We start from the raw sequence: 62,997 nt of genomic DNA, 5'->3' as shown, positions 1-62,997 counted from the left end.
TAACGAAGGTAATAAATCATATACTGTGTATATTACACGTGTACGGAGAACAAAAGCTATTTTTCATATTCGTGTAGCTTAAATCATGTAGATACTTCATCTAACCCAACTTATCATTAATCAACAACAGTAGCAATCAACGTCGGAGATATTTTGAAAAAATAAAAAATGAATAAGTAACATTTTTAATGTGAACATAAAAATGAATTTAAATTATAATTGTTTTATGTTTGCACGATGTCTGCATGATGTGCGATGTTTGCAAGATGTCTGCTAAGATCTGCGATAGGAAAACTGGACGAAATAAGCCATCTCACATCTATTGCACAAATGTGGTTCGTTTACTGACAAACATTATATTACATTATGCATGTAAACATTACATGGACGTCTCTTTATGTCACAGTAATAAATCATCTGAAATCTTTTACCGTCAGCAAGGAAACTTTATTTTCATTTCTTCTATATAACTCTCATTATTCAATCATATTGTAAACAAAAAATATCTGCTCAAGGAAATGTTAAGTGTTTTGTCTGTAAGCCAGGCGACCCAGTTTGTAAAGATCCAGACCTTTCACGTATGTACCCGTATACAGGTAAACGTTTGCTACCCGAGGCAACACTACTCACCACAGTCTGAGGTGTGAAACTATATACGATCAGACTAATAAATGCAGGTCAAGCGTTATTTAAAAAAAATGTCGAATTAAAAAACCTGATTGATTGTATTGTGTGCGTGTGCGCGCATGATCTCCGGACTATGTGCGTAGGAAGTTTTGATACTATATGTATATTCATTTCTAAGTACATTTTAATTAAAAAAAAAACAAACAAAATGGCCACCATGAAGTCATATCCGTTTTTATCTAAATTGCTATAAACTTCATAACGACACGTCATGTTGAATTCAGCTGTAAAAATGTTTTGTAAAATAATAAAGAACAGAAAAACATATTTATTATTCAACTAGAACTTCCGATACATGGCATAGCCATTGTTGAAAATGCTAGATTGGATAATAATCTACAGAGTCTAGAGTCTTCATATTTGATATATAAGAAGATCAGTTATAGGCTATCAAGTTTATCAAAATAAATGTGATATTTGGTCAGATGCATATTGAGACCAATGGTCATCGATAGTAATAAGGAAACGAATAGTACAATATCAACTTTGGTTAACATTCAGAAATGCAATTTTGAATAACAAAAACTTCTCACGAACTACAGGATATGGTATTTGATAAGTAAAACGTCCATGTATTTGTGTATGAAACTTGATAACATGAATAATTTTCCTCCCCCCTGCCAAGTCACAAATCATGAAATGGATTCTTATCAATAACAAAGAGAAACAATGTGGCGTTATTTGTTCAGTTGCATACTGCGACCAATTGCTATCAACAATAGTACGAAAAACATTGTGCTTGGTCAACTTCAATTCTTCTATTTAGGTCAATATTCAAAAGAGTTTTTTATGTTATCAAATCTTGAAGAACTTCTCAAGATACTCATTGTCTAAAATGTTGATATTTCACATGTTAGATGTCCAGGTCATTAGATATCAGGTTGACTAATATGAATGACTTTAATTTCAAGGTCACATGGATCAAGTTTGTAAAATCTCAATGGTTTATTTTCAATAACCAAAAGGTACAAGATGATGGTATTTGGTCAGTTGTATATTGCAATCAAATAATAATGATGGTTGTGAACAAATAAAATGTCAAAGGTCAACTTCTGGTTTTCAGAAAGGGTCACATTAAGAATCGTTTAGCGCAAATCCATCATCTGAAATTGCACAGTCTAGAGTCTGGGTGTTATATAAATCACTTGAGTGGTTGGTCATCACGTTTGTGGAAATAATTCAACTTAGGGTAAGAGGTCGAATATAGGTGAAAACTGCGTCAAATTGTTGGCTCATCATTTCTAGTTGACTTTGAATTATGATGATGGCATGTTGGCATTTTCTTTTTATTTAGAATACATCAAGTGTTTATTCTCTGTTTTGTTTTTTAATCCGCTTTCTTACTTTTATAGGAAACTGTTGAATACTTGAATACATCATTCATTCATTTGATGTTCTAATTAATACCCCCAATTATTGTATCGTGCGTCACCGTGCCCTAATATACTGTTATTTATAAATACTTATTACAGCTTAACTCGGAATGATAATGCCATTGATAACTACCCTGATGACAATTGTTAAAAAAGGAAGTTTTGTAGAAAGTATTTAGCATAGAATGAGGGAATGATTCTTGCAGACATGTTGATCAAAGACACTCTAATTCAATGTTGATTTGTGTCACGGTTTTGTGTTTAGACTGTTGATCATTGAAACTAGTGGAATCGACATAAGGAAGAAATTCATCTTATGAATTGAAATAACATCTGTGTGTTGTCGAATATATTATTACACAACAACACAGGAAGGATTTTAAACAGCGTGTTACGTTGTATTTTTGTAAGAATCAGTACAACATTTTTGGATGAAGGTTTGACTTGTTTTGCATTTACGTCTAAACGATAGACAATCTTGACGTCATAAAAACGTGTGCATTAATGTTTAGCTTCTGGAACTACTCCCAAAAGTGATGAAAACATTTTTTTTCCAAATATTTTAAGAAAAACATGACAACAATTTGGTCCTTTAGATAGGTTTTAATGGTATAAAATTCTTGTCTAGGAAAGCGAATCATTATCTGGTTGAAACAGATAAAAGCAAGTGTAAAAATCTTGTTTGGCAAACACAAATATCCTTTTGATCCCGTTATATCAATTTGAAAACTGACAGCTCAGGCGAGATACCCAATAATTAACAAATTTGGAATAAACGATGACGAAAATTGATGATACTGATAATATCTAACATTATGAAATCATCAAATATTCTTTTTAATTAACATAGTTCGTTTATCAGTTGTCAAGACCTATCTTATTATCAATAATCTTTTGTACGGACAAAAGTCTTCACGGCTATCACACATGCACACGTGGTAATCAACGTACTCTATGACGCTTCCTCCAAATTGCTGATGCCGTGTATAAGAAAGGGTTGATGGCGGCATTGACTGGCAGCACAAATACCATTACCCAGGCATAGGCATCATTCGGAATCTCGTATCCACTTTTTGACATCACACCTGAAAAAAAGGATTGTTTGACACTTATCTTGAGTATTCATCCTACATTAGGACAACTGATGGTATACATGGAATAGAAGTTTTATTATCAATTAATGATATTAATTATAGGTGGTAATTCCTTATCTAAGCATGAGATACTTTGTTTTCGTACTTGCGGAACCATCGTCTTCCACGACTTCCGCGAGTCACTCAAACACTTATATGACCATTTGTTTACGTGTGTTATTTCTGGTTACTTTATACAGATGCACTTTTGTCGGAATGTGTGTATATAACAATATATCTAAATTCTTTTAAAAGTGACCTGATGGTCGTCGTCAATGACGTTTGGTTTATTGCTGGAAAGAAACTCAATTGAGAACGTTATAATTCAAAGCTTTGTTCTACATTTCGTAATGCGATAAGATAAGTTATTTACCCATGACTCCAATAGGAAACCAGCAGCAAAAGTCTGTCGCCACCACCAAGAAGAGGGTTTTAGCTACCGTCAGGTCTCGTTGTCGAGTCTGTGATGAAGCTACCCGACCCCCACCACTTGTTACAAGGCTTTTAAACATGCAGAGTTGGCCTATGGCGATGATAACGAAAATGAAACTGTTCAGGCAAACAAACACTGCAAAAGAATAACCCGAACCAGGTTGTTCGTCACGTGTCAGTGGTAAGGCAAGACACACTCCTGACTGAGAATAATATTCTCCCTTGAAGTAGAATTGCATAGAAACAACAGGGATGACAGCGATTGTGATAGCAACCAACCACAGGAAAAATGAGATGATGCATGCTTGCTTCCCGGATATATTTCGCCGAGAAAGACGAGACATGGGAAATACTATGACAATTACTCTGTCTATTGTCACCATAAGAATCAGAAACGTCGACATTTCACTAGATATATTCGACAGGATTCCAGCTATGGTACATACAATATTGTTTCTCCAATCCTGATCATTCCACGCATATACATCTCGATAATGTATATCAAATGATCCTATAATCATGAGATAGATACTCATGAGAAAATCAGACATACTTAAATTCAATACAAAAATCGAATAACTTGTTGTAATATTATCTCTATCGATAAGAAGTCGGTAAAACATGACAGTAAAATTCCCAATTAAAGAGCAAAAGCCAATAATCCAGAGAAAAACTCTAAGTAAATCTGAACCTATCAAATTTTTACACGAGGATATCACATCTCCTTCTGATTTGCAGGCTGCTTCTTCAAACCAGCAATGCATTAATTTAGATGGATCCTTTAGACACTTATCGTCAGGAACCGACTTAGGTTTAACACAACACATAAAAGGAGTGTCTGTCAGCAAAACAGTCAGATTGTCTAAACCTTCAAACATGTGTTGCTTAACTTCCAGTTTGTTACCAATGATATTCAAAGTAGACAAATAACTAGAATTAGTGAATGTACCCGCAGGCAAAGTTGCAAAATTATTGTATGATATATCGAGCAATTCAATAGAAGCAGGTAGGATAGGTAGAACAGATAAGTCATTTTCGTTAAGAAAGATATCTATTAAATTAAAAACACCACTTAATGAATAGTGAGAAAGGGACAGTATTTGATTGTTTGCTAGGGACAGGTATATAAGGTGATGAAGCTCATTAAACATGTTATCAGGTAGAACTGTTATCTGATTGCTAGATAAGTCCAAATAACTAAGAACAGTGAGACTGCTAAACACAGAGTCTGGTAGAACTGATATCTGATTTCTAGATAAGTTCAAATACGCAAGATAAGTGAGACCGCTAAACACAGCGTCTGGTAGAACTGATATTTGATTGTTAGATAAGTCCAAATACCTAAGAAAAGGAAGACCGTAAAATGTATTTATCGATAACTGATTTATCTTATTATTACATAACTCTAGATGTTCAATACCTGACATGTCGCTGAACATGCCTTCAGGAAGTAACATAATGCCGTTATTAGATAGATCTAATGACCTGAGGTTCTGTAAACCTTTGCTGAATGTTTTGTACACATTGTATTTATCTTTAATGACTAAATAACTGATCTTCGATAGTTGTTGTAATCCCAGAGATAGTAAATGATTCCACATGGTATTGGAAGGGAAGTGTATAGTCGCCAAGAAAGGGTCGCTTAAGTTGACTGTGAGACCAATACACATACAAATTGGTTGGCACGGATGGACACATGCAGACTCGTCATCGGAATCTGGACATTGGATTTTATTGTCACATACTTGTTGTAGAGGAATGGTGTGTCCGTTAGGGCAGTGATGTATTCCTGCACAATTGAATAGTCCTGAAACAAGGACGATTTAATGTACTTGCATACAAAATCAATAATCGACGACGATACCGATGATCTGTTGGAAATATACAACAAAGTATAAACCCTTTACACTACAGACATATACTTAATATCAAGAAAGTTTGATATTCAACCTAGTAAGCAGTACGTCTTCATTAGCAATAGTATGCGTCAATTACTGTATTTAGTGAGAAGGCAACTGATAATGTACACATGACGTCATGTTTGTCTATTTTTAGACGTCTGATTATTTTCATGTTAATGAAATTGAAAGAAATCGAAATATTTTAGAGTATGATTTATGTTTTCACAGTGAAATAATCATCTCTCACACCTACCACAGTTGCTGTTTTCTGTTTCCTGTTTCTGGCATCGAATGTCACATTTGTAGCTGACGTGCTGACAGAACGTATAATGACACTTGACCTTCTCAGTAAAGCTATGTCCTTCTCTTCCTAATGTAAAGATGTGAAATGAAGTTATTGTACTCGATGATTTAACAGGAATAAAACTCTGATTTCACGTAAATTAATGTCGAATGAAAGAATTAAAACGAAGAATCATCAATCTAATAAGAATCGATAATCGATCAAAAATCTGCGATGATCGATGCCTTTCACAAATAGTACGTTTATATAGAGACATGTTTGTTTATAACTTCTGAGATATATTCCCACGCTCAGGATTTTTGGTGCGAGTAGCATTGAAACGCCGAATAAATATCGTGATTCATCTTCCTCTACTCGAAGTAAATTTTAGGACGTGTCTACTTGAGGTTTTGACATAATCTAAAATGTTGGCAACGTATAAGCACGATCATTTTGTGGACGGAGTGATATAGTTTTACTATCGCATTCAATTGATCAATCAAGCGTTTTATTCCATATCGAATTATTAGGAAGTAAATATTGCTAATGTTTTTCTTCATATTCAATAATAACAATGTCGTTTTGTAATGTTCTTGTTTTAAAAGGAGAAAACGAGTTTCTTTTTCTTTTTGATATACTTTTTTATTTTCATCTTTACAAACATTCGTGATACTAATTGAAAAAAAAATATATATATGAAAGCGTACAATTTTTTTAGAGTGAAGTCACTTATTGCTCTTATATAAACACAATTAAAGGACAAAGAACATGATTTCCCAACTAATATGACGTAATGATAGTTGTAAATCACGAGACTCCACCCCTCACTACACCTACGTGACTGACCAACGAGATACGCCAACCAATAACTGATTCTTCTTAATATGCATTTTGAGTGGACGATAACGAGGCTGATTGACTTGCTACCTTACTGGTGCTCTCCTGTCGATATTCGGCCACTATAATGCTAGTACATAAAGTCATGGATCTGAAAAAAAAATCTTGTTCTATTCAAATTTCTTCAAATATTCAATAGATTTTTCATTCATTACTAAATCATTAAGATTGATTTTTTGATATTTGTAAATAAAAATATTAAAAAGCTTAAGGATAAAACTACAGGTGTAAAATAGCGGTTTACACAGACCATGTTAACGAAAGAATTTTTTTTAATCATCTTATCCCAGCAAACAATAATGCACAGAATAGTTTATAGTAAATGTTGTCAACAGTTCAGAGTGTATTGATCGGTTGGTGTATTTGACTTAGCAGATGTGCCGTAAATGCGGAACGTGCAGATAAAGAGTTTTCTACTGCAAAAAGTCAACACCAATGGTCATATATAATATTTACCGTATTATTATTATAAGAAAAGGAAAGCTATTTTCAGTTCCCCCATTTCTGTGAATGTTTTAAAATTTCAGGTAACTAACATAGAATGTGAACAAATTACAAAGAGACTTATGAAAAAGTGAAAGGAGATTAAGACCAAGTGTTACGGAAGAGTAAATGTCTTCTGCTTAATCGACGTCTTCCGTCATGTAAACCTATGTCAATCCAAGTAAGTAATGTCACATTCTCAAATGATAGCGATTTATACAACCACGGAACCAACAGGAAAAATTAAAAGCTCCACAACAACAAAAGAGATCGTAGTTTTTTCGATTGGGTCACAATGTGGATCATAAACCTTCTCCGTAGTTTTCATCAATCTGCATCTTTTAAAAACCCTGTGTTACGAGATTGTCCGTCCGTTGAAGACGTCTTGATCAAAGCAAAAAGCAAAAACGTGATAATTGGATCATGCCTTTGAATATTGAATTAACTGTGACATGTAAATACCATGGGTTGGGGATGCAGGTACAGTGCTATCCAGAAATAGAAAGTTCACAATAGTGAAATTCAAATCATTAAGCATACAGCTTGGTGAAGTCTTCAAATGTATGAACATATCAAAGATACATAAATACCTATCTCCACTTGAAAGATTCGTATTGACAACTTCTGTGGAAGCTATTGTCACATGCCAATGCCTCTCCACGATGTCCGTCGTTTTATCGATCTACTTTTGTAAACAACTACCTTTACCATTCAGAGAAAGACGTTAAGAATTTCAGGTATTGCACGAATAATCAATATACTCTAATATTTAGACAGATTATCCATGCAGTGTAGCCTACATCCTGACCCGCATCTATTAAACACTAGAATGGAAAGTAGGCGGAGCCTCTACGTCATCAATGGTTGAAGGGAGCGATTTGATTGACTAAACACGTGTGAGGGACCGTTTCGAACAGAAATACAAAGATAATTAAAACAAGAATTCGCATGACATTGCATAATCAACAGCCCGGTGACAAAATCAGGGTATTAGCTATATTCACCCGATAACATTCTGTTAGAACAAAAAAGACGATAAGTTAATAAAAATGTCAACGCTCAACAATATTCATTATGACACTTTCCTGTGTATATGGAGTGTGTTTAATATGTCAATTTTGACAATACAGTTGACGTCATCAATCCATGAATAAAGTCAACATTTTTTCTGTTCCTTATGTTCTTGTCACGAGTATAATTTATTATGAAAAACACAAATTATAAAAAGTCAGGCGGCTCTCTTTTTTTTATCATTCCAAGTATCGAATCATATGTTGCCAAGCAGAGACAGTTGAAATCATGTCATGGTTTAGTTTTATACTGAAGCATCTTTCTCACCTTTTGAAAACAACCTTTTTGGTGACTATGCGGTTTTGAGATCCTAATATCAAAGTGAAAATCTGGGCAATTCTCTGTTATTCCAACATAATTTTATTTAAAAAAGGATTTGTTGTAAAAATTATAGGCACGGCAATTACGTAAATGTGATTTTATGCAGAAGCATTATTCGTTAAAGTATGTTTTCTTTTGAACATATTCGGACACCTGTATCTAAAAACAATCAAAGCTTAAATAAATGAAAAAGTGGAATAGTTCTCCTCAATTTTAAAGTTACATTTTAAAACTTTTTTTTTTCAAAATGCTACCAAGAACAAAATGCGAAAATTTACTTAGAAGTTTCAACCCCCAGGGACCGTATTCTTGAAGGATTTGAAGAAATTTCAGTAAGATATTGCGTTATTTAATATTTCAAATTTATTCTTTTCTCCTTAAAGTGGTATTTATAGCAATTGAAAGAAAGTGTAGTTGAATCTAGATTTCACGCGTGAGCATGAGAATATTTTCATCTATCCTGGCCCTAACTTTGATGTAATTTGAAATTTATGATACAATAGAATTTAATCCTTTCTCGTGTTGGCTAATTAAACCGTACAAAATATATATTGTGTTTCTTCTTTTCCGCTGATCTCATCAACATCTGTATCCATTGTTCAACACTAAACAATCCAGCAAAATAACGAATAGAAAAACATATTATTTTTCATACATTTAAAGCAGGTATCAAATTAACGACATAAAAATGCATATACTACAATACTGTTCAATATGATTCTAGAATGTAATGCACGAGTATATATGTGTTAAAGTATCGTGAGCACGACTGCTAGATAAAATTGCACATTTTGTGCAGTTTAGTAAATATAGTTGACTAGTATAACGGAATAAACATTTAACGGAAGACATGTGTAGTTATAACAAAATAATCACACGAATATTACAACTAATTGGTTATAAACACAACACATAAGATTTACCTAGTATTTAGTATATTATTTTGTTTACAATAATATAGAAGTAATGAAAATAAAATGACCTTTGTAGCGGTAAGAGATTCATTGCCGAGACAAAAGGAGATGTCCATTTAATGTTTACATATAGCATGTATATATAATGAGTGTCCTTACACTAAAGCTGGTCCAGTTTTTCTGCATCGTGCGCAAATCGCACATCTTGTTACGTTGTGTGATACCACAACTGTATAAGTGCACTTTAGAAATAATACTTTTATAATACCAACATATAGAAATGTCACTTTACATTAGTCTGTGTGATAAGTGAACTGATTGGCTGAACCAGCAGTTCTAAAGCCATATATAGCTCATACAATTACCTGGTTCTTTGTAATACTAGTTTCACTTATAAATTGATGCCGTATATACTTAAATAGCCATGAGATAATTGTTCACCTTTCTTTAGGATACCATCGCTTAACCTTTGATAATATTACCTTTTGGACATTCCTGTGCTGGCAGTGGCTCCGTCTGGTCTACAGAACGTTTTCTTCTGATGTTTTCGATGGCGTCAGCATGTGTCGAAAGTCTTTCATCAAACATTTTATTCTTTCCATGGCTGAGGTCCCGAACAAAATTCTGCCTCTCGCCTAAGTGTTTCATTGAGTATGCGCCATGGTTTAATGCACAAATGATTGCAATAAAATATGGCACCAAAAGCTTGAAAACGTTCATAGTGAAGTACTCTTAATCATAAATGTAGCCTTGATGGAGTTAAATGAGTTAAAACAGTTTATGCTAAAACGCATGTAAACATGTAACAGACGAAGATATCAGCGTCCTGTATAGGGTACCATTGCAATGGTCACGTACTGTTAGCAACGTCCCGGGCGTTTGCTTTTAAACATATCAATGATTAATATCTAAGCATATTCGCCAGAAATGATGAATATTAATTTGGTTCATTTGACATATTAAAGCCATTAGCTTATTTTGATAAAAATATATAATCTGTCTACAAAGCAATTGGATGGTTTGAAGCGCGCAGATTGTCCTATTGTTGGTGGAAACCGGAGTACCTGCGGAAGACCCACGTGGACGAGCAGGTCATCATATACAATTTTCACGTCCGCTCTGTGACAATCGAATATGTTAATAAGGACACATATATATAGGTGATCTAAGCTTATTTCGTAAGGAATATAAAAAGATTAATTGAAAAAAAAGAAACAAAAAACAAAACAAAGATAATAATAATGATGTGCCGCTATTTACCTTAACAAAGTAAAAAGTACTTGATAAAAATGTCTATTAAGAATGATAAGTAAGAAAAGTGATAGGACAGATGTATATTCTAAAATCATACGTCAGTCATTATGTGAATGGGAAAAAAAACAGGTGTAAGTGCTCTTTTCATTATATTCCAGTTCAGTTGTTGTCAGGACTTATATTTCAATCATACACTTGTAATGACGATACTTTCACAATGAGTGCACAATGGAATAATTGGACGAAATTTGTTATAACATAGAGTACATGTTTGTCCGCACGGTGTGGCGACATATCATATATCTTATTAAAATAGATTAAGAAATGACATGTGAACACATGTTGTGTAGGGTTTATCTATTTTCGTGGTATATAAGAGTACAACTATATATATTTCCTAAGCCATATATCTATAGGTTAGGCACATGTAGATCTATCACGTACATACCAGTTATATACACTCGTATTTAAGATTAGTTTGTTTACACGTGACCAGACTTAGTATACTCTCATGCATATCATATAAACATTATCTATGTTAGCACTACATGAACGTCTCGTTTTGTCTCGAAAATTAATTATTTAAAATCCCATACGTCAGATAGAAAATTTCATATTCATTACTCTCATTTTTCTTTTATTCATAAACATTGTTTCACTGGCGACCAATACGGACTTGTCACGTCATAACTGGTATATTAGTTGTTGTTGATGGAGTCAAATACTCGCCACTCTCCGAGGTGTTAAACTACACAAAGTCTAATTAACACAGGTTCCAATTTTTATCTCGAAGATGTTGAAATCACTGATTGATATCTATTATGTCTATGTTCGCTATATTAAGTCACATTTTCACGAGATTTTCGTCTGATTTTCAATTCGAAATACTAGTCAAACATTTTAACGAACCGTACAAATTGTACGATCCTGTCATATGCACAACATTATGTTCTAAAAGTATTATTGTCTCCCGTTCACTCTGACAAGTACATCTGACATATTATGTTACTTTTGTTGGAAATGTAGATGGATTCAACAAATTCTTTCACTGAAATGTTCACTTTGTTCAAAGTATATTTGATCCGGTATCTTTTTTGAAATCATTCATATTACAGAGATTCGTTAAATTTACTCAATTTTTATCCCACTCGGACAATTATGTCTGTCATACCGTCCGTACTGCTGTACATCTTCTTCTGCCTGAAACATTGCTTATCATCTTTGTTCACAAGATATGGTTTCCTTGTCCCTGTGTTCAATGTCGTACTAATAACAAATGTATTCATTAAAGGTCTTTTAAATACACATTACAGCTTGATGGCGTTTCAGGTTAAAACAATCAGCTCTTCGATAGATGAGGATGTTGCCGGCCACAACTGTTGATAATGTAGATAAACGTGCTGTTAAGGGTTTCCATAAGACGTTGTATAATGATATTCCATGTGTAATACAATGACTAAACACGGTGGTTACTTGGGTTGACCGAAACGTTTATTTCATCGTATAGTGGTTTTCCATAGTTAGTACTTCGCGTTAATATCCATTACTAAAGATAGTTCCTAATCAACACACAGCAGCATGCCGTGGTACCAAACATAAGCACCTGTGTAAGGCAGACAAAAACTAAACACCTGCCCATCCATATCAAAGAGTTTCATACAAATGTCCATGGGCCAACTTGGCCAGGGTCCGCTCCATCGCGGAGCAGGTCCCATACGTCTCCACGTTCGACTCCCAACTCTCTCTAGCCACTCGAACCCAGACTCGACTAGACATCTGCTGGCTATTGTCTTTGTATTAATAATACCCAAATACTTTATTTCAGCCTAGTCCGAACTGGACAACAATAACCCAGCCCCCGGAGCATCTAATTATGAAGGCACGTGCGACTAGGAGTACGCGTTATCAACTTCCCATCTTTGATCTACCTTATACATTGTTTCTTATCTTGTTTACTTACAAATATGTTCGCCAGTGCGAGGCATACAAAAGAGAGCATCTATCTGTCCTGATCAATCATACTGGCGATATTCTGCCACGGTGCTTCACCACTTGGGTACACACCCCGCCCGTTATCAGGCGTTCATCACTACCTATCACTCACGGGTTTTTTTTACCTCGGTCCAGCATTGACTGACTTTTGACCTGATGTACTTAAAACTAAGATGCTGCTCTCTACGACACACACCATTCTAAAGTTATCATTAAACCCATTTTTACTCATTTTGTTACACATGTTATTTTATTAACTTGTATAAGTGAATCACTCAGTAAATGTCAAACAGTTCTGGAAACAAATTTGTTAAAATATATTTTTAATAAAAAATCGATTTCATGGATCAGTTAATGTGCTTATTTGTCCGATATCTTCTTATCCATTGTACATTGTAAATAAAATGACACCAATGAAATAACACGAGAGATACAAAAAAGTCTATCATTAACTAATGGCTGCATTTTTCATCTCAAACAAATAATATATTGTTGTACCACATCATACACACTAAACATTGCAGAATTAAAAAAATATGTTTTTATCTTTGTTTTGAACTGTATCATGTTATGTGTAAGTCCCCTACCAAGAATTAAATCAATGCTACAGTATAGACATATAGTCCTTCATTTTTTTAATGTAAGAAATCAGGTTCCTTAATGAGAAATAAAACTTATGATATTGCCGATGTCAATTGTTCCTATTTAAGACATTCACAGCATACACATTTGTAGATATAAGTTAAGTAGATTCGAGCCAAACTTGCGCTGTTTCCTAATATCCATATTCGATATTTTTGCTCATGACAAGCTCCCAATCAGATAAAAAAAAAAAAGAAAAATAAAACAGATTAATTTTCGATTCGTTAGCGTTTCTGGCCTTTCTGGTTGTGGATTTAATAACTTAATGTTACGATGTATATTTTATGAACTTATGGGGACATATGAACGAGGATAATGTCAAATAGTATAATATACCACGTTGTTCGACAAAATTGTGTTACGTATAGTAAATGTCTAAATATCTGGTTTGTTAAAATGGATAGAAAGGGGATTCCCCAATGACTGATCATATCCAGGAGTCATGTTGTCTGAAACCTTTTATGTGTTGTGATTCGATATCAAACGATAGATGAGAGTTTGTAAAATGCTGTTTGAAATCTAAGGTAAATGACATATTAACACAGACGTATTTCATATTTGAGTCGATTGCTGGCGGTGATGATAGTTAACTGCCGTCAAGGTTTTACTGTGTTGTCAGACTGTTTTCCTCTCCATACTAATTTGTTCGAAGTGTGTGGTATCGTTTTCACACACTTTACAATAAAAGGTCATTCCGATCTGTACAGTTGATGTAAACCTCCGTTCGCATCTATAGTTATTCTGTCACCCATGCAGATATTTTTGATCAACGGCATAATATTGCATCAATAATCAAGCAGTAATTGATGATCATTTTGTCCTATCCATAAACGAAGTGATACTTTTGAATTGCGAACACAGTGTACACAAAGGATCCTTGCACATGCAAACTAATGAACATCAAACACGTCTAGCTGGATATTTTACGAAGAAAAAAAATAACGATTTTTCAAAGCGATCACTATGAAGATCTTAACACTTCCCCGTAACTGGCACCAACCTGCATCTATTGAATTCCTGTGTTACGAGTTTGTCCGTCAGTTGACGATTTCTTGATCGCAAATTGTGATGATGGGTATAAGCATTTAAATCTCAAATAAACGTCAACCTGTAAACACAATAGGTTTGGAGTTTGGGAATGTTGCTATTCTAGAAATTGAACATCAACAGTATGGAATCACTTCGTTCACATAGGCTCAGGTATTCAATTAGTCTGCCCTCAGCATCTTTCTCAGCACAAAGTGTTTATTCCATACTCGAGGACTGTTGTGCAAAAAGGCGATAAAAACACGGCACCGTTGCTGTATAAATTTAAACACGAAACGATGCTGCAGCTTTAGATCTTTTTCAATAATTTAAAATGTTGTTGGTCGTTCCATATACTGACACCCCTATAATGCCATACTTTGACACTGGTATAACGCCTTATTGATGTAACAACACGTGGCACAGTTATGTTTAGTAAAGAAATGTCACACCTCACTAAACCCATACGTTCATAAGAAAGGACATTAGAAAAAAAGAGGGAAAACGATGTTCAGTTTGAGAAGCAAGTAAAATAAAAGTAAATGTCAAACAGTTCTGGAAACAAAGTTGTTAAAATATATTTTTAATAAAAAATCAGTTAATGTGCTTATTTGTCCGATATCTTCTTATACATTGTACATTGTAAATCAAAATTATACCAATGAAATAACACGAGAGATACAAACAAGTCTATCATTAACTATTGGCTGCATTTTCCATCTCTAACAAATAATATATTGAAGTTCCACATCAGGAATACTAAACATTGCGCAATTATAAAAAAACATTTTTTTTAATCTTTGTTTTGAACTGTATCATGTTATATGTAAATTCCCTACAACGAACTAAATCTCCCAAATCAGTGCTACAGAATAAAGATATAGTCCTTCATTTTGTCATTTAAGAAATCAGGTTCCTTAATGAGAAATAAAACTTATGATATTGCCGATGTCAATTGTTCCTATTTAAGACATTCACAGCATACACATTTGTAGATGTAAGTTAAGTAGATTCGAGCCAAACTTGCACTGTTTCCTAAACTCTATTCATATTCAATATCTTTGTCCATGGCAAGGTGCCAATCAGATAAAAAAAATCGAACAGATTAATTTTCGAATCGTTAACGTTTCTGGTCATAACCATCTGGTTGTGGATTTAATAACTTAATGTTACGATGTATATTTTATGATATTATAGGAGACATAGGAATCAGGATACTGTCAAATAGACACTTTTTTTGTAATAAACCACGTTTGTGTTACGTTAGTAAATGTCAAAATATCTGGTTTGTTAAAATGAATAGAAAGAAATTACCTAATGATTAATCATATCCAGTAGTCCAGTTGTCCAAATGTGATACGATTCGATATCAAACGATAGATGAGAGCTTGTAAAATGCTGTTTGAAATATAAGTTAAATGATATAATAACACAGGCGTATTTCATATTGGAGTCGATAATTTCTGGTGCTGACGGTGATGACAGATAACTGCTGTCAAGGTTTTACTCTGCTGTCAGAAAGTTTTTCTCTTCATGCTAATTTGTTTGAAGTGTGTGGTATCGTTTTCACACACTTTAAAATAAAAGGTCATTCCGATCTGTACAATTGATGTAAACCTCCGTTTGCATCTTTAGTTAGTCTGTCACCCATGCAGATATTTTTGCTCAACGCCATAAAACAATACTGTATCAATAATTGATGATCATTTTGTCCTACCCATAAACGAAGCGATCATTTTTAATTGCGAACACAGTGTACACAAAGGAACCAACAGGCAAACTAATGAGCAACAAACACGTCTAGCTGGATATGATTACTATGAAGATCTTAATACTTCACCGTAATTGTCATCAACCAGCATCTATTGAATTCCTGTGTCACGAGTTTTTCCGTCAGTTGACGATTTCCTGATCGGAAATTGTGATGATGGGTATAAGCATTTAAATCTCAAATGAACTTCAACCTGTAAACACAATAAGGTTGGAGTTTAGGAATGTTGCTCTTCTAGAAATTGAGCATCAACGGTATGGAATCACTTAGTTCCCATAGGCTCATGTATTCAAATAGTCTGCCCTCAGTATCTTTCTCAGCACAGTGTTTATTCGATGCTCGAGGACTGTGGTGCTATAACAAAACATCGTTTCTTCTTGCTTTTTAAAAGTTGTTGTTAAAGTTGTAGTGATGAACCAGGCCATTGTAGTACTAATGAAGTCCACGCTTGTGTAAAGTTTTGGTGTATTTTGTTGTGATGTAGTTCTAAGGACTGAACCTCAGGGTCCAGCCCCTCCTGGGTGACCGTTGAGTAGACAACCCCAAGTATCTACTGCCCAAGTATCGACTGAGAGTGACCAAGCTCTCTGCTGTATTTATACCACGGTCCTATATTATTCAACATCTTGACTGATAAAGACAAGTGACCAGAAGAATTACTTAATGGTCTTAAACTCTACATAACCGGTATTAAACTCTACATGACCAACACGCATATCTATCATGTCTGAATATATAAACACAGGTGTTGACGTTTGAGATATAAGGGTATTTTGACCACAGGGTATATGTAACAATATGATGTAATATTTAAAGGTCCATGCAATACTCAAAGGTCAGCTGAACTCTATAATAATTTAAAGGTCAGTTCAAGATTAATTCTTAAAATGGTTCATTGCAAACAGGCGATAAAAGTACGGTACCGTGGCTGTATAATTGTAAACAAGAAACGGTGCTACAACTTTAGATCTTTTTCAATAATGTAAACTGTTGTTGGTAGAATGAAAGATGTAAAAGATGTTGCAATTACCTTACAATGTATTTGTTTCAGAATGATAGAAATTTGCGAATAATACGGACGTAATATGAATATAATTTGTTTTCTGATGGTATAAGATTTTAGTGGATTCATTGCCGAAAAGAAAACCACGTCCATTTATTGTTCACATATCATATATATAATGATTATCTATACACTATGACTGGTCACACTTGACACTGTATACAAACTACAGTTAATGTCGAGAGTATATAGATATTCAGTACCTATTACATATATATGTTTCTGAACTTTGAAAGATGAGAAAGGTGAGAATCTTTAAAACTCAATATATCTCAATGTGAAGATCTCCCAACGAAAAGATTTCTCCATGTGAAAATCTCTCAAAGTAAAGACATATCCGAGTGGAAATCTTTAAGTAAAGGCCTTTTTCTGAGTGAGAATCTCTCATAGAAAATACCTATCCGATTGAAGATCTCTCAAAGTAAACATCTCTCTATGTGAAGATCTGTCAAATTTCAGACATTTCCAACTGCGAATCTCTCAGAGAAAAGATCTCTCCGAGCGAAGATCTCTCAAATGACAATCTCTCAAAAAAGAGATCTCTCAGAGTGAAGATCTTTAAACGTTAAGATCTCTCAAAGTAAAGATTTCTGAGAGTGAAGATCTCTCAAAGAAAAGAACTATCTGAGGGAAGATTTCTCAAAGTAAAGATATCTCGCGGGGTCGCGACTTGGTAAAAGTGTTTGTGAGAACGGAACATAGATTCTAACTTTGTAAGGTGATTTTTTTCAGTCTGTTTGTGTAAAGTTGCGTTTCTCTGGGTTACTAAAGTATTGAGGTCAAGAGTCAAATGGCTCACGGACTATTTACCCACAAATAATTAGTATTCAGAGATAATATCAGTTTGTTAAATTTTTGGACGTGATATATATATTTTTTACAGAAACGATTCAGGAGACGTACATCGACGACCATTTTAATACATACGTATACTTTAGTTAGGGGTAGTACATTGTCAATATTCAATTAAAATGTTGTTATTATACCCGGCAGCGTGAGGAACATGACATTAGACGATTACGTGGTCACGGGTTAATATAAATATAATAAGATAAAAAATATTATCCTACCAATAACCATACATTAAGTACACTGTACCATCGATAGCATTGGGAACACTCTGTCATGTTCTTGGGCACGCACAGCTGCACTCTATATGACAGAGTGAATATGCTAGCAATTAATTTTCTCCTGGGTGCAATAGCACTGACGTTATGGCTCTGTTTATAAAAAAAGGAAATATCACGTGATATTACTAACTTTGAATAACCACGAAATAAACGGCGCTGGTCGTCGATGAAGCCGATGGCGCGTACTAATCTGGAACAGCGCCTCACCACGAATGTATATGATCTTCCTTGTTTGGTCCACATATATTTTAGGTTTTATCAAAATCTAGTTTGAATTAATATGTCAACATGTCGGCATATTCGTTATTGTTTTGTTTCACGAGGCAAATGATTTGCGGGTGGACCGTTTTGTCCCCGAAAACAGTCACTACTGAGTAACATTTTTAAGTAGCTGAAGATAATTAATGTGGACATAATAAATCGGCGGCCAGTATGGAATTACTACTTAGTGAATTGCATCACTACAGGATTAATATTGTGCTCATTGATCATTCAAATAATATCATATTTTCCTTATTTTTTTGGAAAATTTAATGCAAGGATTGGACTCCTCGGCACCACTATAACTATGTGAAATCGATTTTACTGATTGCATTTATTCAACCTCTTCTACTACCTTGAAATCCTTAGCTTTGATCCCTTGAAATGTAAAAAGCTAAAGGTTGTGTATAATATTGGATTAGTGCTATGTGGTTATATACGTGACGGTGTAGAAAATCAATAGGGGTACCAACGTTTTAGAATCTCTGATCATTCTAAACTGTTGAGGAGTGTTCGCGTCCTGGAAATGAAAAGTCAACATACAAACAAGATATCAATATTGGTAGTTGTGAATAGAAAACCAATGCATTCATATAAATGAAATGTTGTTAGAATTAATGTTGTATTAAATGTTAAAATGTTATCATTACCAATTATGCCCTGATAACAAATATAGCGATGGATATGATAACAAACAAGATGTTGACATAATACCAAATATTTTAACATAATAACCAAAAATTTTGATATTATAACGCAGATTTAGACATGATAACGGATATGTTGACATGATATCAGAGCTGTCGACGTGATATCACTGATTTGATATGAAATAAGAAATTCTGACATGATATCGGAGATGTTGAGATGACATCAGATATTTTGATATGGTAACGGCGATGTTGAGATGATATAAGATATTTTGACATGAAATCAGTGATGTTGACATGATGTCAGTGATTTTGACATGAAATCTGTGATGTTGACATGATATAAGAGATGTTGATATGATATCAGAGATGTTGATATGATATCAGAGATGTTGACATGATAACGGAGATTTTGATGTTGACATGATATCAGAGATGTTGGCATGATATCAGATATGTTGACATGATATCAGAGATTTTGACATGATATTTGAGGTTTCGACATGATACCGGGGATTTTTAAATGATAGCGGAGATTTTGACAAAGCCACAAATGTTTAAATAAAAATAGAAAATTTGATATGATCACAAAAAGTTGACATGATAAAACTTCAGAGATTTCGACATTATAAGAAAGATATTTACATAATAAACAAAATGATGACATTACAAAAACACGTTTATGATAACAGAAAGGTAAATATAATAACAGAGATGTCTACATAATAACAGAGAGGTTTACACAATAACAGAGAGGTTTACATAATAACAAATGTTGATATCATAATCAATATGTTAACATCATAACAAAGAATATGACAAGCTAATAAATGCAATGAAAAGTCCCAGGGTCTCTATTTGTTGTTATTGTTAGAAATAAGTTCTTCATTCTTTCAGAATATCTATTGAAAATGGCGACAGACTATGTAACGATCGTATTTGATACTTAGTACCGGACGAGAAAGGCAATGGAACCAAGCGATGATATCGATATATTGTTACACCTGTTTTTTTCTATACAGAAGTGATACTAGTTCGATTGTTCATGAAAGACTCAGATTATAGGGGCATGCGAGTTGTTTCCCTTGTAACGATGAAATTTGTAACAATGTCCTTAGCATTAACAGTTTGTTTTCAAACAAATAAAACTCTTATATCACCCAGACAATTTGTGGCAACAAAATTACACTCATGTTTCGAAATGTATAATGTTGTTTGAAAGAATCCCAACTCTCGTCTTTTTCTATTACTTTTATGCCGATGAAAATTTGAGATTCACTCTTACTTTACACAATATTTTCCAAACATACGGCAAGAAACAATGATTGGGTTTGTAAATTTACTTTCAGAGATACAGTGAAACCTGTCTAATCCGACACCATGGGGGAGTGACTTTTTGGTCGGATTAGGCAGGGTGTCGGAAAAATCAGGTATTGTTGTCGACTTCACTTTGTACACAAAAATATATGCTACCGCCGGTAGATACGTTAAGCATACTACTAATGTGCATACAAATACACGCTGGTGTTAAAAATAAAACAAAACAATTAAGTATTAATTTACTGACGTTTACACATCTGTGGTGCGATGATGACTTACGTGTCGGATTTACCAGGTATAATTAACTAACAAAGATAGCCTGACGTCATAGAAATATGTGTCGGAATTAGGAACTGACAGTGACCGGAAATATCAGTGTTTTAATACATTGACAAATAACGCAATTTTACGGGAATACGGTACAGTGTCAGATTTGACAGGATGTCGGAAAAGTCAGGTGTCGGATTAGACAGGTTTCACTGTACTTGTGATATAGATTCCGGATTTCGGTTGTAAAATGCCAAGTTGTGATTTGACGCATTCCATTTAAAATGTGAATGATGTTTCTATACCAACGACATTCTCAACAACATGATAATGTCCATTTATAACATTTACCGAGTATATAATTATAACGGGGCTGCGATAACTCATTCGCTTAGGAGGTTGACCTATGCAACCTATTCGCGTGTTTCGACACTCCCTACCCATGGTTGTTTGTTTCTGGGAAGATGAGAAATTATTTGGTCAGTGACTATGTACGTATTTTTGCTGCACTTTGCTATGAAAACTATCAGCCTTCAAATGGTTGGAATCTAGAGGATGACCGGATCTCTGCTGCCAAAATAAAAGCTCCAACATCGCGATAACAGTGGTAATCGGGAGTTTTTCATGGAGTAAAATAAATGCAGATAGATGAAGTTGAAACCAGCTTTCAATCATTTTCAGGGAGATTTGCACAGAATCTCACTAGGTTTTTGCCAGTTAAAATTAGTACGAAGCTTTATTATGGAGCATTTGAACGATGAAGTTGACTATAAGATCATGATTGATGGTTTTGTGTCAAACATTGCCAGAGTTCAAATTCAGTGTCCAAATACTTCTGTCAAATTTGTGTTTGATTAGGTATGATTAAGAAGTAGTCAAATCTTAGTTCTGTCAGTGCCGCACTTTGTCCACAGTAATAAGTGCATATTTCCATTTGTCTTCTATATAGGGGCACCTAGCTTTTGGAGGACATACAGAAAAGGTATAAGGAGTAAGGAATTTCGGTACTTTATTCGGAAGATTGAAGATTCTTCTCGCACACTGGTCCTTTTAGATATTTCAGACACGGACAGTGATCCAGACCAATAAACCTGTGTAGATAATAATCACACGATAATTGGAAATATAATCTTCCAGACAAGTAAATATGCTTAATAGCTTAATAGATACCTTTTATTTAACTCGATAGTTTACAGAAAATACTTGTTGACAGACCAACATGTATTCCATTCGATTTTTATAACTTAAAGAGCATCATCATGGTCAATCAAAGTTCTATCAAATTGTAGACATTTTTATAGTAAATGCAAACAGTGATAATCAATACTGATGTACCTGATAACGAATACTTGTCTAATCTGAGTGTTTATTAACATCACAGTTTTAATTGAAATAATTGTAAATTCCATTTACATCTAGTATGGTTACAAAACTGACCATCACAAAAAACCCGTTATGTTTAATAAGATTATAGAATGCGTGATCATTTGCATGTTATAAGTTTTGTAACTAAATGTCTTACAGAAGACAAACAAAGAGTTAGTTTTCACTCAATTGTTTTGTCTAAGGAGTAGGATTTGTCTTGGCAGTACAACACAAACAACCGTTGTTATGGAAAATAAGATGTTTCTATAAAGTTAAAAGAAAAAGCTGTTGATTAAAGATATATTATTGTTACACATTGTAGTGCGTTCTATTTCTATTTGATATCGATTACATTCTGATGAACAATTTTACAACTGCTTCACCCTTAAACATGGCTTACCATACAGATTTGGAAAATCCAAAGTTGAGCCAAATTTGACCCTTCTTTTTCTGTATATTGTGACCTCATGATTTGACTGATTGAGAAAGGGCATGAATGAAAATATTTTTGAAGTAGGTCAAAAATCCAATACGGCCGCAATGACGCCAAATGTCGAAAACGTAAAACCGGCATAACTCAAAAACCATTGAATGTATCTTATTTGATTTTTTTTTATTTTACAAATGCTCAGAAAAAAAATATTGATCGATTTGGGATGTCAATCCTATCCAATGGATGTGAATTCTTTATAACTTAAAGTGCACATTTTGCTATATCTCAGAATTAACTCCGGTCCCCAAACTTTATCATTTATCTGAAATGTACACCTTTAGCTCAGCGGCGATCCCACATCTGTGAAGGCAGATGTTTAACCTGTATGGAGGTATCCAAACACGCATCCGGATGTTACATGTATCTCAATAAAGCCGTTAATCTAGTGACTATAAATAGTATATTTTTTCTTCTCATCACTTTCGTTACAGTATTGAATATACGATTGAAATCGACTTGTACCGAGAAACGACATAAGTGTATTTAAAAAATAACATGAAAATTAAGTACATTGTATGTAGTATTTGTCACATCAGCTGTCTCGTATAGTAGCATTAATTAACGGTATGAGGAAGAGGTAATTTTGTTATGTTCATGCTTTATGCAATCTAAAGATATTACGTTATGCATATAACTTCAGCATATTACGGAAGGAGTATAGTCTGTTCAATTCCCGCATAAGTAAGGCAATTAATTCGGTGATATTTTTTCTTAAATTTGGTCCATATACATTTCCTTATCATACTTCCTGATGACATTCTTGTAACGTGGAAAATCTAAAGGAACATAACATACACCAATCTGCAAGTTCTTGTTACCCCTTACTGACCTACTGACACCCTTTTAATGCCATACGTTGACACTGGTATAAAGCCTTATTGTTGTGACAGCACGTGGCACAGTTATGTTTAGTGTTTGTACAGGTACACAATTTAACATCTATGTAGACTAAGATAGTAGATTGAGATTATTTGATTACTTAACGAAGGTAATAAATCAAATGCGTATATTACATGTGTACGGAGAAAAAAGGCTATTTTTCATATTCGTGTAGCTTAAATTATGTAGATACTTCATCTAACCCAACTTATCATTAATCAACAACAGTAACAATCAACGTCGGATATATTTTGAAAAAATGAAAAATGAAAATGACAAATCATGAAGCCAGTTCATCAATAAACACAAATTCAGAAGCCTGAAAGGGTTGTTTGTAACACGACCTTCAAATCATTGTTAATTCTGAAAATCAACAAACAATGCAACACAAATGACCTTATCAGAGATTGAACCAAATTTCCAACCCGAATGTCTTGAGTGTGGAGCTGATAGGTTAGTCATTTCAAGAAGAATCTTGTCATCAACAGCTGTAGATGGTGGCCATATTTGATATGAATAAGTGTCATTTTCAATGTGAACATAAAAATGAATTTAAATTATAATTGTTTTGTGTTTGCACGATGTCTGCACGATGTGCGATGTTCGTAAGATGTCTGCCAAGATCTACGATAGGAAAATTGGACGAAATAAGCCATCACACATCTATTGCACAAATGTGTTTCGTTTAAGGACACACATTATATATACATTATACATGTAAACATTACATGGACGTCTCTTTATGTCATAGCAATAAATCATCTGAAATCTTTTACCGTCAGCAAGGAAACTTTATTTTCATTTCTTCTATATAACTCACATTATTCATTCATATTGTAAACAAAAAATATCTGGTCAAGGAAATGTTAAGTGTTGTGTCTGTTAGCCAGGCGACCCAGCTTGTAAAGATCCGGACCTGTCACGTATGTACCCGTATACAGGTAAACGTTTGTTAACCGAGGCAACACTACTCACCACAGTCTGAGGTGTGAAACTATATACGATCAAACTAATAAATGCAGGTCAAGTGTTATTTAGAAAAATGTCGAATTAAAAAACCTGATTGATTGTATAGTGTGCGTGTGCGCGGATGATCTCCGGACTATGTGCGTAGGATGTTTTGATGCGTTGTGCGTTACCACAACTGTATGTATATTCATTTCTAAGTACATTTTAATTTAAAAAAAAAACAAACAAACAAAATGGCCACCATGAAGTCATATCCGTTTTTTGTCTAAATTGCTATAAACTTCATAACGACACGTCATATTGAATTCAGCTGTAAAAATGTTCTGTCTAAGGGGTTAAATTTGATATATTTCGTTACAGTATGGAATATATAATTGAAATCGAGAGAAAATGTAATAAATGCAATATCTTATTGTAAGTCTAATGTTTCCTGTATCTTTCACTGGTGCTGCGCACTCGGAAAAGAAATATTAGATATATTTGTGAAAACTATTTGTTATTACTGAAGACCCTTTGAAATATCGTCCATGTCGTAGGAATATAAAAATAGTGGTCCGAAGTAACTCTGCAATGACGGCTCGAATAGTGTAGTAAATAAAATGATTACAAACTGACTTTTCACATAAAGAAATAAATCATCACCATTAAGGCGTATTCTGTTTATTTTCCCTCGACATTGATTCGAAGCATTTCTGATTCCTCAAAACTGAAAATAATCACTTGCAAACTGACGTTGCAGACCATGACTGTTCTTGATCTCTCTTATTCCTTCTTTGATGACTGCTACAGTTGTAAATCTTGTGACGTAAAAGTCGAAAACGTCACATGGAGCGGGAGTCACGATTATACTTATTAATATCAAATTCAATATATTAGTATTGTGCTGGTCGATTTTTATGCAGTTATATATCCTTATGACTTCGCATCATATCATATTACAGTTGTTGGATCGCACATCGAAGTGTTTCGTTTACGGACACACATTAATATTTACATTATACATATACAAATTAAATGGACGTCCCTTTACGTCACAGCAATAAATCATCTGAAATCTTTTACCGTCAGTAAGGAAACTTTATTTTCATTTCTTCTATATAATTTTTTTTTTCGTTCATATTGTAAACAAAAACTATCTGCTCAAGGAAATGTTCAGTGTTGTATCTTGCTAGCCATGCGACCAAGTTAGTACAGATCAGGACCTGTCACGTACGTACCCGTATACAGGTAAACGTTTGCTACCCGAGGCACCACTACTCACCACAGTCTGAGGTGTGAAACTATATACGATCAGACTAATTAATGCAGGTCAAGTGTTATTTTTAAAGAACGTCGAATTAAAAACCTGATTGATTGTATCGTGTGTGTGCGCCCATGATCTGCGGACTATGTGCGTAGGACGTTTTTGGTGCGTTGTGCGTCACCACAACTGTATGTATATTCATTTCTAAGTACATTTTCATTAAAAAATCAAACAAAATGGCCACCATGAAATCATATCCGTTTTTTTTTTTTTTTGAATTGCTTTAAACTTCATATCGACACGTCATGTTGAATTCAGCTGTAAAAATGTTTTGTTAAATAATTAAGAACAGAAAAACATATTTATTATTCAACTAGAACTTCCGATACATGGCATAGCCGTAGTTGAAAAATGCTTGATTGGATAATAATCTACATGGTCTAGAGTCTTCATATTTGATATAGAAGAAGCTCAGTTATTGGCTATCAAGTTTATCAAAATAAATGTGATATTTAATCCGATGCATATTGAGATCAATGGACATCGATAATAATAAGGAAAATAATAGTACTATATCAACTTTGGTTAACATTCAGAAATGCAATTTTGGATAAAACAAAACTTCTAACGACCTACAGGTAAAACGCCCATGTATTTGTGTATGAAATTTGATAACATGAATGTCAAAATTATGAAATGGATTCTCATCTATAACAAAGAGACACAATGTGACGGTATTTGTTCAGTTGCATACTGCGACCAATTGTTATCAACAATAGTAAGAAAAACCTTGTGCTTGGTCAACTTCCAGTCTTCTATTTGGGTCAATATTCAAAGGTGTTTGTTTAGGATGTAAATTCTTGAAGAACTTCTCAAGATCCACATTGTTTAAAATGTTGATATTTTACATGTAAGATTTCCAGGTCATTAGCTATCAGGTTGGCTAATATGAATGACTTTGCTCTACTTTCAAGGTCACGCGGATCAATTTTGTGAAATTTCAATCATTTATTTTCAATAAGAAAAGAGATACAAGATAATGGTATTTTGTCAGTTGTAAATTGCAATCAAACACTAATGAAGGTTAGGAAGAAATGTCAAAAGTCAACTTCTGCTTTTCGGAAAGGGTCACGTTAAGAATAGTTCAAATTGTTGGCTGATGATTTCTAGTTGACATTGAATTATGATGATGTTGGCACTTTCTTTTTGTTAAGAATATATCAAGTGCATTTGTTTTGTTTTTTAATCCGCTTTCTTACTTTTATAGGAAACTGTTGAATACATCATTCATTCATTTGCTGTTCTAATTAATACCCCCAATTACTGTATCGTGCATCACCGTGTCCCAATATACTGTTATTTATAAATACGTGGTTCGGCTTAACTTGGAATGATAATGCCATTGATAACTACACTAGTGACAACGGTGGGAAAATTGAAGTTTTGTAGAAAGTATTTAGCATAGAACGAGGGAATGATTCTTGCAGAAATGTTGATCAAAGACACTCTAATTCAATGTTGATTTGTGTCACGGTTTTACGTTTAGACTTTAAAACTAGTGGAATTGCCATAATGAAGGAAATTCATCTTGACAATTAAAATAGCATATGTATGCTGTTGAATGTATTATTACACAACAACACAGTTTTTCTAAGAATCAGTAGAACATCATTGAATGAAAGTTTGACTTGTTTTGCATTAACGTCTAAACTATAGACAATTTTGACGTCATAAAAACGTGTTCATTAATGTTTAGCCTCTTGAACTACTTCCAAAAGTGAAGAAAATAAAGTTTTTCCCCCCAAATGTTTTAAGGAAAACATGACAACAATTCGGTCCTTTAGATAGGTTTTAATTGTATAAAATTCCTGTCTAGGAAAGCGAATCATTATCTGGTTAAAACAGATGAACGCAACTGCGAAAATCTTGTTTGGCAAACAAAAATAACCCTTTGATCTTGTTTTATAAATTTGAAAACTAACAAATCAGGCGAGACAACAATTCAGAATAAACGATCACGAAAATTAACAATACTGATAATATATAACATTATGAAATCATCACATCGTATTATCGAATATTATAGTTCGTTTATCAGTTGTCTGGACCTATTTTGTTATCAATAGTCTGTTTTGCAGACTTGGGTACAAACACAAGTCTTCACGGCTACCACACACTCGCGTAGTAATCAACGTACACTTTGACGCTTCCTCCAAATTGCTGATACCGTGTACAAGAACGGGTTGATGGCGGCATTGACTGGCAGCACAAATACCATTACCCAGGCATAGACATCATTCGGAATCTCGTATCCACTCTTCGACATCACACCTGAAAAAATAGTATTGTTTGACACTTGTTCTGAGTAGAGATAAGAAATTCATCATCCATTAGGACAACCGATAGTATACATCGAATAAAAGTTTATTATCATTTATGATACTAATTATATGTGGTAATTCCTTATCTAAGCATTAAATCTTTTGTTTTCGTACTTGCGGAACCATCGTCTTTCACAACTTTCGCGAGGTCACTCAAACTCTTGTATGATCATATGTTTATGTGTGGTTACTTATACAGATGAATTTTTGTGGGAATGTGTGTATTTATTAATATATCTAAATTGTTTTGAAAGTGACCTTATGGTCGTCGTCAAGGATACTTCGTTTATTGCTGGAAAGGCACTCATTTGAGAACGTTATAATTCAAAGCTTTGTTCTACATTTCGTAATGCGATAGGATAAGTTATTTACCCATGACACCAATAGGAAACCAGCAACAAAAGTCTGTCGCCACCACCAGGAAGAGGGTTCTAGCTACCGTCAGGTCTCGTTGTCGAGTCTGTGATGAAGCTACCCGACCCCCACCACTTGTTACAAGGCTTTTAAACATGCGGAGTTGGCCTATGGCGATGATAACGAAAATGAAACTGTTCAGGCAAACAAACACTGCAAAAGAATAACCCGAACCAGGTTGTTCGTCATGTGTCAGTGGTAAGGCAAGACACACTCCTGATTGAGAATAATATTTCCCCTTGAAGTAGAATTGCATAGTAACGACAGGGATGACAGCAACTGTGATAGCAACCAACCACAGGAACAATGAGATGAGGCATGCTTGATTTCCGGATATATTTCGCCGAGAAAGACGAGACATGGGAAATACTATGACAATTACTCTGTCTATTGTCACCATAAGAATCAGAAACGTAGACATTTCACTAGATATATTCGACAGAATTCCAGCTATTGTACATACAATACTGCTTCTCCAATCCTGATCATTCCACGCATATACATCTCGATAATGTATATCAAATGAGCCTATAATCATGAGATAGATACTCATGAGTAAATCAGACATACTCAAATTCAAAACAAAAATCGAATAACTTGTTGTAATATTATCTCTATCGATAAGAAGTCGGTAAAACATGACAGTAAAATTCCCAATTAAAGAGCAAAAGCCAATAATCCAGAGAAAAAATCTAAGTAAATCTGAACCTATCAAATTTTTACACGAGGATATCACATCTCCTGATTTGCAGGCTGATTTTTCCAACATGCAATTTTCAAATCTAATCCAATTGTTTACACATTTATCATCTGTAACCGACTTAGGTTTAACACAACACATAAAAGGAGTGTCTGTCAGCAAAAAAGTCAGATTTTCTAAACCTTCAAACATGTGTTGCTTAACTTCGAGTTTGTTACCAATGATATTCAAAGCAGATAAATTACTAGAATTAGTGAATGTACCCGCAGGCAAAGATGCGAAATTATTGTATGATATATCAAGCCATTTAAAAGAAGCAGGTAACATAGGTAGAACAGATATTTGATTGTTAGATAAGTCCAAATGTATAAGAATAGGGGGACCGCTAAACACAGAGTCTGGTAGAGCTGATATCTGATTGTTAGATAAGTCCAAACGTATAAGATTAGCGAGCCCGCTAAACACAGAGTCTGGTAGAACTGATATTTGATTGTTAGGTAAGTTCAAACTTATAAGATTAGGGAGACCGCTAAAGACAGAGTCCGGTAGAACTGATATATGGTTGCTAGATAAGTCCAAAAGTATAAGATTAGGGAGACCGCTAAACACAGAGACCGGTAGAACTGATATTTGATTGTTAGATAAGTCCAAATACACAAGATCAGTGAGACCATGAAATGTATCTATTGACAACTGATTTATCTTATTATATGATAAATCTAGATGTACAATACTTGACATTTCGCCGAAAACGCCTTTAGGAAGTAACACAATGCTGTTATTAGATAGATCTAATGACCTGAGGCTCTGTAAACCTTTGCTGAATGTTTTGTACACATTGTATTTATCTTCAATGACTAAATAACTAATCTTCGATAGTTGTTGTAATCCCGGAGACAGTAAATTGTTCCACGTGGTATTGGAAGGGAAGCGTGCAGTCGCCAAGAAAGGGTCGCTGAATTTGACTGTGAGACCGATACACATACAAATTGGTTGGCACGGATGGACACATGCAGACTCGTCATCGGAATCTAGACACTGGCTTTTATTGTCACATACTTCTTGTAGAGGAATGGTGTGTCCGTTAGGGCAGTGATATGTTCCTGCACAATTGTATAGTCCTGAAACCAGGACGATTTAATGTACTTGCATACAAAATCAATAATCGACGACGATACCGATGATCTGTTTGAAATATACAACAAAGTATCAACCCTTTACACTACAGACATATACTTAATATCAAAAGTTTGATATTGAACATAGTAAGCAGTACGTCTTCATCAGCAATACTATGCGTCAATTACCGTATTTAGTGAAAAGGCAACTGATAATGTACACATGACGTCATGTTTGTCTATTTTTGGATGTCTGATTATTTTCATGTTAATGAAATTGAAATAAATCGAAATATTTTAAAGTATGATTTATGTTTTCATCACAGTGAAATAATCATCTCTCACACCTACCACAGTTGTTGTTTTCTGTTTCCTGTCTCTGGCATCGAATGTCACATCTGTAGCTGACGTGCTGACAGAACGTACCAGGACACTTGACCTTCTCAGTAACGCAATGTCCTTTTCTTCCTAATGTAAAGATGTGAAATGAAGTTATTGTACTCGATGATTTAACAGGAATAAAACTGATTTCACGTAAATTAACGTGTCGAATGAAAGAATTAAAACGAAGAATCATCAATCTAATAAGAATCGATAATCGACCAAAAATCTGCGATGATCAATTCCTTTCACAAATAGTACGTTCATATATAGACATGTTTGTTGATAACTTCTGAGATCTATTCCCATGCTCAGGATTCTTGGTGCGAGTAGCATTCAAACGCCGAATAAATAACGTGATTCATCTTCCTCTTCTCGAAGTAAATTTTAGGACGTGTCTTCTTGGGGTTCAGACGTAATTTACAATTTTCATTTTGGCGAGGTACACGCACGATCAATTCGTGGACGGAGGGATATAGTTTTACTATCGCATTCAATTGACCAATCAAGCGTTTTATTCCATATCGAATCAATAGGTAGTAAAGCTTGCTAATGTTTTCTTTTTTTCATATTCAATAATAACAATGTCGTTTTGTAATGTTCTTGTTTTAAAAGGAGAAAACAAGTTTCTTTTTCTTTTTTATATACATTTTTTTATTTATGTTTACAAACGTTTCTGATGCTAATTTAACAAAATATATGAACGCTAACAATGTTTAAAGTAAAGTCACTTATTGCTCTTATATAAACACGATTAAAGGACAAAGAACATGATTTCCCAACCAATATGACGTAATGATAATTGTAAATCACGAGACTCCACTCCTCCCCCACACATACGTGACTGAACTATTAGATACGCCAACCAATAACTGATTCTTCTTAATATACATTTTGAGTGGACGATAACGAGGCTGCTTGACTTGCTACGTTACTTGGGCTCTCCTGTCGATATTCGGCCACTAACATGCTAGTACATAAAGTCATGGATCAGAAACAAATACCAGTTCTATTAAAATTTCTTCAAATATTCAATAGATTTTTCATTCATTACTAAATCATTAAGATTGATTTTTTGATATTTGTAAATAAAATTTTTAAAAAGCTTAAGGATAAAACTACAGGTGTAAAATATCGGTTTACACAGATCATGTTAACGAAAGAATTTTTTTTCAAATCATCTTATCCCAGCAAACAATAATGCACAGAATAGTTTATAGTAAATGTTGTCAACAGTTCAGAGTGTATTGATCGGTTGGTGTATTTGACTTAGCAGATGTGCCGTAAATGCGATGACATCAAATTGCGGAACGTGCAGATAAAGAGTTTTCTACTGCAAAAAGTCAACACCAATGGTCATATATAATATTTTACCGTATTATTATGAGAAAAGGAAAACTATTTTCAGTTCTCCCATTTCTGTGAATGTTTTAAAATTCCAGGAAACTTAGACAGAATATGAAAACAAATTACAACGAGACTGATGGAAAAGTAAAAGAAGATTGAGACCAAGTGTTACGGAAGAGTAAATGTCTTGTGCTTCATCGACGACTCCCGTCATGTAAACCTATGTCAATTCAAGTAAGTAATGTCACCTTCTCAAACGAGAGGGATGTATGCAACCACGAAACCAACAAGAAAACTTATCAGCTCCACAACAACAAAAGAGATAAAATATTTCTCGATTGGATCACTATGTTGACCATAAACCTTCCCCATAAATTTCATCAATCTGCATCTTTTGGAACCCTGTGTTACGAGTTTTTCCGTCCGTTGAAGAGGTTTGAACAAAACGAAAAATATTGTGATAATTGGAACATGCCTTTGAATATTGAATCAACTGTGACATGTAAATATCATAGGTTAGGGATGTAGGAATATTGTTATACAGAAATAGAAAGTTCACAATAGGGAAATTGAAATCATCATATTAAGCATACAGCTAGGTGAAGTCTTACATTGATTGAGCATACCAATGATACATAAATACCTATCTCCACTTGAAAGATTCGTATTGACAACTTCTGAGGAATCTATTGTCACATGTCAATGCCTCTCCACGATGTCCGTCGTTTTATCGGTCTACTTTTGTAAACAACTACCTTTACCATTCAGAGAAAGACGTTAAGAATTTCAGGTATTACACTAATAATCAATATACAATTTAGACAGATTACCCATGCAGTGTAGCCTACATCCTGACCCACATCTATTAAACACTAGAATGGAAAGTAGGCGGAGCCTCTATGTCATCAGTGGTTGAAGGGAGCGATTTGATTGACTAAACACGTGTGAGGGACCGTTTCGAACAGAAATATAAAGATAAATAAAGCAAGAATACGCATGACATTGCATAATTAACAGCCCGGTGACAAAATCAAGACATTAGCTATATTCACCCGATAACATTCTGTTAGAACGAAAAAGACGATAAGTTGATAAAAATATCAACGCTCAACAATTATCTTTATGCCACTTTCCTGTGTACATGTAGTATGTTTAATACGTCACATGTGACAATACAGTTGACGTCATCAATCCATGGATAAAGTTAACGTTTCTCTGTTCCTTATATTCCTGTCACGAGTATAACTGTGCGAGTCTTTAATTTTAAAAAAGTCAGGCGGCTCCCCTTGTTTATCATTCCAAGTACCTACTCATATATTGCCAAGAAATAGTTGAAACCTTGTTATTGTTAAGTATTAGACTGAAGCATCTTTATCCCTTTTTAAAAAAAAACATTTGGTGACTTTGCGGTTTTAAGATCCTAATATCAAAGTAAATGTCTGGGCTATGCTCTGTTATTCCAACATATTCATATTTAAAAAAGGATTTTGTTGTAAAAAATATAGGCATGACAATTACATGAAAAGAGTTTTTATACAGAAGCTTGATTCGTTAAAGTATGTTCACTATTTAACATATTCGGACACCTGTATCTAAAAAAACAAAATATAAATAAATGTAAAAGTGGAATATTTTTCATTCTTTTAAAGTTACATTTAATTTTTCTTCATAAAGCTATCAACAACATGCGAAAATTCACTCAAAAATTTCGATCCCCTGGGCACGTATTAATGTATTCATGCAACATTTTATGATCAGCATCAAAAAATTATGTGATATTTTGATTAAAATATTGTTGAAGAATTTGAAGAAACTTTAGAAAGACATTGCGTTATTTAATTTTTTATATTTATTCTTTTCTTCTTATAGTGGTATTTTACGATTTATATCAATTGATAGAAAGTGTAGTTGAGCCTAGGTTTCATGAGTGATCATTAGAATATTTTCATGTATCCTGGCCCTAACTTTGATATAATTTGCAGTTGATGCAACCATAGATTTTTTTTCATCTCGCATTGGCTTATTAAACCGTACAAAATATATATTATATTTCTTCTTTTCTGCTGATCTCTTCAACATCTGTATCCATTGTTCAATACTAAGCAATCCAGCAAGAACACGAGTAGACAAACATATTAGTTTTCATACATCTAAAGCAAGTATCAAATCAACGACATAAACATGAATATACTACAATACTGCACAATATGATGGAGTTATCATGCTGTTTTTGTCAATATCTTCTGCATCTTAAATGATTGATACACATGTCCACCGATTCTAGAATGTAAAGCACGTGGCACAACTGCCAGATAAGATCGCACATTTTGTGCAGTTAAGTAAATATAGTTGGCTAATATAACGGTATCAACATTAAACGGAAAACAGGTGTATTTATTACAAATAACGATCACACAGATATTACAACTGACTGGTTATCAAAACAACACTTAAGGTTTGCCTAGTATTTAGTATATACTTTTGTTTAAAATAATATAGAAGTAATGAAAAGAAAATTTCCTGTGAAGAGGTATGAGATTTATTTAAAGACTTAAAGACATGTCCATTTAATGTTTACATATATAATGTATATATAATGGGTGTCCTTACACTAAGGCTGGTGATATGTGCTAGATCTACAAATGTTCATTTTATTGGTGGCTTAACTAGGAAATATACTAAGTTGTATTCGTATGTATTTAGATAAAAGTTAAACCCTATCCTACACTTATCTACAGGTCATTTCTAAACTTATATCAACCACGATATAATCACACATTTGTGCGATAGAACCTCACAACATGCTCATAAATTTGCGAAAGATTATTTCGTCCAGTTTCCCTGCATCGTGCGCAAATCGCACATCTTGTTACGTTGTGCGATACCACAACTGTATAAGTGCACTTTAGAAATAATACCTTTATAACACCAACATAAAGAAATGTCACTTTAGATTATTTTCTATGATAAATGAACTGATTGTCTAAATCAGCAATTCTAAAGCCATATACAGCTCACTTATAAATTGATGCCGTATATACTTAAATAGTATATATGTAATAGTAAATATGAGATAATAAATCACCTTTCTTTAGGATATCTTTGCTGAACCTATGATAATATTACCTTTTGTACATTCCTGTGCTGGCAGTGGCTCCGTCTGGTCGACAGAACGTTTTCTTCTGATGTTTTCGGTGGCGTCAGTATGTGCCGAAAGTCTTTCATCTAACATTTGATTCTTTCCATGTCTGACATCACGAACAAAATTCTGCCACTCACCTAAGTGTTTCATTGAGTATGCGCCATGGTTTAATTCACAAATGATTGCAATAAAATATGGCACCAAAAGCTTGAAAACGTTCATAGTGAAGTACTCTTAATCATAAATGCAGCCCTGATGGAGATAAATGAGTTAAAACAGTTTATGCTAAAACGCATATGAACATGTAACAAATGAATATATCAGCGCGGTGTACAGGGTACCATTGCAATGGCCACGTACTGTTAGCAACGTCCGGGCGTTTGCTTTTAAACATATCAATGATTAATATCTAAGCATATTCGCCAGAAAGGATGAATATTAATTTTGTTCAGTTGGCATATTAAAGCCATTGGCTTATTTTGATAAAAAATATATAATCTGCCTGCAAAGCTATGAGATGGTTTGAAGCGCGCGGAGTGTCCTATTGTTGGTGGAAACCGGAGTACCCGCGGAAAACCCACGTGGACAAGCAGGTCATCCTATACTTTTTTCATGTCAGCTCTGGGAGAATCGAACATGTTAATAAGGACACATATCAATAGGTGATCTAAGCTTATTTCATAAGGAATGTAAAAAGATTAGTTGAAATAAAAACAAAAACAAAAATAAACAAATAAAGATAATAATAATGATGTGCTGTTATTTACCTTAACAAAGTAACAAAGTACTTGATAAAAAAAACGTCTATTAAGAATGATAAGTAAGAAAAGTGATAGGACAGATGTAAATTCTAAAACCATACGTCAGTCATTATGTAAATGGGTAAACAGGTGTAAGTGCTCTTTTCATTACATTCCAGTTCAGTTGTTGTCAGGACTTATATTTCCATCATACACTTGTAATGACGATACTTGCACAATGCGTGCACAATTGAATAATTGGACGAAATTTGTTATAAAATAGAGTACATGTTTTTCCGCACGGTGTGGCGACCTATCAAACATCTTGTTGAAATAGATTAAGAAATGACCTGCGAACACATGTGGTGTAGGGGTTATCTATTTTCGTGGTATATAAGAGTACAACTATGTATATTTCCTAAGCCATATATCTATAGGTTAGGCACATGTAGATCTATCACGTAAATACTAGTTATATATACTCGTATTTAAGAATAGTTAGTTTACATGTGACCAGTCTTAGTATACTGTCATGCATATCGTATAAGTATTATCTATGTTAGCACAATACGAACGTCTCTTTTTGTTTCGGAAATTAATTATCCAAAATCCCATACGTCAGATAGGAAATTTCATTTTCATTACTCTCATTTTTATACGCCTGTCGAAAGACGGACGTATTATGGTATGGCGCTGTCCGTCCGTCCGTCTTGCGTCCGTCGTAAACTTTTGTTTGTCCGGAGATCTCCTCCAACATTTTTCAGCAGATCTTTATGAAACTTTGTATGCTTAATCACCATGATATGAAATGGTGTTTTCCTGAATGGGGTTTTAATTAGACGATTTGAATAAGAGTTATTCCCCTTTGTTTATTTCACTATAGAAATCTTGTCCGGAGATCTCCAACATTTTCCAGCCGAGCTTTATGAAACTTGCTAGGCTTAATCACCATGATATGAAGTATAAAAATCTTGTCTGAATATTTCCTCTAACCGATGTTTATTTCATTCTGGAACTTAACTTGGTATGTGAATGCACCATGGTGAGACAGCGTACCCCATGCAAAACGTAGGTCTCTGTGACCTTGACTTTGACCTCTGTCAAAGAAAAGCCTTGTCCTACACCATTGAAACTGAAACATGGGTGCACCATGGTGAGATGGTGTGTTGTGTACCAAAAGTAGGTCACTGTGACCTTGCCTTCGACCTTTGACTTCCATCAAAGTACACCAGTTGGAGGACTGTAATTCTTAAATTATCTTCTTTGTTTTGGATACTCACGGGCGTATTTTGTTCCGCTTTGCAGTACTCTTGTTCTTTTATTCATAAACACTGGCGACCTTGACAATACGGACTTGTCACGTAAATACCCGTATACAGTCAAATACTCGCCACTCTCCGAAGTGTAAAACTACCCAAAGTCTAATTAACACAGGGTCCAATGGTATCTCGCAAAAATGTTGAAATCACTGATTGATATCTATTATGTCTATGCTCGCTATATCAAGTCACATTTTCACGAGTTTTTGATTTTTCAATTCGAAATACTAGTCAACCGTTTTAACGAACCGTACAAAATGTACGATCCTGTCATATGCACAACATTATGATGTCCAAGTATTATTGTCTCTCGTTCACTCTGTCAGTACATCTGATATATCATGTTACTTTTGTTGGAAATGTAGATGGATTCAACAATATATATCAAAGTTGTCAAAATGTGTTTTTGTGATAAAATCCATTTCATGAATCAGTTAGTGTGCTTACTTGTCCGATATCTTCTTATACATTGTACATTGTAAATCAAAATTATACCAATGAAATAACACGAGAGATACAAACAAGTCTATCATAAACTATTGGCTGCATTTTACATCTCAAACAAATGATATATTGTTGTACCACATCAGACACACTAAACATTGCGCAATTAAAAAAAAACATTTTTTTTATCTTTGTTTTGAACTGTATCATGTTATGTGAAAGTCCCATACCAAGAATTAAATCAATGCTACAGTATAGACATATAGTCCTTCATTTTGTCATTTAAGAAATCAGGTTCGTTAATGAGAAATAAAATTTATGATATTGCCGAGGTCAATTGTTCCTATTTAAGACATTCACTGCATACAAATTTGTAGATGCAAGTTAAGTAGATTCGAGCCAAACTTGCGCTGTTTTCTAATATCCATATTCGATATTTTTGCTCATGACAAGCTCCCAATCAGATAAAAAAAAAGAAAAATCGAACAGATTAATTTTCGATTCGTTAGCGTTTCTGGCCATTCTGGTTGTGGATTTAATAACTTAATGTTACGATGTATATTTTATGAACTTATAAGAGACATAGGAATCAGGATACTGTCAAATAGATATTTTGTTATAATATACCACGTTGTTAGACAAGTTTGTGTTACGTTTAGTAAATGTCAAAATATCTGGTTTGTTAAAATGTTAAAATAGAAAGGGGATTCCCCAGTGATTAATCATATCCAGGAGTCCGAAACCTTTTATGTGATGTGATTCTATATTAAACGATAGATGAGATCTTGTAAAATGCTGTTTGAAATCCAAGTTAAATGATATATTAACACACGTATTTCATATTGGAGTCGATAATTTCTGGTGCTGACGGTGATGACAGCTAACTGCTGTCAAGGTTTTACTCTGCTGTCAGAAAGTTTTTCTCTTCATGCTAATTTGTTTGAAGTGTGTGGTATCGTTTTCACACACTTTACAATAAAAGGTCATTCCGATCTCTACAGATGATGTAAACCTCCGTTTGAATCTTTAGTTAGTCTGTCACCCAAACAGATATTTCTGCTCAACGCTATATAACAATATTGTATCAATAATCAAATTCTAATTGATGATCATTTTGTCTTACATTAAACGAAGTGATAATTGTGAATTGCGAATACAGTGTACACAAAGGAACCAACATGCAAACTAATGAACATCAAACACGTCTAGCTGGATATTTTATTAAGAAAAAAAACAATTTTTCAATGCTATCACTATGATGATCTTATTACTTCACCGTAATTGTCATCAACCTGCATCTATTGAATTCCTGTGTTACGAGTTTGTCCGTCAGTTGACGATTTCTTGCTCGCAAAGTATGATGATGAGTATAATTGAACACCAACAGTAGGGAATCACTTAGTTCCCATAGGCTCATGTATTCAAATTGTCTGCCCTCAGTATCTTTCTCAGCACAAAGTGTTTATTCGATGCTCGAGGACTGTGGTGCAAACAGACGATAAAAGTACGGTACCGTAGCTGTATAATTTTAAACACGAAACGATGCTGCAGCTTTAGATCTTTTCAATAATGTAAACTGTTGGTAGGATGAAAGATGTAAAAGATGTAGAAATTAACTTAAAATGTATTTGTTCCAGAATGACAGAAAAATGCGAGTAAATGTTACGTAAATATACATATTATACTTTTTCCTCTCTAGTTTGTCTCTATAAGACAAGACGAATTCTTAGTGTATACAACTCACAACAACCAATTAAAATTCAATAAAGTTAACGAAATCGCACCTCATCCCTTTCGTTACAGTATGTACGATTGGTATTGACTGTGTGTTTTTATAAAAGCATGAAACAACAAGTACATTGTATGTAATATTTGTCACATCAGCTGTCTCGTATAGTAGCATTAATTAACGGTATGAGGAAGAGGTAATTTTGTTATGTTCATGCTTTATGCAATCTAAAGATGTTATTTTATGCATATAACTTCAGCATATTACGGAAGGAGTATAGTCTGTTCAATTCCCGCATAAGTAAGGCATTTTATTCGGTGATAATTTTTCTTAAATTTGGTCCATATACATTTCCTTATCATACTTCCTGACGACAGTCTCATCAGATGGAAAATCGGAAGGCACATAATATACACCAATCTACAAGTTCTGGTTACATCTTACTCACCTACTGACACCCTTTTAATGCCATACGTTGACACTGGTATAATGTCTTATTGATGTGACAGCACTTGGCACAGTTATGTTTAGTGTTTGTACAGGTACACAATTTAACATCTCTGTAGACTAAGATACATGAAGTAGATTGAGATGACTTGGTTACTTAATGAAGGTACTAAATCATATCATGTGTATATTACATGTGTATGGAGAAAAATGATATTTTTCATATTCGTGTAGCTTAAATTATGTAGATATTTCATCTAAACCAACTTATCATTAATCAACAACAGTAGCCATCAACGTCGGAGATATTTGAAAATAAAAATCTAAAAATTGACAAATTATGAAGCCAGTACAAAAACACAAATCCAGAAACCTGAAGGGGTTGTTTGTAACACGACCTTCAGTTCATTGGTAAGTCTTCATTGTCATGAAAGTCAACAAACTATACAACACAAATGACCTTATCAGAGATCAAACCCAATTCCCAACCCGAATGTCTTGAATTAGGAGCTGATAGGTTAGACATTTCAAGAAGAATCTTTTCATCAAAAGCGACAGCTATAGGTTGCCGCCATATTTTTAACGTTGTAGTAACTTGTCACAGGTTAAACTCTCCAAACATTTTACAACAAATTTGTCTTTTAATGACATGATTAAATAAGTAACATTTTTATGAAAATGAAAAATGAATTTACATTATTTTTATGTTGACATATTTAAGTGATTTAGAAATTCTAAAAACTGGCTAGATTTTGTAGTGTCCGTGGAAAGTCTAGTCAGCTTCCTCGTTTGATATTTATTCTAAATATGCCAGTTATGTGATTATGTTGCCTGAGAAAATGTAATAAATAGGACATTTAATTGTATGTCTAATATTTCCTGCATCTTTCCCTGGTGCTGCACATTCGGGAAAGATAATGAAATATTAGACATATTTGTGAAAATTATTTGTTATTACTGAAGACACTATTAAATATCGTCCATGTCGTAGGAATATAAAATACTGTTTCGAAGTAAGTCTGGAATGCTGGCTCTAATAGTGTAGTAAATAAAATGATTACAAACTGACTTGTCATATAAAATAAAGAAAACAAATACTATTTGTTCAGCAGCATTAAGGCGTATTCTGTTTATTTTCCCTCGACATTGATTCGAAGCATTTCTGATTCCTCAAAACTGAAAATAACCACTTGCAAGCTGACGTTGCAGACCATGACTGTTCTCGATCTCTCTCTTGTAAATCTTGTGACGTAACAGTCAAAAACGTCACATGGAGCGGGAGTCACGCTTATACCAATTAATATTAAAATCAATATCTCAGTATCGGGCTGGTCGGTTTTGATGCAATTTTCTACCTTATGATTTCGAATCATATGATAATACAGTTGTGGGATCGCACAACGTTAGACGATGTGCGATGTTCGCACGATGTCTGCACGGTGTGCTCACGATAGGAAAATTGGATGAAATAAGCTATCTCACATTTGTGCGCACGTTGTGCGCGATTTTACATTTTAAGTCCTACGTGAAGTTTAAAACAGAAGAATACGAAGTTCTCCATTAATATCACACGTTAAGAACATTTTACTGAGGTAATGCAAATGTTGGTTTTATAATCAAATTTCAAAATGGAAAAAAGTACAATGTACGGTATTCATTTGCATTGTTGGTATAACTGTTAATTGATTTTTATACTAAATTACATTTCCGACAGGCGAGATTACTCGTCCATGAAAAGGCGTTAAGGTACATAATAGTATATTTCCATTCTACTATCATTTCCCCCTTTAACTCTATGTTAACCAGATGGGAGTATATCAGGCTTTACACGTCCATCTGGTCAAGCGTATGGATACACATTCTTAGTCAAGGTGAGGTGTCACCAAAAGTAAACAAACATGGCTGACTACAACTTCCGGTTTTAAAGGAGTCATGTACATGTTAATTCAACAATAAATCTAAAATAAGATATACATATATTTTACATACAATATACCTTTAAAAATCAAAAACAAAAAGCTGCGGACTTTGTTGCCCCTCATTCGTCGTCTGCTTCAGAGTTAGATGATAACCATGGATTCAGATTCATCATCTTTAGAATCTTGGTCTCCGAAGCAACTATGAACTTGTGGAATTCCAAACTTGAGCTACCAGAGTCAGAAGAAAACAATGAACTTCAGGATAATGAAGAAGACCTATTATTAAGTATGTCCCTAACGGGCGCCATTCTATTTATCTTCCACCCGGATGGGATTCATATCCACTGTATATCCCATCTGGTAACAGTTTATTGTTTATACATACCTGCCAACTTTCCTGATTCAGTCGGAGATTTCCTGCGTTCCCTCCCTAGTCTTGCCTTCCGATCGTATGGATCAAAATTTGGCTAATCTCCCGATTTCAGAGGTCCCGCTAGGTCGGTCATAACTTTGCTCTATTTGGAAAATATGAGCAGTAACTGATGAAGCTGATCACCTGGCCACATAACCTAGCTATGGCAGTACACTACCCAATTACCTAATTAGCGTTTCCTTAGTTATTCCTGTCTGACAGATACGCTTTTTTCCAGAGGTATGTACTAAGTTGTTTTGCGTCATCGCAACAGCCAGTCATTTGAAGACGATAACCTTGACACGATATCATGAAGCCTGATATTATATATGACAACAAACTAGCTAGTTCATTACATTCAGGTTGATGCCCAATAACGAGCAGAGATAACGCACTACCAGTCCAATGATTCGAGGATAATGTAAAGAAAAGCCACACCTCACTAAACCCATATGTTCATAAGAAAGGACATGAAAGAAAGAGGGAAAAAGATGTTTAGTTTGAGAAGCAGGTGAAACACCGTACATGTACGAGTAATATTTAAACTTCTCCTGGGTTAGTAATATTGACTTTCGAAAATACAGAGATTATTTATAGTGTAAATGCTTGTCTGTTTAAAAGTGTAATATAAACAGTAAATCCAGGTTATGTGATAACATACATAATTTATTGCATGAATTAAATCAATTTTGATTCCCCGCTAAGTGTGTAATTGGTATCGTGGTGAATGAATCTAAGACTAACCAATATATCAAATCTATAAATAGATGTTATCAGTAAGATTTGAATGTATAGGATTGACAAACCAAACAAATTGCACCAGTATCTGTCGCGTTGGTTTTAACCATAAGGATATCTATTTCTTGTTTTGTAAATCATGAGGAAGGTTTTATACTGCAATAAATTAATATTATGCTGGAATGGATAGTGTTACGTGGTAAGCTGGCACTGTAAACTAGAGACGTATTCAAACTCACCAGATCTCAGTCATAATCCTCAGACCTTCATGTACAGATATGGCCAACAAATGCAAAGATACCGTTTCTACCGCATTTCTTATTTTCTATATCTTCCTGCAATCTGTTGGTTCCATTCTTCAATTTGTGGGATTCTTTTCAAGGAAATGGGTTTTGGTGCCGTCATGTGACGTAGGTATCAATGTCATTTGTTGTGGTTCAGACGAAGTCTGCATCTGGGATAAAACCTACGGTAAGTCGTGTTATATATTTGATTTTAATATGATATTTGTAATACATTGTCAACATGAGCTCACATGGCGACTTTATGCCGTGCTTCGTCAGTCCATTATTCTGTCTTTTTTCTAAACCTCGCTTCTTGTCATGAACGACGTAACAGATTTAGATCAACGCCTTAAAGACAATTGTAACTGCGATTTGAATAATGATTCGTTTACATATATTCTACAGATAGGCCCATAACGAATATGGTAGGTACGTTCCCAACCCCTTCACCTTTGGGACTTTGTTGTGGAGAGGATTAGAGTATGTGGTGTTGAATGGGTGAGGTGAACGAGGTGATGTGGATGATGGAGCAATCACGTGGGATGGATAGTACTAAATGTGCGGGTGTAGGAGTATGGTGAATGATAGAGGAATGAATGGTTTTCTGTGATACAGTGTGATGGATGGGGTGAACGGTTTGGAGTATGGGAGTATGGGAGGTGATATGGATAATGTAGTATTGAGGGAATGTGTTTGGTGGTGTGGAATAAGGTAGATGGTAACGAGGTGTTGCTGTGTGTAAGATGTGTTTGGTGGTGTGGAATAAGACGGGTTGTAACGAGGTGTTGCAGTATATAGGATGTGTTTTTGTGGTGTGGAATGAGGTGGATGGTGAAGAGGTGTTGCAGTGTGTAGGATATGTTTGGTGATGTGGAATGAGGTGAATGGTATAGAGGTGTTGCAGTGTGTAGGATATGTTTGGTGATGTGGAATGAGGTGAATGGTATAGAGGTGTTGCAGTGTGTAGGATATGTTTGGTGATGTGGAATGAGGTGAATGGTATAGAGGTGTTGCAGTGTGTAGGATATGTTTGGTGATGTGGAATGAGGTGAATGGTATAGAGGTGTTGCAGTGTGTAGGATATGTTTGATGATGTGGAATGAGGTGGATGGTAAAGAGGTGTTGCAATGTGTAGGATATGTTTGATGGTGTGGAATAAGGTGAATGTTAAAGAGGTGTTGCAGTGTGTGTGATATGTTTGGTGGTATGGAATAACACGGATGGTAACGAGGTGTTGCAGTGTATAAGATGTGCTTTTGTGGTGTGGAATGAGGTGGATGGTAAAGAGGTGTTGCAGTGTGGAAGATGTGTTTGATGGTGTGGAATGAGGTGGATGGTAACGAGGTGTTGCAGTGTATAGTGGGCTGGGTACGGTGCGGTGATTTTTTATGATGGGTAGGAGTGATGTTTGGGTGTTGCAACATAATAGGTGATGTGGGTTGGATAGATGTTGGAATATCTTGGATGGTATGTTGGGTGTTTGAGAATGGTGGGTGTTAAGTGGAGTGTAGGAGTATGGTGGGTGTTAAATGGGGTGTAGGAGTATGGTGGGTGTTAAATGGGATGTAGGAGTATGGTGGGTGATAAGTGGGATGTAGGAGTATGGTGGGTGATAAGTGGGGTGTAGGAGTATGGTGGGTGATAAGTGGGGTGTAGAAGTATGGTGGGTGGTATGAGGGGTGGTGAAGTATGATGGGTGGTATGTGGGGTGCAGGAGTATGGTGGGTGGTAAGTGGGGTGTCAGAGTATGTTGGGTGGTATGTGGATTATTGGAGTATGGTGGGTGGTATGTGGGGTGTAGATGTATGGTGGGTGGTTTGTTGGGTGTAGGTGTATGGTTGGAGGTATGCGGGATGTAGGAGTATGGTGTGTAGTTTGTGAGTTGTTGGAGTATGGCGGTTGGTATGTGGAGTGTAGGAGAATAGTGGGTGGTATATTGGGTGGTGGAGTGTCGTTGGTGGTATGTGCAGTGTTGGTGTATGGTGGGTGATTGTGGGTTGGTGGAGGGTGGTATGCAGGGTGTAGGAGAATGGTGGACGGTGGGGTGGTGGAGTGTGGGGTTTGATATGTGGGGTTGCGGAGTGTGATGGGTGGTATATGGGGTTGTGGAGTGTGGTGGTTGGAGTAGAATGGTGACGGGAAATGGGTAGTGTTGTCAGGTGGTTAGTGGTAAGGGAAATTGAATAGATGGTATGTAGTGGAAATGATGAAGTGGGATGTTGTAGTATGATGAGGTGTAGGTATGTTTGAAGCCGATACTAAAATAGAAAACATAACAAACTCTTGTTTTCTGCTCTAAGGTATTCACCACGCCACATATGGATTACAGGTATCAGCTTTAGTGTTCCTGTGTCTAGGATTGTTCCTTATCGTTTGTTCCTGTTTTACCCAGGATTCAACAGGCGCTGTAGGAGCAGCTACAATGTGTTATCCACTGGCTGGTTTGTACGCTAATTCAATCACTAAAAGTTGTTTCTCAGTATCAAAGACGAAATAAACGTACTCAGGATTTATTTCATTTATACCTTAGAATACTGTACTCGTGAATGGATATAAGTTTGAATTTATATTCCGTATTAATTTATATCATTACGTTCGAGTTCCGTGTAACACATGTTTCATTAAGGTCAAACTTTCTGTTTTGAACTTGGATCATTTTTTTCTAATCTGTGCATGTCGTCTCGAACTGTTCATATCTATTATATGGCCTTTTATTTTGAGAAAACATTTCATCGACCAAAATTAAAAGTGTACACAAAATATTGATATAATTGACTCAACACATTACAGTAGTGTAACTATTGGTTTGCCTCAGTATAGTGGTGTGGATGTCCTACTGGAGAGCCAGAGGCTTTCGATGTTACATATTAGCTTGATAGTATTATAGGATAGGCACTGAACAGCGATGTTCACAACAATGTGTTGCAGGCTACTCAAAATACTTATTTTATTTTTTGTTTTAATATGAAGCTGGACTTGTTTGAAGCTCGTTAGTTTGTCTGTTAGTTACGTTGTTGTATAGCTTGTCCTAATTTGAGAACGGAGCATTGCTTACTTGAATTGATCATAGTTTACATGATGCACTTGTTCAGGAGTCTCCGAGTAAATCATTCTTTAGTCCACATTTTGCCCTAGTTTTACTGCATTTGAGTTTGGATTTGGAAAAAGTTCTTCCACTATATGGCCTTTGATTATGTTGACATGTTGGTCTATCTTTATGCTTGTTTATCTCAAAAACAAATTATCTTACAAATATAAACAATTCAAGCCTATGGTAATAGCGATCCTAATCATCCTTTTTCAGGACTTTTAAATGTGATTGGCTGTATAGTATTCGCTACACAAGCGTCTGCCCTGGTATTCGGCTATTCATATTACGTGACCCTAGCAGCAGGTTGTGTCATCACCACAGCGGTTTGTATATTGCCGATACGTAGTAAATTCTAAAAAGGAAACAGTGATCAATTGAATAAATAAATCAGCTTTTCGTCGAATTCATGTTAATTTGATGTCTACTTGAAACTCGAATCCATTCTTGATGTATTAGACCATTGATATGTATCACGAGAATGCCTAATCCCTGATGTAAAACGTTTATTTTTTGACAGACGCCGATGATGTGTATAGTTTCTTGCTGTTGTATGGATGATTCTGATAACAAAAACGAAGAAAGTCACAGACAAGAGGCACCCCCAGATATCAGCCTATCGCACATCTGAAAAGAATGACTCCAAGATATCTGTCTGTCTCAAATTAGATAAGAGGCATCTCCTACATCAGTCTGTCACACATTAGATAAGAGTCACTCCCTACATTAGTCTGTCACACGTTAGATAAGAGTCACTCCCTACATCAGTCTGTGACACATTAGATAAGAGTCACTCCCTACATCAGTCTGTCACACATTTGATAAGAGTCACTCCCTACATCAGTCTGTCACACATTAGAGAAATGTCACTCCCTACATCAGTCTGTCACACATTAGATAAGAGTCACTCCCTACATCAATCTGTCATTCATAAGAGAAGAGTCACTCCCTACATCAGTCTGTCACACATTAGAGAAGTGTCACTCCCTACATCAGTCTGTCACACATTAGATAAGAGTCACTCCCTACATCAGTCTGTCACACATTAGAGAAGTGTCAATCCCTACATCAGTCTGTCAAACATTAGAGAAGTGTCACTCCCTACATCAGTCTGTCACACATTAGAGAAGATTCACTCCCTACATCAGTCTGTCACACATTAGAGAACATTAGAGTGTCACTCCCTACATCAGTCTGTCACACATTAGAGAAGTGTCACACATCCCTACATCAGTCTGTCACACATTAGAGAAGTGTCACTCCCTACATCAGTCTGTCACACATTAGAGAAGTGTCAATCCCTACATCAGTCTGTCACACATTAGAGAAGTGTCACTCCCTACATCAGTCTGTCACACATTAGAGAAGTGTCACTCCCTACATCAGTCTGTCACACATTAGAGAACAGTCACTCACTACATCGGTCTGTCACACATTAGAGAAGTGTCACACCCTACATCAGTCTGTCACACATTAGAGAAGTGTCACTCCCAACATCAGTCTGTCACACATTAGAGAAGTGTCACTCCCTACATCAGTCTGTCACACATTAGAGAAGTGTCACTCCCTACATCAGTCTGTCACACATTAGAGAACAGTCACTCACTACATCAGTCTGTCACACGTTAGATAAGAGTCACACTCTACATCAGTCTGTCACAAATTAGAGAAGAGTCACTCCCTACATCAGTCTGTCACACATTAAAGAAGATTCACTCCCTACATCAGTCTGTCACACATTAGATAAGAGTCACTCCCTACATCAGTCAGTCACACATTAGAGAAGTGTCACTCCCTACATCAGTCTGTCACTTATTAGATAAGAGTCACTCCCTACATCAGTCTGTCACAAATTAGATAAGAGTCACTCCCTACATCAGTCAGTCACACATTAGATAAGTGTCACTTCCTACATCAATCAGTCACACATTAGAGAAGTGTCACTCCCTACATCAGTCTGTCACTTATTAGATAAGAGTCACTCCCTACATCAGTCTGTCACAAATTAGAGAAGAGTCACTCCCTACATCAGTCTGTCACACATTAAAGAAGATTCACTTCCTACATCAGTCTGTCACACATTAGATAAGAGTCACTCCCTACATCAGTCAGTCACACATTAGATAAGTGTCACTTCCTACATCAGTCTGTCACACATTAGATAAGAGTCACTCCCTACATCAATCTGTCACACATTAGATAAGTGTCACTCCCTACATCAGTGTGTCACACATTAGAGAAGTGTCACTACCATCATCAGTCTGTGACACATTAGAGAAGTGTCACTCCCTACATCAGTCTGTCACACATGAGAGAAGTGTCACTCCCTACATCAGTCTGTCACACATTAGAGAAGTGTCACTCCCTACATCAGTCTGTCACACATTAGAGAAGATTCACTCCCTACATCAGTCTGTCACACATTAGAGAAGTGTCACTCCCTACATCAGTCTGTCACACATTAGAGAAGTGTCAATCCCTACATCAGTCTGTCACACATTAGAGAAGTGTCACTCCCTACATCAGTCTGTCACACATTAGAGAAGTGTCACTCCCTACATCAGTCTGTCACACATTAGAGAAGTGTCACTCCCTACATCAGTCTGTCACACATTAGAGAAGTGTCACTCCCTACATCAGTCTGTCACACATTAGAGAACAGTCACTCACTACATCAGTCTGTCACACATTAGAGAAGTGTCACACCCTACATCAGTCTGTCACACATTAGAGAAGTGTCACTCCCTACATCAGTCTGTCACACATTAGAGAAGTGTCACTCCCTACATCAGTCTGTCACACATTAGAGAAGAGTCACTCCCTACATCAGTCTGTCACACATTAGAGAACAGTCAATTCCTACATCAGTCTGTCACACATTAGAGAAGAGTCACTCCCTACATCAGTCTGTCACACATTAGAGAAGAGTCACTCCCTACATCAGTCTGTCACACATTAGAGAAGAGTCACTCCCTACATCAGTCTGTCACACATTAGAGAAGAGTCACTCCCTACATCAGTCTGTCACACATTAGAGAAGTGTCACTCCCTACATCAGTCTGTCACACGTTAGATAAGAGTCACTCCCTACATCAGTCTGTCACACATTAGAGAAGTGTCACTCCCTACATCAGTCTGTCACACATTAGAGAAGACACATTAGAGAAGTGTCACTCCCTACATCAGTCTGTCACACATTAGAGAAGAGTCACTCCCTACATCAGTCTGTCACACATTAGAGAACAGTCAATTCCTACATCAGTCTGTCACACATTAGAGAAATGTCACTCCCTACATCAGTCTGTCACACATTAGAGAAGTGTCACTCCCTCCATCAGTCTGTCACACATTAAAGAAGAGTCACTCCCTACATCAGTCTGTCACACATTAGAGAAGAGTCACTCCCTAAATCAGTCTGTCACACATTAGATATGAGTCACTTCCTACATCAGTCTGTCACACATTAGAGAAGTGTCACTCACTACATCAGTCTGTCACACATTAGAGAAATGTCACTCCCTACATCAGTCTGTGACACATTAGATATTCGTCACTCCCTATATCTTTCTGTCACACATTAGAAAACAGTCACTCCCTACATCAGTCGGTCACACATTAGATCAGATTCACTCCCTTTATCTTTCTGTCACACCTTAGAGAACAGTCTTAAATATGAGAAAAGTGATATCCTGACATGATCCTCTGCGACAAATTTGAGAAAAGAATAAACGTCATATTTGACATTGCTAATGTTTCGAGGTTCTTTTTATTAGATTAATTAGATATTATTACCGAAGAGGCTCAATGTCACGATTCTGTATTGTCGATATAAACTGTGGACCTTATAAGTTATAAGTAGAATATGTAGTTGGAATTCGGAATCATGTTATAGACAGTAATACCGTACAGATTTTACATCATGTTTATCTACTTATAGTATGCTTAACTGTTCAATCACCGAAAGAATATTTTAGCTTTTCATTTATTTGACAAACATTTTCAAAAATAATTTCCTTATTTTGTCACGGTCAATCCGAACGCAAATTCAGCTTCATAAAGATTTGCGTCAAACCAAACTTGGAAAATATATTTTATTCTAAAGGAAATTTAAGAACTAAATATCCCCTATTGGGCCCCATATCTCTGACGTCGGACTCCTGGTTGATACAAGGTTACCGTCAAGTAACATCGTTTAACTACAAATCATGGTGACGACTTCATTTCATTTGTGTATTTTGTACATAAAAGACTACGATACTTTTACCAATGTCGGAGCACGTGTGTACCGGAAGTAGGATGTTAGCATGTAGAGATTAGCATTCGCAACATGTACTGTAATACATATTGATCTGATGTTTAAGCCGATAGCAGAGCTCACAACGACATCATATAGGCAACCTGTTCGGTGTCGACTTTTAATAGCCAGAGTTACCTCCCCTTATACTGCAACACATTAAAACAGAAAGTTCTGGAGTTATTTGAAGGAAACCACCGACATCACGGAAACCGTTCACAGTTCACATTACCATTAAAACACACATATGTCTGACTTGAGTGAATATCGTCCACGTGTATCTTCAAACCCACACTCTATATAAAGATTAAAACACCCATATATCTTACTTGAGTGAATATCGTCCACGTGTATCTTCAACCGCACACTTTATATAAAAATTAAAACACACATATATCTGACTTTAGTGAATATCGTCCACGTGTATCTTCAAACGTACACTCTATATAAAGATTAAAGCAAACATGTGTTTGATTTTCTATGTAAAGGTTAAAACAGACGTTTGCTTAATTGAAGACCGTTATCATATATCTACAAAAGTACACTTTACAGATTTAAACACACATGTTTGACCGAATATCGTCCGCGTGTATCTTCAAATGTACACTCTACGTACGAAATATGTCTACTGTCCTCTACAAACTTAGCGCGAATTATCATACAGGACATGTCCAATGTCCCCTACAAACATAACACGAGTTATCGCACAGATTATGTCCACTGTCCTCTGTAATCATAACACGAGTTATCGTACAGAACATGTCCACTGTCCCCTACAAACATAACACGAGTTATCGTACAGAACATGTCTACTGTCCCCTACCAACATAACACAAGTTATCGTACAGAACATGTCTACTGTCCCCTACAAACATAACACGAGTTATCGTACAGAATATGTCCACTGTCCCCTACCAACATAACACAAGTTATCGTACAGCACATGTCCACTGTCCCCTGTAAACATAGCGTGAGTTATCGTACAGAATATGTCCACTGTCCCCTGTAAACATAGCGTGAGTTATCGTACAGAATATGTCCACTGTCCCCTACCAACATAACACGAGTTATCGTACAGAACATGTCCACTGTCCCCAACAAACATAACACGAGTTATCGTACAGAATATGTCTACTGTCCCCTGTAAACATAACACGAGTTATCGTACAGAACATGTCCACTGTCCCCTACAAACATAACACGAGTTATCGTACAGAATATGTCCACTGTCCCCTGTAAACATAGCGTGAGTTATCGTACAGAATATGTCCACTGTCCCCTACAAACATAACACGAGTTATCGTACAGAATATGTCCACTGTCCCCTACAAACATAACACTAGTTATCGTACAGAATATGTCCACTGTCCCCTACAGACATAACACAGGTTATCGTACAGAACATGTCCACTGTCTCCTACAGACATAACACAAGTTATCGTACAGAACATGTCCACTGTCCCCTTCAGACATAACACAAGTTATCGTACAGAACATGTCCACTGTCCCCTACAGACATAACACAAGTTATCGTACAGAATATGTCCACTGTCCCCTACAAACATAACACGAGTTATCGTACAGAATATGTCCACTGTCCCCTACAAACATAACACGAGTTATCGTACAGAATATGTCCACTGTCCCCTACAGACGTAACACGAGTTATCGTACAGAATATGTCCACAGTCCCCTGTCAACATAGCGTGAGTTATCGTACAGAACATGTCCACTGTCCCCTACAAACATAGCGTGAGTTATCGTACAGAACATGTCTACTGTCCCCTACAAACATAACACGAGTTATCGTACAGAACATGTCCACTGTCCCCTACAAACATAACACGAGTTATCGTACAGAATATGTCCACTGTCCCCTACAAACATAACACGAGTTATCGTACAGAATATGTCCACTGTCCCCTACAGACATAACACAGGTTATCGTACAGAACATGTCCACTGTCCCCTACAGACATAACACAAGTTATCGTACAGAACATGTCCACTGTCCCCTTCAGACATAACACAAGTTATCGTACAGAACATGTCCACTGTCCCCTACAGACATAACACAAGTTATCGTACAGAATATGTCCACTGTCCCCTACAAACATAACACGAGTTATCGTACAGAATATGTCCACTGTCCCCTACAGACGTAACACGAGTTATCGTACAGAATATGTCCACAGTCCCCTGTCAACATAGCGTGAGTTATCGTACAGAACATGTCCACTGTCTCCTACAAACATAGCGTGAGTTATCGTACAGAACATGTCTACTGTCCCCTACAAACATAACACAAGTTATCGTACAGAACATGTCCACTGTCCCCTTCAGACATAACACAAGTTATCGTACAGAACATGTCCACTGTCCCCTACAGACATAACACAAGTTATCGTACAGAATATGTCCACTGTCCCCTACAAACATAACACGAGTTATCGTACAGAATATGTCCACTGTCCCCTACAGACGTAACACGAGTTATCGTACAGAATATGTCCACAGTCCCCTGTCAACATAGCGTGAGTTATCGTACAGAACATGTCCACTGTCTCCTACAAACATAGCGTGAGTTATCGTACAGAACATGTCCACTGTCCCCTACAAACAGCGTGAGTTATCGTACAGAACATGTCTACTGTCCCCTACAGACATAACACAAGTTATCGCACAGAACATGTCCATTGTCCCCTTCAGACATAACACGAGTTATCGTACAGAACATGTCCACTGTCCCCTACAAACATAACACGAGTTACTCAATAGATGAAACCAGAAAATTTACCTATAATACACATTTTGATTTAATTCTTTCCAACTTTTAAACAATGTGAAACAGTATACTCTCCCGAAACAAGGTTACGAGTTTAAACTACGTTGTGCATCTGACAAAGACAGGACGTGTCGATAAACTTTATGCGTGAATATCGACCATATATAATTTGTTGGTAGGTACCAGTAGTTTTAGTAATCCAGTTCAGCTTTCAACGATTACAGTTATAACGGTCTCAACCTCGCGTGAGACGTTCACCAAATGGCTATCTCTTGTTCCACTGACGAATTTAATCCCTCGAGACTACATCACGGATCATCAAATATGTTTGTCTATCACATACAAAGTCATTATAAACAAATAATCATGTTGTGTTGTTGATTTTTCTTTAATTTATTTGTCAGTTAAGTGATTGATAAACAAATAATTAGCAATGTTTATCAACAAACATTCATTTTCAATTTATTTTACGTCTAACGAGGCTGATAAAATTTTCTGAAACTCTTGAAATAGACTACTGTGTTGTTTAGAGAAAATACCCAGCTGCGCCATCTACTAGCTTACGTATCCAGGACAGATATAGAAAACTTATATCAGGTCATGACTTAAAGATTCTTGATATATAAGTCAGTCTGACCGAATACCAGTTTCGGTAAACAAAACACACAGCTACATTCATCCATTATTTAATCCCCTTCGTTTGTTACCGGTCTTAATCAACGGCTAGTAGCTCAAAGATTATAACGCTTAGAGAAAGTTAATAAAGCAAAGAAATCACATCCTATGTACAAGTTTATATCTTAGAGAAGCATGTTATATCTTATCTTCTCTAATGTTTGCCTTACTTATACACATCGGAACCGAAATCAAAATAACATTTTCAAATTTATTACAGACAATAACTTTGTAGTCTGTATGTCAAAGAAAACTTAAAATGAAAAAGAAGTTTATTGTTTGTGCGAGTATATGTTTATTTGTATAATCTAACATATTCACTGCTATAAATAATCTCATTTTGACTGTATTCACAAGTATTCATTTCTTATTTAGAAACTATTCTTAATTATCGAAAACGAACACAATGAATGTCCGATATGACAAACTCAATTTTGAAATATTAATTTGTGACGTTGTATCCTTCAAATGGAAACTGTAGCTGTGACGTATTAATTTGTGACTTAGTATCCTTCAAATGGAAACTGTAGCCGTGACGTATTAATTTGTGACGTAGTATCCTTCAAATGGAAACTGTAGCCGTGACGTATTAATTTGTGACGTAGTATCCTTCAATTGGAAACTGTAGCCGTGACGTATTAATTTGTGACGTAGTATCCTTCAAATGGAAAATGTAGCTGTGACGTATTAATTTGTGACGTAGTATCCTTCAAATAGAAACTGTGGCTGTGACGTATTAATTTGTGACATAGTATCCTTCAAATGGAAACTGTAGCCGTGACGTATTAATTTGTGACGTAGTATCCTTCGAATGGAAACTGTAGCTGTGACGTATTAATTTGTGACGTAGTATCCTTCAAATGGAAACTGTAGCCGTGACGTATTAATTTGTGACGTAGTATCCTTCAAATGGAAACTGTAGCTGTGACGTATTAATTTGTGACGTAGTATCCTTCAAATGGAAACTGTAGCCGTGACGTATTAATTTGTGACGTAGTATCCATCAAATGGAAACTGTGACTGTAACGTATTAATTTGTGACGTAGTATCCATGAAATGGAAACTGTAGCTGTGACGTATTAATTTGTGACGTAGTATCCATCAAATGGAAACTGTGGCTGTGACGTATTAATTTGTGACGTAGTATCCATCAAATGGAAACTGTGGCTGTGACGCATTAATTTGTGACGTAGTATCCATCAAATGGAAACTGTAGCTGTGACGTATTAATTTGTGACGTAGTATCCATCAAATGGAAACTGTAGCTGTGACGTAGTATCCTTCAAATGGAAACTGTAGCTGTGACGTATTAATTTGTGACGTAGTATCCTTCAAATGGAAACTGTGGCTGTGACGTATTAATTTGTGACGTAGTATCCTTGAAATGGAAACTATGGCTGTGACGTATTAATTTGTGACGTAGTATCCATCAAATGGAAACTGTGGCTGTGACGTATTAATTTGTGACGTAGTATCATTCAAATGGAAACTGTAGCTGTGACGTAATTATTTGTGACGTAGTATCCATCAAATGGAAACTGTTGCTGTGACGTATTAATTTGTGACATAGTATCATTCAAATGGAAACTGTAGCTGTGACGTAATTATTTGTGACGTAGTATCCATCAAATGGAAACTGTGGCTGTGACGTATTAATTTGTGACATAGTATCCATCAAATGGAACCTGTAGCCGTGACGTATTAATTTGTGACGTAGTTTTTTTTTCAAATGGAAACTGTACCGTGATATTTGAAACCTTTTCGAGGACTTTGTACCACAGTTCAGATGATGCTTTCATTCTTCACTACTATCCCCCTTTTTATGTCTTTAACTTTGTTAAGAATATACAAAGTCTTTATTTTACCTGTATTAGAGTATGCCTGTGAAGTTTGGGATGGTTGTTCTTTAGCAGATCTCACCAAACTTGAAGACGTTCAGTTGGAAGCAGCTAGAATCATAACGGGCCTGCCCTCATTTTCTAGTAAACAGTCATTATATATCATGAATCTCAACTTAAACCTCTGTCTGATAGAAGAAAACTTAAGAAACTTTCACTGATGTATAAAATCCACAATAAACGAACACCCTCTTATCTAACTAACCTTCTACCTCCTAAAGTACACGAACGGAATACCTATCAAGTGAGAAACATTGAAAATTACACTGCTCCCAATTTCCGACTGTCTAGTTCATTTCAGTCTTTTATTCCGTCTTCTATTAGACTATGGAATGAATTACCTAACAGTGTTAGAGAACAGCCATCCATAAACAGTTTTAAATCATTGATTCAGTATAATGAAAATGACTTGTTACCTAAATATTTTTATGTTGGAAATCGTAAACTGAATATTTTACACACACGATTGCGTCATTCTTGTAGTATTTTAATATATGATTTGTATAGAGTTAATATTGTAAGTGATCCTACATGTGCATGTGGTAATAGGTGTGAAAATGTAATACATTATTTTTTTGATTGTGTGCTGTATACACAACAACGACAAATCATGTTTGACAGTATCACACGTTACTGTAACGTTTCTCTTAATGTTATTCTTTCTGGTTCTCCAAACCTGTCTGATGAAGATAATGAAAGTATTTTTCTTGTCGTTCAAACATACATAAAAAATAGTAAAAGATTTTAAGATCAGTAGCAATTTTGTATATTATATCATATCTTACTCCATTTAGGCTCAATCGTTCCCTTTTCTTCCTTTCTTCCCCATTCCTTTCTTCACTTATTTTCTATACTCATATATATATACTTTTGTAAATGTTATTGTTGTTGTTGTCATGCCATTTGTGTATAATGAAATCTTATGGAGAAGGCGTTTTTAAGTTGCGATAACTTGTGCCCAATCCTTTTTGTTGATTGACAAATAAAATATGTTTAAATAATAAAAAAAAATGTCTTGATGAGAGTCATCAACGGATCAGAGCATACGTGTTCTATTATTTTGAAGAAATTGTGTTTCGCTTTTTATGTTTAGATACAAATATTCTTTTACTAGAATTTTAGTGTCTTGTAAGTCAAATCATGACGTCATATTTTGCATGTGTATTTGATACGGTAAACAATGAGATAAGGTTAAATAAAAGACCTTGCAATGATTATTATAACAAAAAAACTAAAGAAAGAACACCCCACTCCTAGTCAGTCACGGTAACGGTCAACGGTGATAGATGGCCAGTGACAACCGCATAATTGACCGCTGGTCACTCACTGTTCAGGTTTCTCAAATCAGTCGTTTTGAAATGGACAAACTAAACAAAATACCTTTACAGTCCCTTTTTTTCTTACTAATGTTCCCGTCGGTAATATTTCATATATCTTTTTTTTTTTCGTTCTTCGTTCATTCGTAAAGATACGTTTTCTGAATAAATAAATTGTCTTTAATAGATATCTTATTAGTGGACAATACCAGTGATCACTGACCGGTAGCCAGGTAACGCTTGTCTCGTTACTAGTGACCCCCTGGACAGTCACGTAGGGCCGTTACCGCTTATCTATTTAATCACTGAACAGTGATACTGGGGCTCCAGATTTCACAAACGTCTGATTTACAGTGGTTTTATTTTCTGCAAGAATTATAAATTCGTCCTCATCACCCGAGTCACATCCTGTTTTTGTTCTGTTGATAACCGAAGTTGATCTTTCTCGACCCCTATCTGCTGTCAAACTAATGTTATACTGATGAAAAGAAACAAAGAGAAAAATAACTCAGAAGAAACGTAAAAATGAGGATTTCTAAGTAAAGTAATCAGGATGGGGTCAAAATATATTCCCCTTTTCTAGGTAAAGTAATCAGGATGGGGTCAAAATATATTCCCCTTTTCTAGGTAAAGTAATCAGGATGGGGTCAAAATATATTCCCCTTTTGTAAGTCAAAGTAGGATTAATAGTTTTCCACTTTCAATTGATGGTTTGTTATACGTGATGTAACATCACGTGATTATCATATAATAACATCATGTGATTATCATATAATAACATCACGTGATTGTCATATATTAACATCGTGTGATCATCATATATTAACATCACGTGATTATCATATAATAACATCACGTGATTATCATATATTAACATCACGTGATTATCATATATTAACATCACGTGATTATCATATAATAACATCACGTGATTATCATATAATAACATCACGTGATTATCATATATTAACATCACGTGATTATCATATATTAACATCACGTGATTATCACATATCAACCTCACGTGATTATCACATATCAACATCACGTGATTATCATATATCAACATCACTTGATTATCCGATATTAACATCGTGTGATCATCATATATTAACATCACGTGATTATCATATAATAACATCACGTGATTATCGTATAATAACATCACGTGATTATCATATAATAACATCACGTGATTATCATATAATAACATCACTTGATTATCCGATATTAACATCACGTAATTATCATATAATAACATCACGTGATTGTCATATAATAACATCACGTGATTATCATATATTAACATCACGTGATTGTCATTTATTAACATCGTGTGATCATCATATATTAACATCACGTGATTATCCGATATTAACATCATGTGATTATTAAACGCCATTCTGTTTGTTTAAACTTGAGACAAAACAATGTTAAACATAAAAGTCGTTGTCCATTTTTCTAGAAAATGCCTTGACGAATTTAAACAAAATTTACATCAGTCGCCATATCGAGTCAACATACGTGTGACTGCATTGCAGATATGGAACACATCCTATTTTATTGTATTCGCGTGACTCTTAAGATCAGATACATACTCAAGCAAACCAACTGTTAATACATCTTTGTAAATATAGTGTAAAAATCTATACGAAATTCTTGATTAGGTTTATGATGATAAAGTTCCTATCAACAGCATGGGTCATTTAAGGATCCAGATGAACGCCAGGTGAGTGTCGGTAGTGCGTTATTGAAACCCATATCAATGGTTCTGAAGACGGTTGGCCTAGCCAACCGAAACATGTCAACCAATAAAATCTAAATCAACGGAATCCCTGACGTTGATGCTCCATCCTTCATCTTGTTTTTTTTTTTTTTTTTTATTATTATTTCAATAGTAAAAAAACATTATTGCAATAGTGGTCGCAGATTCAATTGAAAAACACATATTATGCACCCATGATTCCGTCCGCAAATGACCATAATTGTAACGTGGACTTTAAGCCCGTTACCGCCACCTCGATCAGTTCACAATGGTACACTCCATTACAACCTCGGGTGTATTTGAATGACAATTATTTCAACAGTGGTTGAACCAATACAGCGATATCGCATGCAGTGTACACTATTGAAGTAATATCTAGATACAGCTGACATTATTACAAAAGTAGCCATGATAGAATTGAATCTGCGACCACCATTGAAGTAATTTTTTCACCATTAAAATGATATTTCAATTGGGGCATCAACAGATTGTGTGCATGTTTTTGGGGGACGGACTGTGATATATTCATGTATACATCATGATAGTGAGGTACTGAAGCTGGCTTTGTAGTGCTACCTCACTAAAATATCACCTAAAATTCGCCAGCAGAATTTCTAACCAGTCAAATTGTACTGACAACATGCGAACAAGTCATTACACTACCATAACACTGAAAGTTAAAATAGTAGTTACAATTTTCTGTTTAAAAGACTCTTGGCATTTCTCGGCTAGGAAACAGAACCCAAAGTCTTCCTCACAAGGGCGATTGCTCAACTAATGTCCAAAAAGTATTGCGATGCCATACGACACTTTAGGAAGAAGAAAATAGAAATATCCCCAGTTTTGTCGCCTCTTGCGATCAGGAAATGTTGACAGCGGGTACAATTCTGAACCTCACCTTCAAGGCAGTCTCGTTCATCTATCTGTTATCAACTAACATGATATTTTTACACGTACTGGAGATCTTGCCTGGGATCTCATTACATTTTCCTGTTAAATATAGGGACTTTTCCATTGAATAAAACCTTAAGTCGTCTGCAGATAGCTAATCTGTCTACTGTCTCTTTAAGATTGAAATTGGAAACAGTTTAGGTCTGTCAGATGTTTGATGTTATAGTTTCAACCCAAGGAGAGATAACCTGATGCCAAATAAGAATTAAGAAGATGATTATTTACAAAAACAATATCACACATATGATGCCGTCAGTCAGTCGCCGAGGAAATCAAGAACCATAAATGTCACCCTGTAATGTACCCTGTGTGTACATAACCATCACCCTGTACTGTACCCTCTGTGTACATAACCATCACCCTGTACTGTACCCTCTGTGTACATAACCATCACCCTGTAATGTACCCTCTGTGTACATAACCATCACCCTGTACTGTACCCTCTGTGTACATAACCATCACCCTGTAATGTACCCTGTGTGTACATAACCATCACCCTGTACTGTACCCTGTGTGTACATAACCATCACCCTGTAATGTACCCTCTGTGTACATAACCATCACCCTGTAATGTACCCTGTGTGTACATAACCATCACCCTGTAATGTACCCTGTGTGTACATAACCATCACCCTGTAATGTACCCTCTGTGTACATAACCATCACCCTGTACTGTAACCTCTGTGTACATAACCATCACCCTGTAATGTACCCTCTGTGTACATAACCATCACCCTGTAATGTACCCTCTGTGTACATAACCATCACCCTGTAATGTACCCTCTGTGTACATAACCATCACCCTGTAATGTACCCTCTGTGTACATAACCATCACCCTGTAATGTACCCTCTGTGTACATAACCATCACCCTGTAATGTACCCTCTGTGTACATAACCATCACCCTGTAATGTACCCTCTGTGTACATAACCATCACCCTGTACCCTGTACCCTCTGTGTACATAACCATCACCCTGTAATGTACCCTCTGTGTACATAACCATCACCCTGTAATGTACCCTCTGTGTACATAACCATCACCCTGTAATGTACCCTCTGTGTACATAACCATCACCCTGTACTGTACCCTCTGTGTACATAACCATCACCCTGTAATGTACCCTCTGTGTACATAACCATCACCCTGTAATGTACCCTCTGTGTACATAACCATCACCCTGTAATGTACCCTCTGTGTACATAACCATCACCCTGTAATGTACCCTCTGTGTACATAACCATCACCCTGTAATGTACCCTCTGTGTACATAACCATCACCCTGTAATGTACCCTCTGTGTACATAACCATCACCCTGTAATGTACCCTGTGTGTACATAACCATCACCCTGTAATGTACCCTCTGTGTACATAACCATCACCCTGTAATGTACCCTCTGTGTACATAACCATCACCCTGTAATGTACCCTCTGTGTACATAACCATCACCCTGTAATGTACCCTCTGTGTACATAACCATCACCCTGTAATGTACCCTCTGTGTACATAACCATCACCCTGTAATGTACCCTCTGTGTACATAACCATCACCCTGTACTGTACCCTCTGTGTACATAACCATCACACTGTAATGTATCCTGTGTGTACATAACCATCACCCTGTAATGTACCCTCTGTGTACATAACCATCACCCTGTAATGTACCCTCTGTGTACATAACCATCACCCTGTAATGTACCCTCTGTGTACATAACCATCACCCTGTAATGTACCCTGTGAGTCATAACCATCACCCTGTAATGTACCCTGTGTACATAACCATCACCCTGTAATGTACCCTCTGTGTACATAACCATCACCCTGTAATGTACCCTCTGTGTACATAACCATCACCCTGTACTGTACCCTCTGTGTACATAACCATCACCCTGTAATGTACCCTCTGTGTACATAACCATCACCCTGTACTGTACCCTCTGTGTACATAACCATCGGTCTGTACTGTACCCTCTGTGTACATAACCATCACCCTGTAATGTACCCTGTGTGTACATAACCATCACCCTGTAATGTACCCTCTGTGTACATAACCATCACCCTGTAATGTACCCTCTGTGTACATAACCATCACCCTGTAATGTACCCTCTGTGTACATAACCATCACCCTGTACTGTACCCTCTGTGTACATAACCATCACCCTGTAATGTACCCTCTGTGTACATAACCATCACCCCCTGTACATAACCATGTACCCTGTGTACATAACCATCACCCTGTAATGTACCCTCTGTGTACATAACCATCACCCTGTAATGTACCCTGTGTGTACATAACCATCACCCTGTAATGTACCCTCTGTGTACATAACCATCACCCTGTACTGTAACCTCTGTGTACATAACCATCACCCTGTAATGTACCCTCTGTGTACATAACCATCACCCTGTACTGTACCCTCTGTGTACATAACCATCACCCTGTACTGTACCCACTGTGTACATAACCATCACCCTGTACTGTACCCTCTGTGTACATAACCATCACCCTGTACTGTACCCTCTGTGTACATAACCATCACCCTGTACTGTACCCTCTGTGTACATAACCATCACCCTGTACTGTACCCTGTGTGTACATAACCATCACCCTGTACTGTACCCTCTGTGTACATAACCATCACCCTGTAATGTACCCTCTGTGTACATAACCATCACCCTGTACTGTACCCTCTGTGTACATAACCATCACCCTGTACTGTACCCTCTGTGTACATAACCATCACCCTGTACTGTACCCTGTGTGTACATAACCATCACCCTGTACTGTACCCCCTGTGTACATAACCATCACCCTGTACTGTACCCTCTGTGTACATAACCATCACCCTGTACTGTACCCACTGTGTACATAACCATCACCCTGTACT

At 35.7% G+C, this 62,997-nt stretch overlaps 2 protein-coding genes across 2 annotated transcripts; both read right to left on the bottom strand.

Moving 5' to 3' along the window:
• Nucleotides 1-3,002: 3,002 nt before the first annotated feature.
• Nucleotides 3,003-10,215, bottom strand: LOC132557556 (G-protein coupled receptor GRL101-like). Its single transcript, XM_060222052.1, has 7 exons — nt 9,978-10,215; nt 8,194-8,204; nt 5,780-5,896; nt 5,371-5,432; nt 4,824-4,966; nt 3,567-4,676; nt 3,003-3,145 (listed from the first exon to the last, which is right to left on the bottom strand). The coding sequence occupies exons 1-7, from the start codon at nt 10,213-10,215 to the stop codon at nt 3,003-3,005; spliced, it is 1,824 nt and encodes a 607-aa protein (XP_060078035.1).
• A 17,793-nt stretch (nt 10,216-28,008) lies between these two features.
• LOC132557555 (G-protein coupled receptor GRL101-like) lies at nt 28,009-35,525 on the bottom strand. Its single transcript, XM_060222051.1, has 3 exons — nt 35,288-35,525; nt 28,574-30,436; nt 28,009-28,151 (listed from the first exon to the last, which is right to left on the bottom strand). Exons 1-3 carry the CDS (start codon nt 35,523-35,525, stop codon nt 28,009-28,011), a joined length of 2,244 nt encoding a protein of 747 aa, XP_060078034.1.
• Between the last annotated feature and the right edge of the window lie 27,472 nt (nt 35,526-62,997).

Source organism: Ylistrum balloti, unplaced genomic scaffold (assembly GCF_031769215.1).
Source record: "Ylistrum balloti isolate Yb309-2 unplaced genomic scaffold, AGI_CSIRO_Ybal_v1 Utg370694, whole genome shotgun sequence".
NCBI lineage: Eukaryota > Metazoa > Mollusca > Bivalvia > Pectinida > Pectinidae > Ylistrum > Ylistrum balloti.
This window is presented reverse-complemented; position numbering and strand designations above follow the sequence as displayed.

Excerpts from the sequence above, each read along its gene's own strand:
- LOC132557555 (XM_060222051.1), bottom strand. The coding sequence starts at position 35,525 with ATGAACGTTTTCAAGCTTTTGGTGCCATATTTTATTGCAATCATTTGT. Across the intron at positions 30,437-35,287 it reads AGCACAGGAATGTACAAAAG|GACTATACAATTGTGCAGGA; the intron begins GTAATATTATCA and ends TCCTGGTTTCAG. Across the intron at positions 28,152-28,573 it reads GTTTCCTATTGGTGTCATGG|GTGTGATGTCGAAGAGTGGA; the intron begins GTAAATAACTTA and ends CTATTTTTTCAG.
- LOC132557556 (XM_060222052.1), bottom strand. The coding sequence starts at position 10,215 with ATGAACGTTTTCAAGCTTTTGGTGCCATATTTTATTGCAATCATTTGT. Across the intron at positions 4,967-5,370 it reads ACACCATTCCTCTACAACAA|GTATTTGGACTTATCTAACA; the intron begins GTATGTGACAAT and ends TCCTTTTCTTAG. Across the intron at positions 3,146-3,566 it reads GTTTCCTATTGGAGTCATGG|GTGTGATGTCAAAAAGTGGA; the intron begins GTAAATAACTTA and ends CCTTTTTTTCAG.